We start from the raw sequence: 61,745 nt of genomic DNA, 5'->3' as shown, positions 1-61,745 counted from the left end.
TGGCGTGGTAGGCACTGATCACTAATCTAGGGACAATCTGATACTTATGGTAATAGACAAAGAGCTATTTGACCATTATTATTTGATTTTTTTTTTTTTTGTTCAGCTTAGAATTATTGAGATGATTTATTGTTGGTGTACTTGTTGAGACATAATTTTGTACAAAGTTGCTTTTTGCTTAAACTACTTCCTTTTTTCTCATCTTCTCTATTCTACTTTGTCTGCTCTCAAAAATGATTATGACTGATGCAGTCTCATAATTCTCAATGGTCAATTTCATAGGCCTCAGACACGCTTCCATCAGTTGAACAATAAAAACCTGTAGCACTCTGGTGATGTCAAATTGATTAGTCTGTGTTTGACAAAAATGTTTAAGTTAAAGTGCAGATGTTTATATTTAATCTGCAATGCTGACTCATCAAATGATCTCATGCTGGTATCCTATCATCTTGTTTTCATCAAGGTTTCTAAACTCACGTGCATCTTTTTTTCTTGACCATTACTTGACTGGTTTGATGTCAAGATTTGACATACCTATCAAGTTTGCACAATTGAAAGTCAGTTTCTTTATCATATTTTGTTATGTGTTTAGCTAAACATTTTCTAAGTCTTGCTCAAAAATTTTGCATCTCTCGTTAGAAAAATATCTTATATTTAGGAATAAGTTAGTTTCCTATTCTCTCTCCTAGTTTCCTATTTTATCTATTATAATTTTATATATAATACCGTGTATTCCTATTTCGAAGTGATAAAGAGAAATCAATTTTTCCACATGGTATCTAAGGCCTAGCCTTCATTGCTTTTTTGCTCCTGCCTTTCTTCATTATGATCAATTCTCAAACAACCTTTTCCCGTAATCCTAGCTAATCTATTGTGTCTGATAATTGCAGTTTAGTCCAAAAAAATTGGCGATCTGTAGAATATTCGGGCCTCGAATAGACTCAATGGGAAGAACTACATGAAATGGTCTCAGGGTGTCTGTCCTTACCTCAAGGGCAAAGGGAAATTTAGCCATAACCTTGGGACGATACTTTCCATGACTGATCATATGAAACTAAGATTTGAATATATGAAATGCTATTTTAATAATAAGATAAGAGGCGAAGAATAATTAAGAGGCATAGGCATAAAATTCCTATAGGAGTTTCTATTCAAAAGAAAGATGTTTAATAAAGATATCTTGATAATTGAGTGTTGATTTCCTGTAACTTAGGGTTGCATTTTACATCACGAGTCAACTGTATATTCCCATAATTTTACATTAGTACGAATTTAGCATTCATATTCAAGATAAACTTCTCAGTATATGCTGTAACATATATAGATGATATTGTTGAGAAAAGTGTAAAAGTATGAAACTGTGAAAGAGGTAAATAACAAGGGTGAGAATGAGCTTATGATTTAGTGGGAGGAAAGTAGGAGGGAAATTTAAATTTGTGAAAACTAAAAACATAAAATAGAGAAAAATAAAAATAAGTTAAACAAAAAATTGGGTCGATGTTGATGACACTGGAGAGAAATTTGAGTTTTCCAATTGATTTATATTGGTCAAAATTGGGGGAAGTGTTCCTTGGCCATGTCCTTGGTGGAAATGGAAGGAGGGGAAAGACACAGCGGAGAACTCTTTCCATAGGTTAATTTCCTTTATCAATTACTTATATCAAAGGGATGGCAAATCGAATGTATTGGGGAGAAAATTTAGAAGCTAACTGTTTTAAGCCTTGTAACATAATAGAATACATGATAAGTAAATCAACTAGAGAATAGTTAAGATGAATGAACACAAACTATCTATAAGAGTGTTAAAAATTTTGGATTTCTTATTCCACAAGGAGATCTGTGGTTTTCTTCTTTTAAATTTTCATGGGGGAAAAATCCATAGTTTTCTGGGATTGTTTTGCAGAAAAATTAATAAAATTGTGGTGTCACTCACCCTAAATTATTGATCATACCGTTAGGTTGTTGAGAAAACACATAAAAGTAACACAATAGAGATGAGAAGGAAAAAGATGAATGTGTGTGGTTACTTGAGAAGATAATTAAAAATGCTACTGTTGAGGAGCAATTAGATGTAGTTCTAAGAAATGATAAAATGAGAGACATTATATTAAGTTAGCATGCTCATGTTTAAAGATTGAAACCAATAAATTTAATAAGTTTTATAGTTACACAATTTGAAGCAATTGTGGTTGAAGGAGAGAGCGGTAGAGCCAGGTAGGCCACGGAAAATTCTGATTAGTACAACTCAAAATTTATATTATTAGTGAATAGTATGCATGAAACTCAATGAAGGGATAAGACCCAATGTAGCTAATCTTAAACAGTCACAAGTCTTATGACTAACATGTCTTGATAATGAGATTATGAGGCAATGTGGGATTGGGCAAAGATGCAGTGTAAATGTTTTCTGAGTTGGGATGATGGGATAATGGGTGGTTTCATTGTTTCTTTGGCATTGATGAACTCAATTGAGAGATTGAGCTGGGGCTAGAGTATTTTGTGTGCCATCTACTGCAATTTATTTCGACTTGGTCAAAATTGATCTTGCCTAAACTCCTCCCTTGATTGAACAGATGGTCTCCTATGCTGAATTTGTTTCGCATCACTTAAAATTTATTAACCTTCAGTCCAGAACTCATTATTGTGGAGCCTTTCTATTATGAAAAAATTTACCTTAATTTTAATTTAATTTCCACACCTTTTTGGCTTTTTAATATTCTAAATATTTATGCCTTACAGCCAGAGATTCGGGGAGATAGCTTTTTGTGCAATCACATCAGATGAGCAAGTTAAAGGATATGGCACAAGACTCATGAACCACTTAAAACAGCATGCTCGAGATGTTGACGGGCTAACTCATTTTCTAACATATGCTGATAATAATGCAGTTGGCTATTTTGTGAAGCAGGTGGCATCCATCGAGCCTTCTACATTTCATGTATTGAGCCATTTTGATTACATATATGGTTTACTCCCAAATAGTTATTCCTATGACTGTCAGAGAAAAGTTCTGTTTGTATAATTTTACTTTTTCATAGACATTTTAATTGTTTATCCTGACTGAATTTGGCCATCTTTGAAAAGTTATGCTTCCGGTAAATTGCAAGTTCATTTGTGCTTTTGTTTGCTATGCCGTGTTCTCAGATTTTTTTTTTTTTGACTTTTTGGTTGATGGTCATGCCACTAATTAACATGACTATTAGCATTAGGTCTTCAATTATTACTGGTTGTATTTTGGCGTTCATATCTACTGCTAGAAAAATCATTATTCAGCGTGAAAATAATTTGACTGTTGATAATTGTGTTTTTTTAGGGTTTTACAAAGGAGATTACCTTGGAGAAAGAAAGATGGCATGGGTATGGATTTTTGTCATTATTATTCCATAAATTTTACTTTCACCTAATTTTTGGATGTCTTGAACTTGCTCTGCTCCAAATTTCTGCATTATCTCTACTTTAGTTAGTCTTCTTATGCACATTGTCCTTGAAATTGTTCTCCCATTTCACTTTTTTGTGCTGTTGAACATTTTCTGAGACATTGCTGTGAAGTCGCAAATACCATTTATATTTCATTATTTGTCACATTATCTACTTGGTTAAGGTACATAAAGGATTATGATGGAGGCATTTTGATGGAATGCAAAATTGATCTGAAGCTTCCATACACTGATCTAGCTACCATGATTAGGCGACAAAGACAGGTTTGTTGGACTATGTTTCTTTGATTTTGGTGCTTTTTGTGCAAGGCTAATAGAAGATGATGTTGTTCTTAATCTACTAAGGGGCTCAGGATAAACTCTCTATTTTTGTTTGGTTGAAAGTGTCTTATAAGAAATTTAGATCAATATGGTATGTGCTCTGTGATTTTGATGTCTGTTTAACTTGTTTACTTACCCTTGAATGCTTTCTTGATTGGTATAAGTTGCCTTGTGTGTATTGGTATGGTTCTGGAATTGGTGTCTCTATCCTGATCTTTTGTGATGTTAAAATTATAGGTTTAGAGTCAAGAAGATAATGATTTTAATCTATCAAACAATATTGTTATGAAGTCTTCTCATTTCAAAACTCGTTTGAGTAATAATATCCTTGACCTTTATTCTTTACAAAAGTGTTTTTTAAGTTCATTTTATGTTTAATATAGAATTCTAGGATAAACAAATAATTTGAGATGGTATTGACGTATTCAAAAGCAACAAATATATTTAAATGAGTTAAAAAAGTGACCAATAAGTTTTAAAAAATTGATGAATTTAATCAATTGAAGTCGAACATTTGAAGGTGCAAGGGATGTAAGGGATAGAGGAACAGAAAACTTTAGTTGATATTCTTTCTGCAATAAATAGCAATATAAATGATTTGACTACTAGTAATGGATATCCTTGCATAAAAATCCATGAAGGTACAAACATGGCTTGAAGTTGATGGTTACATTTTTTAAAAAGTATTTTATAAATACTTTTTGATTGTTTGGTAATTCATGTGTTTGAATTCTATTTTTCTTCCTCTTCTTTTACTATTTTTATTTTTTTTACTCATATAAATGTTTTTATATTGTTTTTCATTGGTTTAAGTTTTCACATTAGCTTATACTACTATCTGTTTTCTCTTTATTTTTGTTTTTAATTTTTTTTCACATTAGGATTATTTTTGATATCTTTTTATAAAATATTCTTCATTATTGTTTTCTATTCTAATTTTATTTATGTACATGCTGCACCACAAAATTAACTAATAAAATGACTTGATGGTTAAGTAATCTACTCCCAAAGTATCAACATTTTCTTTAGTTTGGGTTTAGTTTGGGCTAATAGTGAGTTTTGTATTATGAGAGGGGAGAACATAAAGGAAAAAAGAGTTAGTGGAGAGGAAGAGAAGCTAGAGTGTACCTCTCTTGTTTAGATATATCATCAAATGAAAGAATTCTAAGATAAAAATTCTTATCTTTATTTTCAAAGAGGCAATTGTGAGTGTCGTCACTGATCTCTTTCTCCCCTTTATCAACAACCTTAAGTTTTTTTCCCAATCCCAATTGACCTTTTTCCTCTCTTACCACAATGCTTATTGTACTTCCTCATCACTACCTAGCCTAGTTTGTATATTGTGGCTACAACCCTTTATTGCTTATTCTTATTTTGTAGCCTCTAATTGTGCTTCTTCAGTAACCTATCCTCTAATAGTTCCCTTCATTGCCGTAATAGCTAACCCCTCCTTATGTGTCAAGTTTGTCCAAACCATTTGCAACCTACTCCCCTTTCTGTTCCTTTGTAGACTTTTTGTCTTTTATAACCTAACACCGCTCCCATTTCCCCCACCACCAATAGTGCCACAACCATTTATCCATCACTAATGACCACAACCTCTTTATCCTTAGGCTTCCATCATGTCCCATGGACCTTCGATCAATCACCAACTAGCATTGCTGTATGTAATTAGTAACTATAATTACTTTGACCCATAATGCTGATTAACAAGTCAAAAAATTGTATTTGGATCTCATTCTCCTTTTACAATCAGTAATCTCCTCTTGAATTAGATGCATAGGTGGTTGTTCTAGCTTTTCTGTAATGTATCCTTGTTATTATAGTAATCTAATCATGTGCTTGATCCATTTGATAGACGATATTAGGTAGCAAATGGTCTACCCACTACATAGAGCATATGTGCTATGTGGGGCATTTTTAATGACCACTTAAAACATTAAAGATATTTATATTGTAAAAATGATCGACATATTCATTCAGATTATAATTCTATATAAAAAAAAGTGCCAGTCATATGATGTACACCACAAGATTAGGAAATTTATCAATGCACGGGATCAATATCTAAAATTTTTGCCAGGTACAAAATAAATGCTATAAATAGCGTGGTCAACATATACCATTCCAGAAATTGAATACTACTTGGCATGGTATTCTTTCTTGTTGCCTATACTAATCATGCCAATAAGTGTTGTTAGATGTGACACTCAGGACACTTTGCACATTTTGGCACATGCCAAAATGAACTTAAATAATGTTTCTATTATTCTTTTTATAGTTTGTCTCTAAAATTCTAATTTAATCATTTATCTAATTATTAGAATTTTATTTTTAAGAGGAAAAAGTATCAAGGCTATAGGAGCAAGATTTCTAGTCTCAATACAAGCTATTTTTATCGTTTCAACATGGGACCAACATCAAGACCCCATCGACGTAGGTGTGCCAACCGTGCTGCTTGAGATCTGCGTCGTTAATCACAATCTTGTGTGCCCATGATTGGCACTGAATGAGACAATAGGAATCACTCGATTCCTTCTTCTGATCACATAGGAGCTGGCTGAAAGCTTATAAAAGAGGGTAGTTTACCAAAAGAGGTGGAGGCCAATAAGAAAGGCATAGAGTGGTGATGAGGGGCAGCGAGGCGTAGCAATGAGAGGCATCTTAATGTTTAAAAAACACTTACATTGTTGCATGTGATAATTTGTTAAGATTATAGGAGCAAAATTTATGCTATTGGTACAAGCTATTTTTATCATTTCAACATGGAACACGTAGGTGTGCCCATTGTGTTGCATGAGATTTGCATGGTTAACCATAGTTTTCTTGTGTTCCCATGATTGCCACTGAATGAGACAAAAGGATTGACATAGGAGCTAGCTGAAAGCTTATAAAAGAGGGGATTTTACCAAAAGAGGCGGTGGTAGTGAGCATTAACAAGAGGCCAATAAGAAAGGCATAGAGTGGTGATTAGTGCTAGCGAGAGGCGGCAAGTGGCAATGAGAGGCATCTTGATGTTTAAAAAACACTTATGGGGTTGCATTTGATAATCTACTTATGGGCGTGCAAGATATTGATAATGATTGGATAAAATATTGGAGCGATAATTAATTAGGCTTGATGGGTCATCAAGGATGTGTAGAGCTACATTGAGAGTCTACCTCTTGAAGATGGATCAAGATTAGAAAGCACTAGATTGACCTAAAGACCATTGTCGTAATGTAATATTTTGGGCTTATTTTGGGTAGCCTCTTGTAAGAATAAAGTATAATTCTAAGTAGGGTTTAATGTGTAGAGAACTTATTTAGCCTAAGGTGACTTAGGAAGGTTTAACATTATATTAGATGCCTAACCTTCGGTAGGTTGATTAAGATGGAAGATTTCAGGGGGAAGATCTTCAAGCTGGAGGTAGGCCGATCATGACCTTTTGTTTAGCTGATAGGCAGATCCTTGAAGCTAAACCTTTATAGGGTTGGCTAACTTGAACTTTTTGGTTAGGTAACTAAGAAAACCTTGTGTTTAAAGGTTGGTCTTTTTTGAGTCAACCAAAGATGGTTGAATTAGACAGTATGCTAATTTGATTAACTGAAAACTTTGGTTTGTTGACTAGAGGTAGCCAAGGTGAATTTTGTAGCATGATTGAGATTTGAATGTTGACGCTTAATGGTTAAATTCCCCTTAAAATTATCATTGTTGGTCCCAAGCCCAAGTTGAAAAAGGTTGAGGGTTGTGTTAGGTTGTCTGCCAACATCAAACATAGACTAATGTTTTATAAATAAATTCATCAAAGTATTGTGCTAATGCTAGGGTGTTCAATGGAAGGAACACATTACATGGTTGCTGTAATGTCAAGATAAAGTCCGCTATATCTCTATGAGAATTTGAATGTAATGTTAATATACAAAAGTTCTCACACTATGGATTGGATAAGAACAAACACTATAAAAATATTGATTGCCTTAGATTTGAAACATGAATACAGGAAAACTCACTGATAAAATAATGGAGGTAGTAGCTATGATGATTATAAGGCGAATTAGTATTTTGTGTGTATAAGAGATAAAATGGTTAGGCGAGAAGACAAAGATGATAGAGAACTCGGGTTTAAGTTATGATCATAGGAAAAGTAAAATAAGAAATGGGTGAGTATTATTGTAGATAGTTCATTAAAAGATGAAGTTGTAGTAGTTAGACAAGGGAATAGAATTATAGTCGTTAAGATAATAGTAGCGAAAGAAACTATGAGCGTAATTAACATATATGTACCGCAAGTAAGTTTAGATAAAACTATCAAATAAAGGTTTTAAGACGACCTAGATGAAGTATTGCAAAATATTCTGCCAAATGAAATGATTTTAATAGGAGATGATATAAATGGACATATTGGAGTAAAAAATGAGGAATATGAGAGGGTGCAGGGAGGTTATGAGTTTGGAATGAGAAATGAAGAAGGGAAAACTATATTTAAAAAGAGAACACTCGTTCACGTTCAAAGTGAGAATAATAAATCGCAAATTAACTTTCTTATGGTTAGGAAGAGGGATAGAAAGATTTGTAAAAAATGCAAGGTTATCCCTAGAGAAAGCTTAACTATCCAATATAAGTTAATAGTGTTGGATATACGACTCAAGTATAGTATCAATAGAAAGAAAATATATACGACTCCTAGAATTAAGTGGTGGAAGTTAAAAGAAGGGAAGCAAAATATATTTAAGAAGAAGGTAGTAGTACAAACATTAGGTGAAATATACGGTGACGCTAATATGACATAGGATAAAATAATATTAAAGTTGAAAATAATAGTTAAGAGTGTACTCGATGAGTCAAAGGACATGTACCACAAAGTAAGGAATTTTGGTGAAGGAATGAGAAAGTACAAGAGAAAGAAAAATGAACAACTTATAAGCTTATAAGGAATTATATATTTGTAAGAATGAGAAAAACTTAAAAAATATAAAATAGCCAATAAAGAGACTAAGAAAAAGTGGATGAAGTAAAAAATGAACTTTTAAACTATTATATAAAAAATTGGATACAAAAGAAGAAGAAAGAGATATTTATAGAATAGCTAAAGTGAGAGCAAGAAAGACAAAATATTTTATCCAAATACAATGTATTAAAGATGAATGCAATAGGGGACTAGTAAACGATGGAGAAATAATTGAGCGGTGGAAGAGGTATTTTTATTATCTTTTTAATGAAATTTTAGGTGATCAACTTAACTTAGGTAATTTAAGTAGGTTAAATGAGTATAGAAATTTAAATTTTTATTGTAGAATTCAAATTTCAGAAGTAGAACAAGCTTTAAATGAGATGCATAATTGAAAAGCTGTTGGACTAGATGATATTCCGATAGAAGTATGGAAGTGCCTAGAAAACAAGGTACTTGTAAAATTATTTAACATGATATTAAAAAAGAAAAGAAAATCTGATTAATGGAGGGTAAGTACTCTAATGTCCTTATATAAGAACAAAGGAGACAAAATTTTGCAAACTATAGGGATATTAAACTAATGAGTCATGTCATAAAATTTTAAGAAAGAGTAATAGAAAAAATATTAAGGAAGGAGATCATGGTACGGTGATCGAAAATTAATTTGGATTCATTTCTAGAAGGTCGACAATAGATCTTCTTAGACAACTAATCGAAAAATATCAAGAGCAAAAATAAGATCTACACATGGTATTCATTGACTTAGAAAAAACTTATGATAGAGTTCTAAGAGGAGAATTTACAAAAGAGATGTGTTAGTGTAACATATATTGAATTAATTAAGGATGCAGAGTAGCTAAAGCATTTTCAATAAAGATAGGGTTACATCAAGGATTAGTTCTAAATCTCTATCTTTTTACGCTAATTATGGACAAACTCACTACACATTCAAAACGCACTACTGTGGTACATGTTGTTTGCAGATATATTATTTTAGTAGATAAAACACGTGAATGAGTCAATGCTAAACTAGAATTTTAGTGGGAAACACTAGAAGAGAAATGTTTTAGGCTTACTATAATAAAGACAGAATATATAGAATTTAAGTTTAGCAATATTAGACGTAATGAGTTAATTAAGATAAGAGATGACGAATTGCCTAGATTGAGAGCTTGAAATATATAAGATCATTTTTGCAAAACAATGAAGGATTAAGAGAGATGTCTTACCTATAATACAAGCAAGATGGTTGAAACGGAGGAGAGCATCAGGTGAGTACCTCTAAAATTTAAAGAAAAGTTTTACAAAATCATATTTAGATTATGTTATATGAAGCTGAATGTTGGGCACTTGGGCACATGAGCAAAAAATAAGAGTTGTAGAAATGAGGATGTTAAGGTGGATGTGTGAATATATGAGAATAGATAGAATAAGAGATGAAAGCATTATAAAGATAGCCAAAGTTGCATCTATTGAGAAAAAACTCCGAAAGACACGTTGAGATAGTACGGGCATGCATTTAGATAACTAATAAATGCTTCAGTTAGGCGATGTAAAACTATGACAAGTACGTACATTAAATGAGGAAAAGGAAGATAAAAAAAACTTGGTTAGCAATAATAAAACAAGATAAAGTTTATTTAAGTATAAATGATGATATAGTAGGGGATAGAGCCTAATGGCGTAAAAGATCCATATAACCGACTCCACCTAGTGAGATAAGATTTGATTGTTATTGTAATAGTAGATACGATAATTAGAAAAAGAATAAATATTTTGTGTTTATAAAAGATAGTGGGCAGGAGAGAAGACAACAATACTAGAGAATTCAAGTTTAAAAAATTATAGTATGGAAGAAGCAAAATAAGTAATGAAATATGTATTGTTGTAGATAGTTTGTTAAAAGATGAACTAATAGGAGTAATTAGGAAGATGATAAAATTATAATTCTCATGATAGTTGTGGCGAAAAAAACTATATATATATATAGGATTAAATGAAAATATCAAATATATGTTTTAGGAATATCTAGATAAGGTTGTACAAATAATTATGCTAAATAAAATGATTTTAATCAGAGTAGATTGAAATGAGCATATAGAGGGTTATGATTTTGGAACAAGAAATGAAGGAAAAATTATATTTGATTTTGAGATATCATATGAATTTATAATAGCTAATATATTTTTCAAGAAAAGAGAAGATCAATTGGTTATGTTAAAAAATGAGAATAATAAGTTGCAAATCAACTTTATTACGGTTAGGAAAAAATATAGAAAGATTTATAAAAATTGCAAGGGTATCCCTTGAAAAAATTTAACTACCTAACATAGGTTAGTAGTGTTAGATATGCATCTCAAGTATTGATAGAAGGAAAACATGCATGATTTCTAAAATTAAATAGTGGAAGTTAAAGGATGGGAAACAAAGTATATTTAAGGAGATGATAGGAGCATAAGTATTAGAAGAAATATATGATGACTTGATTATGACATGAGATAAAATGATATTAAATTTGAAAATGGTGGCCAAGAGCATATTGGGTGAGTCAAAAGGACGTGTACAACCAAATTTTGATGGTGGAACGAGAAAGTACATGAGAAAGTGAAATAAAAACAAACAACCTTTAAGTTATTATATACTTGTAAGAATGAAAAAGATTAAAAAAGTATGTAACTAGTTAGAAAATAGTCGAAGAAGGTGGCGAGTGAAACTAAGAATGAAACTTTCGAACGATTATATCTATAGTTGGATATAAAAGAAGAGGAAAGAGATACTTAAAAAATAATTAAAATAAGAGAGAGGAAGACAAAAGATCTTATCTAAATAAGATACATTAAAGATGCATGCAATGTAGTACTAATAAATGATGATGAAATAAATGAGCAATTGAAAAGATATTTTCATCAATTTTTCAATGAAGATTTAGTAACCAACTTAACTTGGGTAATTTAAGTATGCAGAGGAGTATAAAAATTTAAATTTTTATCGTAAAATTCAAACTTCAGAAGTAAAATATATTTTAAATAGGATGCAAAATGGAAAACTGGTTGGATGAGATGATATTCCGATAGAGGTATGAAAGTGCTTAGGGAAGTAAAGTATCGAATAATGTATGAAATTATTCAAACTGATATTAAAAATGAAAAAAAATATTTAATCAATAAAGGTTAAGTACTTTAGCCCTTGTATAAAAATAAAGAAGACATACAAAATTGTGCGAATTAAAGAGCATTAAGTTAATGAGTCGTACCATGAAATTTTGAGAAAGAGTGATAAAAAAGACTTAGGAAGAAGAATACCACAATGACCAAAAATCAATTTGAATTTATACTTGGTGGGTCAAAAGTTATACATCTTCACAGACAATTAACTAAAAAGTATCAAGAAAAGAAGTATGATTTACACAAGGTATTCGTCAACCTATAAAAAACTTATGACAGTCTTGAGGGAAATTATATGGAAGATATTAGAAAAGAGAGGTGTTAGTGTAGCCATATTGAAACAATTAAAGACATGTATGAGCATATAATGACAAGAACGAAGACTTTAGGCTAATTAATTGAAATATTTCCTATAAAGATATGGTTATATAAAGAATTAACTCTAAGTTTCTATCGTTTTACACTAATCATGGATGAATTCACTAGATACATCCAAGATACGTTACCATGGTGCATATTGTTTGTAAATGATATTATTTTGATAGATGATAAACGTGAAGTAGTAAATTCTAAGTTCGAAACTTGATGGTAAATACTAAAAGTAAAAGGTTTTAGGCTTAGCAAAGTAAAAACAAAATATATAGAATTTAAGTTAGTAATGTTAGATGTAGTGCGTTAATTTTTAAGATAGGAGATGCTGAGTTATTTATAACAGAGAGCGATCATTTCCAAAACAATGGAGGAGTTAAGAGAGATATGTTAGATAGAATATAAGCAAGATGATTAAAATGGAGTAGAGCATTAAGTGTTTTTTATGATCGTAAGGTACCTCTCAAATTTAAAGGGAAGTTCTATAGAATGACGATTAGATTTGCAATGTTATATGAAATTAAATGTCGGGCTATGACTCAAGCACACATGTAGAGGATGAGAATCACACAGATGAGAATGTTAAGGTGGATGCACAGACATATGAAAATGGATAAGATAAAAAATTAGAAGTGAAAGTCGAGGTTGTATCTATTGAAGGTATACTTAGACAATCAATAAATGCTTTAGTTATGTATGTGAAACTATATTAAATATGCACATTAACGAGGAAGAAGACCAAAGAAGTAGATGGAACCCAATGGCGTAAGAAGATCCATATAGCCAACCCCATATAGTAAGATAAGACTTGGTTGATGTTGTTGATTGAAGTCATGCAGAAATGACCATTAGGCCTATTTTAAAAGCCAATTTAGTTGTTTTTTTTTCTTGTGAAATCACTCATATGAAAATATCTCTAATTATCTTATTCTTGCACCCAAATGCTAATGGATCACCAAGGGGATTTAAGGTTAATTAAGTTTTCATCTGCCACAATAAATTGTTTGAGCTTCTGATTTGCAAGAATTTAATCTTTTTTTTATTTCTTTTCCCTCTTCTCTAACTGGACCATTCGATCCTATTATGACTTATGTTGTTGGACTTATATCCGTGGCTGCTTAGATGACCTCAAAGCCTAGAATCACAAGTTATTTTGACTTTGTCATCCTCAAGCACACATTGGCTACATAGGTGAGTGCAAGCTATTAGGCGCAAGTCACTTGAACTGCTATAGGCAGTCATACAGGTTGGAGCAGATGTGAAGTGCCACTATGAGCAGCGGTTTTAAGAGAGTGGAAGGAGTAAATCCACAATTCCATGTTTACACTCTTGATTGGTATAAGACATAGGTGGCCATGTGATGGGTTGTATGACAATCATGGTATTGTTGTTGGTTATGAATGTTATGAGGCCACATATATCAGCACTTACATTATTGGTCTAACTCAATATACACTTGGTTGATGGTTATATTGCAGTAGAGGTGCAATATATGCATCAATGTATGCTATGCATTGTGGTTGATATTGTCATTTACTGTGTTGGTGGTTATGTTGGAACATTGTGCTTTTGATGCATTGCTGGATAGATTTTATTGCATTCATCCTTAATTATTATGATGCTTTGTTGATGATATGCCATTATTGTTGGGTTGTATTTGTTAATATTTATATTATTCTCGTTGTATTCTTGTGCTTGCTCCTCCTATGTCTATTGTTTATGGTATTGTTTGTCTAGTTGTCTTCATTAGATAGTTGTGGAGTGTTGTGTTTACTTGGTAATGTCTGCTATGTTTTCTTGATGTTTAGATATGTTTTCCTATGACACTAGGAATTAATGTTTGTTTATAATAAGATCATGCATGCCACCACAATCCATTAGTTAACCTGTGGCAGGGAAGGCACAAAGGTTCAAATAGCAGCCTACATTTTGAATCCTATGTTTGTTTTTTAGGCATATCTTTCTCAGACTCTTGAAGTTAGTATTTGCTTATACTAACGATTAATATCACACACATCACAATGATATGTCCTGTTTGGTGAAGTGGCTCATGATGTGATGTGCTACAAGGGTTCAAAGAGAGGCTTACATTTTGAGCATATATGGTGATAGAAAATGGTAATACATATTACATTATTTAGTCATTCAACTTGTTTTAGTAGAATTCTGAGTTGTCATTTTACAAAATCTGATTTCGTTGGTTTTCCCCAAACATATATATATATATATATATATATATATATATATATATATATATATGCATGCATAAATTTAAAAGGGACCTCGATACAATAGGGAGGTTGCTTTGTTGACCTACATGATAAAAGATTGATGGCATGATATGTTGTTTGAGCATTTTTCTAATTGTCAATCATATATGATAGAATAGCTTATTATTGGATCACTGATTTTGAATTTGCAGGCAATAGACGAGAAGATTCGGGAGCTTTCAAATTGTCACATTGTTTATCAAGGAATTGATTTTCAGAAGGTATGATGCGTTCTGTACATGTGCTTGTTGATCTTGTAGTTTGCAAAGCTGCACGCTCATATTACTTTAGGCATTCATCTATCTTCTCATGGCATTCACTTTTCACAAAGGTTTCTATGATCATTTTTATTGTATTAGAATAATTGTTCATTGTGTAGGCTATATGCTTCATTTGAAGTTCAATATAGTCATTGTTAATGTTTGAAAAATTAGGTTTAAATTCTTAGTTCAATATAGTCACGGGTTTCCTGTGTTGTAGGATTTTTTTTGATGAGTTCTATTTGTAAATGTAATTATTCTTTAATCCATTCATTGAATATTTGTCATAGTTTGAATGCTGGTTGACAACCTAACGCAACCCTCCTCCTTTATTTGGGCTGAGAATTATCCTTTAATATGGCATATATTATTTTATTTTTCTTATAATTATGCATAATATCAGAGTGTTACCCTTTGGGTGTTTTGTGGTTTCTGTTTTTTCTGCAGGCAAATGCAATGTTTTTGTTTTATTAGTGGTCATTTGAATGAGAGTGTTAAAAGTAAGGTGGTAGGATTCTCAATGTAGTGGATTTAGTCAAACACATGATTGGGAAACTTGAAACTTGACTAATCCTGGTATGATCAGCCTAGTTGGACTGGAATCAATGAATCTCAATTTGATTCTAGACGTTTTCTTGGACACTCCTTTGAGAATCTATGAAATCTTCAATAATCAAGGTGATGAGATTGATTAACTTTCATGATGAATCAATGGTAGTCGGTTGAGAATGGAAGAAATTGATCAAATTAGAGCAAAATAGCTTGATTCAGTTGACATTGTTGATTCCCATTTGAGAATCTTTCCAGATAGACAAGGTGGGATGGGTGGGGTTAATTGGTTGCAACAGATAAAAAGATCTAAGTGTCACGCTCTGCATGAGTTAGGCTTGCTGTAAAGTTGGTTTCGTTTACTGCACTGAACTGCAAAAATGTCATAGCAAAGACAGACAAATGTTGATCTAACTAAACTAAATCATACCTTTGAAGAAATTTGACTGGTACTATGCATAAATGTAATGTGATTGAAGACTCAGATCACACCGTCTCACCTTAGGAAAACTATACTTTAGTGGATCTGCACCTACAATGCCAGAATTTGACTCTCCTTCCCTTGAATCTGTTGTTGGAGATTGCAAATTCAGCTAAGTTGTTGTGCTCTTCCAGCTTGAGTCATCAAGCTCGCTTGTGAACCTGGATAATTCTTTATTTAGCTCCTGAAGAATGTCGTCTTTAGCCCATGCTGCTTCACTGCCAATTTTCATAGTTCGTAGCTCCTTGTCTTTTTGTTCGACTTTCTGCTTGAGGTTATGTGTTCTCTTTCATGAAGTTGCTCTGTATGCTTCGTTAGCTTATCTTCAAAACTATTCTGCAATTTCCCTATAGCTTATTTTCAAAACTACTCTCAGATTTGTGACCTCCTGCAGTTTCCGCTCATGTATTGTCCTTATGGTTGATTGGGCAGAATTAACATGCTCTAGCTCCTCACCTTCATTGCTTTGATAGGAGGCGTCCAGCATGGCCCACCACTCCTTCCTAGAAGAATGGGAGGTGGTTGTCAACTCGTCTGAATGGCTTTGTTAAGACCCTAGGACTGATCGAACTGGTTTTGATCCCGAGGGGTGGATTAGAAATAGCCCCAATGTCAAAAGAAGAGTGACCAGTTTCGCACCTTAAAAGAGGGTGCTTAAGCCTTCAATGTGTGATTGGAAGCGAGAAGGGCCCTAGGGTTTTGTAGTTGTCCGATAAGGATATGAGAACCAAACCCTAACTCCTGGAGCAATCTGTTGCACGTGCAAGGAGAAGATCAAGAGTTGACTGAAGAGGAGGTAGGGGATTTGGAGCAAGCAGATGGGAATTAGAGTAGAATAGGTGATGTGGGCGGCGACATGGGCAATGACACAAGAAGAAAATGGCGGGGAGGTGGACGATGTGCAAGCGAAGGGAAAAAATAGGTATTAAATTTGCAACTTTCCAAAAAAAATCTAAAATTTTTTAGAAATCACAACTAGGCGCTTTTAATTTAAATAATATAACATCTAGATCTAGATTTTGATTAATATTAGTTGTCTAGTTGAATCTTTGAGAGGAAGAGTGGTTTATTTGTTTTATTTTGAATTTTTTAGATATATTTTGGTTCCACTGATCCTTACGATCTCACCAATTTAATATGGCCAATACTTTAGGTGTGGGAAAATATGATTTTGTAATCAATATATATCTTTGGCTGTTTTTTTTATTATTATAAATCACATGATATAATGGTGTAGAGTTATTGTTGAGGCGTGAATGTATTGGATAAGTTTCGAGTTAAATACAAAATTCAATTTGCAATGTGCTATCAGAGACAATCTATTTTCTTTTATTCTCCTCTCCCTTCCACTATAATTGTTGGTGTAGGTTTTGAGTGATTAGGGTTTAGTTAATCTGGCGAATGTTTCTCCAAACACATTAGGGTTTCTTCAGCTCCCACCAAATTTGAGATAAAGATCTTTTTTATGCCTTGCTTATTTGGAGGTGCAGATGAGAGAAAGGATGAATTGGATACCATGGATAATTTTTTGGACATTTTTTCATTTGCTCAAAATTGGGCTGAACGAACTTCCCTTCCTGCTCTGTGCCTCAGTAGAATCTCATGCACGGCGTCATGAGGTTGCTAGTGGCTACAAGAGAGGCAGTTCACAACTGTGAGCGACCTTGCTTATGAACAACCTTGCTTGCGGCCACAGGTGAACTGAGTTGCCACGAACTCGGATTGGTCTCTTTTATCCTTCTTCTTTCCTTTCCTTTTTTTTTTCTGCCTTGGATTCCTTATTCAATCCACACCTCGGACTAAATTGAGATTAGTGCTTTCTCATAGTTCGAGTGTTGCCACCTTCGAATCTGAGTCGAAGGAACAAATTCACCTCAATCAATCTTTCCATGGAGTTTGATAATTTGCACGACAACGAGCTGAACCCCTGATCCAAATCCAAACCCAAGAGTGTGATATCGACCAAGCTATAACCTCCAATCCTCTAGGCACGAGTGTTCTCCTCTCCATTCTGCCTTAGGTTTCTTAAGAAGGATGAGAGCTAGAGGTTGACATGTTTGTTCAAGTTCGACAGTCCAAACGAGCTTACCAGCTTACCCTTATGATGAAGTTTGACTCTCTGAAAACCGCTAGAGATTTTTACTCTACCTACACCAAGTGCATTGACATTCGTATTTGCAACAACTAGTCATTTACCTCCCAAGTCAACGATGCAAGTGCTTCTTGTGCTCGAAACAGGATCGTTCGTTGAAGAAGGACCACGCTTTTGACCTTATCCAAAGCAGCGCAACCAAACGTCCTCTCCTAGGAAGGTTGCTATGCAATGCTCCATGTCAACCATCGTGACAATGACCCCATTGCCATCCACTTGGTATTTCTCCCCAATCCATCTTGTTTTATGCAGAAGAAACTTGCAAAGAAGCCTTGAGAACTTCTGGTCTACCCAGCTCCTCAACCCCATCAGAATGGGTTAGGTCCTGGTGGTCTTGAAATAGTTTAAAAGGATGCTGGCTGATAATCCTGCATTCTTCTATGCAATTCAAGTAGACCAGAATAATTGCGTCTCTAATGTTTTCGGCACTGATGCTTGAGCAAGGATGACATATAGCTACTTGGATGATGTTATTGCCTTTGACATGACCTGCCAAAGAAACAAGGTAGCTTATTGTATTTGCTCGTATATTCATGACTGATGAGAGTGTGGCTGCTTTCATTTGGCTGTTTGAGACATGGCTTGGATTGATGAGTGGGTGCAGGCCAATTTCTTTCATCACTCCTTACAATGAATCCATTACTTCAACTGCAGCTAAGGTGTCTCCAAATGTTCGGCATAGGTTTTGCAAGAGAGACATTTTCAGTAAGTGCAACTGCAAGGATAAGGCTGAATTCAAAGTGTCTGAATGAATCTGAAACTGTTGAAGAATTTGATTCATGTTGGAGATCATTGTTTTAGTAGATATAATTTGGAGGATAATATGTGGTTACGAGAATTTTATGCAATTCAGGAGAAATGTGTTCCATTGTTCTATAGAGGCATGTTCTTTGGAGACTTTTTTGGTGCTCCAAAGGTGGAAACCATGTACGAAATTTCCCAGAGGCATTCAATGACAACCACCACTTTACGCGATCTAGTTACTCAATTTGATAAAACAATGGCAGGACAATTTGAGAAGGAACTACAGGCAGACTTTGAACAAGTCACACCAAGCCTGTTTTGAGGACTTCATCACCAATGGAAAAGCGAGCTCAGAAGTATGTACAAAAACAATTTTTGAATTATTCCAGGAGGAACTCAGAGTCATCTGGATTTTTGATGGAGAAGGCCACAGATGGTATTAATAAGTACATGTTGCAAAAGTTGAGGATGCAAGTATGTATGGTGACACAGTGTTCCAGCAACTGTATTAACCAAGGTTTGAAGTGCCGTTCCGTGCCGCCCGGCACGGACGGTTTTTACCGTTCCGCCGGGCGGCCGAAATCGGCACGGGAGGCGTCCCCGTCTCGGCGGCGTCGGAGGAGACACAGGACGCCTCCTTTGGCGCTGGAGGAGACGCGGGACGCCTCCGGCGGCGTCCCGCGGCACATTCGGCAGCGAAGGCGTCGTGCAGAAGGCGTCGCGCGCGACGCCTTCTGCGGCGCCGAAATCGTCCGGCAGGGTCGCCGGACGCTTCCGGCGACCCTTCCGGCGCCGCCGGACGCCCCCCGCGAGATCGCGATGATCGATCGCGGGCGGGCGTGATCTCGGGTACGCGTTTTTTTTTTTTTTTTTTCTGTTTTTAATAATTATTTATTTTATTTTATTAATTTAAACAATTCCTAAGGAGGATGGGTAGAGGATGTGTAATATTTCGAAGAGGCTTTTATAAACCTAGTTAAATTATCCTAATAAAATATATAAAAAAATATATTTAAAATTAAAATAAATTAAATAAATTAAATAAATTAAATAAATTAAATAAATTAAATAAATTTTATTAATTAATATACTGAAAAAAATAATATTTTAAATTTCATTTAAAAATTTTAAAAAATATATAATAATTCTTATTTATATTCTAATATATTTTTATTATTTTGAATTTCATTTAAATTTTTTAAAAAATGTAAAATAATTCTAAAAAAAATTTAAAAATTCTAATAAATTATATTTATATTCTGATTTTTTTTAAAATTTTTTACTTGATATTTTTTACTATTTAAAATATATATTATTTAATTAATAATTAATTAAATAAATAAATAGTTAATTTATATAATTATTATTAATATAAAATAATATCTTGTATTATTATTATTATTATTATTATTATTATTATTATTATAGATACTTCCATTTTAATTTGAATTATTGATATATCAATTCTATTTAAATAAAATTATTTTTAATTATTTTTTCTAACAATATTAAATTATTCAATAATTGAGAACTTATAATAAATCAATATACAACTTATTTTTATATACACAATAAACATATTTATCTTATCATTATTATAGATAAATAAAAAATACCGAAACTATATTGGCACGGCACGATACGATACCGAAACCGTATTGTTCCGGCTTGAGACCGAAACCTCGGCACGGGTCGAAATTTTAAACCATGGCATTAACTGTAGCTGTTCTATGTTTGAGTTTTCAGGGATACAAGATAGGCATGTGATTAAAGTTTTGATAATTATTGACATTCTTACACGTCTAGATGAATACATCTTGAAAAGGTGGATTAAAAATGTCAAAAGCACGGATTTTTCTCATATTCCTTTGATCAGCTTCGTAGCTGGATTTTTCTTTTTTCATGGCCTTCACTGATTTTTCCTTTAGCTGAATTTCTTTTTCCTTGTTCCTCTACTTTTATTGTTGATTTTTTCTTTTACTTGTGTTATAGCTGAATTCCTTTTGTCAGATTTTATAACTGGAAATTTCCCTTTTACTTGACCTACTATCGATTTTTCCTTGCACCAAATGAAGCTAGCTGTAGTTCAGCCTCCTACTGCCATTTCTTTTTTCTGTTACCAGCGTTCGTAGCTGGATTCTTTTTACCAACCTTCATATTTGGATTCTTTTTATCAACCTTCATATCTAGATCTTTTGCTGTTGCTCGGCTTCCATTGCCATTTTTTTCACAATTACCAGGTATGAAACTTCATAGCTAGATTTCTTTTACTAGCTTTTGTAGTTGGATTTCTTTTACCTTCATTGCGATTTTTTCCAGTCCCTCACTATTTTTTTTGCTAGTTTTGATTTACAAAATGTCAACTATAGCACGGTCAGAAGAGGTTGAGAGGCGCAAATTTCATATTGGTGATCTAAACAAGCATTTAGGTACCTGTTCATTGGTCTGTGGACAAGGATTTGAAGAAAATGATTGGACATGCTAAAGAACAGGATGAACTCTACTATCTTGAAACATCGGTTATTCCTCAACTAAAAAATGGTATAAGTGTTATCATCCTCCATCAAAGAAGTTTTATGTGTCACATTAATTTCAACGAATAGAGACCTTCACCACATCTTATCTTCGGGGTAGAATTTCACATCTTAATTCACAATTTGGTACATATGATCAAATGAAACACATTGATATTGATACACTTTATCAATGAGAAACTAGAGAGCAGATTTATAGCTCTTATGCATTCACGATTTGTATTGTGGACAATTTTTAGATATATTTACTTGAGGTTTAAGTAGTTTAGGATTTCAAAGTATCGTATCCAAGATGAAAATGATAAATATCTATTCACCATCTGGAGGGGGAGTGTGGGAGATTTTGTAATCATATATATCCCTAAAATTTTTACTGAAAAAAGGATTTTTATTTTTATCAATCTATAAAAGGGGGTTAGCATCTTGTGTATTGGATAAGTTTTGAGTTAATACAATTTTCAATTTGCAACATTAGGTTTTTCAAATGATTTGGCCAATATTACCTCCCGTGGTCACACTTTCTATTTTAGGTTTGAGGATTTTATCATGAATCTTAGGCACATGTGTTTATCTATTATTTGAATGCAATATTTCTTCTCTCTAAATCCTGAAGTTACTTCCTACTTATTAGGACTTGGAGTAGTGGGAAAGCTAGCATTTTCAAGCTTTGTAGTTTCATTTGTTTGCATCTGAACCTTTTTTTTTTGTATGATCATCTAATAACTATATGATTTAACTAGCACAATTTTACAATAGCCATGTAGGGAGTTAGCATGTTTCTCAAATTAAGGATATAATTTTGTTCTTAAAGTTGCAAGAATTATTTACGTGCAATGTGCCATATGAATCCTATGCATGTTTCCCTAGAAGCATACTTGGGATTTTCTTCTGTTGGACTACGTATGTTTTCCATGTTTTCAACATGTTTCCTTAGTCAATGACTGACCAGTATATTTTGTCCTGTCCAGAAAGAAGCAGGTATTCCTAAAAATCCAATTAAAGTTGAGGACATTCCTGGTCTCAGTAAGTGTTGCTTATAAATACCATATTTTGAATTTATTTAATTTTGAAATAAGAAAAAGAGAGTTCTTTTCCTTCTTAATATAAAGAGGATCTTGTGAATGCCAGAAAGAAGTCTTATATTTGTAGTTTGGATATTATGAGTATCACTAGCCCTACCTTATTCTGTTCATCCTTTTAGTTTTGACACGTACCTTTCTTGTTCGCTTACTGCTATCAACATGCATCGGATGAGTGACTATACATTTTGGTACTGTTTAGAGGATGCTGGTTGGACTCCAGACCAATGGGGCCACTCAAAATTTAGGACAACAAATGCTTCAGAGCGCCAGCAGCTTAATAATTTCATGCGAAATCTTCTAAAGGTTAATTTATGTTTTGGGGTTTTATTAGATTTTTTTTTTGTCTTCTGATGAGTTTTTACCTGCCTGTTAAGTCAGAAAAATTTTAAACATTATGCTGTATATCTAGAGTGAATCTAAATTCATGGACCATGCTGGGAAATCAGCGAGGATAACAGGTCTGTTATGCTGTAGCACATACTAGATGTGCCCATTCTTCTTTTAGGATCTGATATATTTACAGTTGAAACTATCAGTGCAGTCATGGTTTATAGCATTGCATCTTTAGCAAGTTAATGGTTTGATAAATATCAAGAAGGTTGCACTACATGTACGAATGACATTATCCCTTAAAAGGAAAATCCTTCACCTATACTGAATGAGATTTCTTATTGTTGAATTTATGCAAAACATTATTGTTGGAATTTGTTCAGTTGTATTAGTCTATCAAAAGAATTATTAATTACATTGGACTCTACTCGCTGAACTTTTTGTGTCTCTACCTTTTTCTGTTGATGGAAAGAATTAATGGAAATTAAACATCCCAATTATTTTATTCTATTTCATATTGTATATTTTTAATTCCATGTTTAACTTCCAACAGCTCATGTTTGAACATCCTGATGCATGGCCATTCAAGGAACCAGTAGATGCTCGTGAAGTGCCTGATTATTATGATATTATAAAAGATCCTATGGGTAAGTGCAATAAAGATTTTTCTTTCTAGTGCCTTGTGTATTGTGTTTTTTTATATCAAACCGTAGTTTTTTTAGTATGGTGTGTTTGATTCATGGGAATTTCCATTCTATTCCCCAAGAATTTTCATAGAATAAGTATTCCTATATTTAGTAGCAAATATAACTTTGGAATACTTGTTCCATGAAATAGATATTCCAAATGAATAGTTATTCCTTGTTATATTTCAGGAATACTGTTCCTTTCTATTCAAGCTTCAAATAATTCATGCATTTGGGAACGGACAGACTGGTGAGGTCAATCAATCTGTTTGAGTTGTGCAGGTAGATCCATGTGGATGGGCTAGGCTGGTCAGGCCATCTGGATGGGCTGGGTGGTCTGGATGGCTGGTCGGTCTGGGTTGGCTGATCCATCTAGTCAGGTCTGCTAATGATTTGATCTATCTGGTCAAGTTGGCCAAGCTTGCCAGTTGGTTGGGGAAGACTGGTTGCGCTTAGCAAGCTAGTCAAGTGGACAGGCTAGGAGGTCTGATTACGCTGGTTGGTCGGTATGATCAGTTGGGCTGAGGGGCTGATCAGGTGTATGGGCCAGGAGGTTTGATTAGGTCAGCAACTTGTGCAAGATGAGTTGGACATATTATTTTTATAGGAAATTATTTTTCATTGTGAAAAGTGAAAACTATTGCTTTTATTATTTCGTATAATATTTCACCAATCAAACATAAGAATAAGCTTCCATGTTAATTCTACTCCATGAACCAAACTATATAAAATAAGTATTCCTCATCTCATCTATTCCTTATTGATTCTATGCCCAAAGATTAAGGGGGTGTTTGGTTGATGAGTTTAGGAATGAGGGAATGGAATGATAATAAAAGATAGTGTTTGGATTATGGGTTTGGGAATAACAATTTGGGAATGATTTCTAGATTTATGGGAATCAATAAAACCCATATAACTAGGTGGGTTTCATTTCCATTCCCATTTTCATTCTACCTTACTATCAAATCCATACTCATAATCATTCCTATCATTTAACCAAACACCACCTAACGCTTTATTTCTTGTGTCTTCCATTCTGTAAATCAATGGCTCTATTATAGATTGTAGTTCCTTCATGATTTAATTGCTTTCGTACTAGTTTTCTGCTTTGTGACATACTGTATCTGCATGGAACATATTGTGCCATCATAGTTCCTTCCAGGTACTTTTATATTTATCTTTCGATGGAAAAGATTTTGAGTTACTGAGATTTGACCTTGTTTTATAATATATATAATGGATGTTGTGACAAGCTTCAGGCACTGTTAATTAGGGATGTAAACGAGTCAAACTGAGCCGAATGGTATTAGGCTCGAGCTTGGCTCGTTTAAGTTATATTCGGACTCGAGCTCGGCTCGAGCTCGAATCAAACTTTTATTACAAGGCTCGAGCTCGGCTCATTTTGGAATTATCAAGCTCGCAAACAGTTCGAGCTCGGCTCGTTATTAGCTCGATTACCATAGTTAACGAACCTGATTCGTTAAGCGAGTTTGGGCTCATTTTCGAGCTCATTTTAGAGTTCGTTTTTTTGACTCGTTTTAAAACTCATTTTTTGGCTCGATTTAAGGCTCATTTTAAGGCTTGTTTTTTGGCTCGTGAGCCTACAAACGAATACGTTCGCGAGCTCACGAGTCGAATATCCTTAAGCTCGAGCTCGGCTCGATAAAACTGTCGAGCTCGAAATCGAGCTTGACTCGATAAGATAAATGAATGAACTCGAACGAACTTTTTATTGAACCGAACTCCGAATAATTCGCGAACCGTTTGGTTCATTTACATCCTAATTGTATTGGCTCATGAAATAAGCTTACTGCTGCTATGTTACCAGATTAACTATGTTCTTTTCTCGCCGTTTATTATTTTTTTTTCTGCTTCAAATTTCTCTTGTATGGAAGTCAATTGAACATGGAAACCTGGATTAATGGTACGAGTTTCTGCTGTGCAGATCTAAGGACCATGTCTAAGAGGCTAGAGTCAGGACAGTACTACGTGACCTTCGAGATGTTTGTGGCTGATGTGAAGAGAATGTGTGGAAACGCACGCACCTACAACTCCCCAGAAACAATATATTTCAAGTGTGCAAATAGGTGGGTTCGCAGGAACAGCGTTCTCTCGTAGCCCACAGCAAGTAACCTGTTTCTTAATTTTCATAGGATCATTTTTTTTTTTTAATTTTTGATTTCAGGCTGGAAAACTTTTTCACAAGCAAGGCCCAAGCTTACATTCTTCAAATTTCAAGCAAGAGTTCATAGGAATTACGCATGTAATTGTGGCTTGCCCCATTGCTGATGTGCCTTCTGGGTTCTAGAGGATGCTTATTATTCTACATCAACTATTTTCCGAGTTCATTTAGGGCAGTGGTAGATTTGCTAGACTATTGAAAATTCTGGTTTTTCATTTTTTTATTGTGCCAGTTTTGTTGTAAATTATATAAGAAACTTGCTATCTATGGGACACTGAAAAATGGTCAAGGATGTTCATTGCAAACCTCGAGTAGAATTGTACATTTCTCGTTCGTAGTGATTATAAACAAGGAAATAATGTTCATTATTGGTTCAAACAAGTTGAGCTGACAATGCTGAAAATGTCGTTATAAAATAAAAATGTTGCGATCCTATTTGACATAAAATACGATTAAAGAGACGATTCGTAAGTAATGTGACATAATTTAAATATATAAATGACTCGAATTGCTCCAGTTATCAAGTTGCATAAATCCTAATAACGTCTTATGTTACATATTTTTCGACGGTTTAATTCACTTTATCACACATTATTTTTAAAATTTGTAATGAATATTGTATTTGTTTATATAGTTCTATGTTGAATGAATGAGAAAATTTGGTGGGTCTGAATATGTCTTGGCTATTTGTATTAATGATTAGTAGTTATAGATGATTTATTTTTTTTATGTTGATTTAGAGATAAGTTGGCGGGGTACGAGCCGAGCAAATTATATTTTGTCATATTTAACAAGATGTTTTATTTTATTATAGTAAAAAGTGATAACTCTTAATTAGGAGGACTTCTAGGATTGCTCAATTTAATTTGAAAGGGAAGTAAATTAGGAAGATTTTATTCAGCATGGTGACCTGTATGAGGTCAGGTGACCTGAATATATTTTTGAAACTTAGTGCCCATCATCGAAGATACTTTGACAAAGAAATGCAATCCAATATAAAATATTTATCAGATTGATTTAGCCAAATTCACATTTATATGAACCTTGGATAACTTTGATATTGTTCTCTCGGATGGGTCTAGTGGTAGCGCATGAAATATTGTCACAATGAGATCTGAGGTTTGAATCTCGGCAAAGACGAGGTAAATACCTTCCTTATGTGTTAGTCATTATTCCAAAGGCTAGTAGCCGTCCGTGATTTACCTCCTTCGTATTGGTCTTGGGATGAGTTGACGGGGGTATTAAGGATGAACGTATTCACCTTTTGCCACAATTGGATAACCTTGATATTGTCAAAATAAAAGATAAAAAATAAGACTAGATATATATTCCTGACAGCAAAAGTAGTTCAAATGCAACCTTAGTTTTGAATTTTGAAACATTTCAACTGATTAAGTCATTTTGATTAAAATGATTTAATAGTTTAAATGTTCTAAATTATAAAATAAGATTGGATTAATGCTTACGGAGTCCAGAGTCATGGCAATTTTTTTAGTTTTTTTTTTTTTTTGGAAAACTATGATTTTTTTTAGAAATACATATCCATTCATCATTCTTTATAAATGTGCTTGCGTGTAATATAATAATATATAAATTATTTGAGTATTTGAAAATTTAAATTATTTGGATTTTTTAGTGTCACCCTTATGAACCAAGAATTAATTATTCTATGTAATAATGACGCTAGAAAATCCAACAAACTTCCTTATGAAAAATATTATTTTAATTTAATATTATACTTGTCTTAATAAAAAAAATTAAGAAAAATATATTTTTTAACATCGTCGGCCTAAAATATTTATAGAAGTTTATTTGATTATAGTGTTGTCAATTCTAAGATATTAGATTAAAGAGAACTATATTTTTTTATATAAAACAATCAGAGAAAATTAATGATGAGAAAAATTCATAATAATACGCTGTAGTTGAGTCTTGAACTCTAGATCATTGATTGTTTCGCTTGTGGAATTACTAATAAACTTTAGAATTATTTTTAGTGTGAATAGAAAAAAGGACATTAACTTAAATACATTTTAGGTTTCACCAAAATTAGTTAGTAAAGAGGAGAGATTTTTAATAAAATAGTAAAATCTTAATCAAGGTATTTTATTACACACATAGAAAAAAAATCATATTTATATGAATAAATATAATTTCACATGGGTGTATATATATATAATACTTATTTTAATTGTATTTAGGATTCATTTATCTGCCATGTCATTCCAGATTATATAATATTCCTCTCGACGTCGCTGCACCATTTTGAATATGGAATACATTTCATTTGGAGCAAAACTAATCAGGAATCAGATGATTTTGTATACAAGAAAGAACAGGTGATTTCGGTCTCGACGTACTCATATCCAGGGGCAGAGGGACTCTATGTGTTGGCCCCATGTCATCTAAGAGGACGAGAAAAACCTCCTAAAAAATATGTTCAACTCGTCACCAGTGAACAGGTCACATCGCCGACCAAAATAGTTTCACTGATGCCTTGAACTGCTCTTCCATCCCTCCTGAGTCCTCGTTCTGCTAAATGTCACTGCTTTGCAAATGAGCCGTCAAGTTTTTAAATTATTATTGGGTTAGATCATGTTTTCCGTACAAGAGACTCGGTAGAAGCATCATCCTCCACAGTAAGACGAGGACAATGAATCATTAGAGGTGGTTGTCGGTCACTATTTTCATTCCGTATCTCATAGCTCCTTTCTCTTCTATTAGTGGGACATCTGATCTTCAGATAAAGGGAAGATGGTATAGTCCTTGATCTTTCATAGTGTCTTTTGAAGTTTTTAATATATTTTATGATTTTTTTCTGTGTCAATCATACTTCTTCAGTTTCCTTTATCGCTTCTGAAGACTGCTCAAGGTCATCCCTTGGTAAGCAATCCAAGCGTTTGCCTTTACTTTTTTAATTGTGACTTTTCAATCTATTACAAATTTGTAGTATCAATAGACTAATATATCACATTATCACTTGCCACTTGATTACTTAATTTCAATGTGAGTCATGTGATGTGACCCTTATCACAATGTAAAATTTTATTGCTAAATTAATGAATTAATTCAGCATTATATTTATAAAATTTAACGAGTTATGCTATGAAAACGTATCTTTTTTTTTTTTTTGTTAACTATCTAATCTGTGTTATAATTTTATAAAGTACATGAGTAATTTTATAATTTTATTGGTGATTCAAACTTGAGTAATCATTTTTTCTAGATGAAAAAATTACAAACAATTAATTTGTTCTTCAAAAGAAAGAATGATGAAATTTGAATATCTCAATCAAATCCAACTATATATATTAATCATTTGAATTTTGAAGGTCACCCTGTAAAATCTTTAAGAGTTAAAATCAATGACAAATTTAATATTTAAATATTTGAACGTGATCTAGGATTATGATCGAGAAGAGCTTATATTAAAGCTAATCCATATCAATGTATGCTTTCAAGTTATCCAAAGTTTGGAGAAAAACATTCTCGTAGTTTTTAGGCATCGTGGTTTAAGTTATTCTCATCTTGGTTGGAATATTCTCCTAGTGTCTGTATTTTTTTACCATGTTATATATTTCATACTCAAGATGGACCTTTTACTATAATGGATTTTGTTCATGGAAGAAGGTAAGAGATGGGAAAAATTGTGCATTTTTGGCATATATTGGAAAAGAGAGAAAGCATGTGAAGATCTCATGAAAGCATTGGAAAAGAGATGGGAACAATCATATATTTTGCAAAGTTTTGAGAAGTTCACTTCTCAAGAAGTTGCTGATAATATACTTCGCTTGAAATCTTCAATTGAGGCGACTAGATGACTTGCATTTCAAGGATGTTCTTTCAGAGATCATGATGAGTCCATAACATCAACCAATTGTGAAAATTTTTTAGAACTGTTGAGTTTCATAGCCTCTTATAATGACAAAGTAGCAGAAGTTTTGGACAAAGTTCCATGAAATACATCATATACATCACCATCAACACAGAAATAAATTTTGCAAGTCTTGGCAGCTAAAGTTAAGAATTCCATTCGAGAAGAAATTTGTGATGCAAAATTTTGTATCATCGTTGATGAAGCTCAAGATGAATATAAAAAGGAGCAAATGTCAATTGCCTTAAGATTTGTTGACAAAGATGGTTATGTGCAGGAGTATTTTTTTAGACTTGTTAATGTTAAAGACACTAGTGCATCAGCATTGAAAGAAGGAATCTTTTCTGTCCTATCTCATCATACACTTGACATTCAAAATATTGGAGGGCAAGATTATGATGGTGCAAGTAACATGCCTAGTGAATGGAATGGATTGCAAGCTTTAATTTTAAATGAATGTCCTTATGCTTACTATGTTTATTGTTTTGCACATCGTTTGCAATTGACACTAGTTGCTATGTCGAAAGAAGTTATCCTTGTCCATCATTTTTTTTACTAAGTTAAGCTCTATTATTAATGTTGTTGGTGCCTTGTGTAAGCGTAATGACTAATTAAAAGCCGCTCATGCATCAAATAATGCTCATTTACTTAATATTAATGAGTTTGAAACTAGGAAATGACTTAATTAAATTGGTTCTTTTCAAAGGACAGGTGATACACTTTAGAGTTCTCATTTGAAATCTATATCTAGTTTGATAAATATGTTTAGTGCAATATGTGAAGTTTTATTGAATATCATCGAGGATGGAAATACACTTGCTCAATGTGGAGATGGTTATGCAACTTATGAGATGTTAACTTCTTTTGAATTTGTTTTTATTTTGCATCTTATGAGGAAGATTTTAGAGATTTCTAATCTACTTTGTCAAGCTTTGCAACTTCAGTCTAAAGATATTTTGAATGCAATGCATCTTGTTTCATCTACCAAGTTACTTATTCAAAATTTGAGAGATGATGGATAGGATGAATTGGTTGTAAATGAGAAATTTTTCTATATAGTAGTTAGTATACCTATACTGGATTTCAATGCTCAATATATTGCAAGAACAGGAAGGGCACACCATCAAGAAGATGAAATTATAGTAGAACATCATTACAAAGTTGATCTTTTTAATGCTGTGATAGACTCTCAATTGCAAGAATTAAACAGCAAATTCAATGATAACATGGTAGAGTTGATTATTCTTAGATCAACATTAGATCCAAGAGAGATGCACATTTCATTCAGAATTGATGATATGTGCAGATTGGTACAAAAGTTTTACCCAAAAGACTTTGCAGAGCACGAGATGTAACAACTACGAATCCAATTTGAGCATTTTGATCATGTGCGATAACTTCCTGATTTTAGAACATTGACAACTATTTCTAATTATGCCAATGGCCGGTGAAAACTAGAAAGTTAGAAATTTATTTGCTTGTGTTTAGAGTCGTAACACTTATTCTTATGCTTCCAGTTTCTACAACTACCGCAGAGCGACTTTTCCTGAATGAATATAGTAAATACTACACTTCGTAATAAAATGGATGATGAATTTCTTAATGACCGTTTTCTAATGTATATTGAGAAGCAAACTACTAAACAGTTCAGTATAGATTCAATTATAGATGATTTTCATGATGTGCAAGAGAGAGGTTCTAAATTCTAATAGATTTGAGAATTGGGAGTAATGATGCATTTTGGAAACTTCGATGGTAGATATTGCATATTGATGTATTATTTGATGCAAACATGATATATTTAAATTTTATTATTATATATAATAAATAATTGATCTTTCTCAAGTACATTATTGGCCCCTCAATATCTAGTCTTGCCTCCACCCCTGCTCATATCTAGTCATAGTGAGATGAAAGAAAGGAAATCACTGAGCGGTGCCCTCCTAGGTGGGAGAATAATTCTTAGGAAAATAAACTTCGTGAAAATCAACCCTTACCGAATGAAATAACTTTATCATTTAAATACTAACCCGACTATATTGTGGGGCAGATGATTTTATATACAAGACATATATTTCTCTTAATATGTGTGTTTATTACATGTTTTTTTTTTAAAACTTAAAAAACTATGAAAAAAAACTAATCTGAGTTTCAAATAACAATAAATGCTAATTGTATCAATTTATGTTGATTAAATATACGATTTCTATAACAAAGATAATGAGAAAAAACAAATTATATTTCAACTAATATGAATAATCAATATTAAAATTGAACTTCTTTAGCACACCCAACGAAATTGGATTTAGAAATACTGTCCACATTTCTGCAACCACCGAAAAATTCAATATAAAAATTAAATACTTAGGCATATATATCTAAAAAAAAATCCACTATCTTAACGACTCCAGTACTGATCTGACGGATATGAAGGGAGGTAAATATATGTATACATGCGTTAAGTGCATGATGGGATGACTATAGGTCGTCAGTTCTTGAGAATCGACTCCTGATCATTACGTCAAAAATGTCATATACGCCTTGGGGCTTTTATATATATATATATATATATATATTTCTCGATTAATTAATTTAAACAGAAAAAAATAAAGGAAAAACAGATATATATAGAAATGTAAGAGTTGTGAGATTGCTGCTTCGATCAAGGATTCAAGTCATATATATGTTTGGGAATGAACTAAATCGAGTTCGACTACTTAAGCATGATCAAAGAATTGTGATTGGTCTGTCAAATGATCAAGTGATACTCGAATATCGTCTGATTCTGCCATAAACCAACATGTTTCCTAAATCATCTGTGAAATAGTTCTTTGATATGAAATCAGCACAAATAATGAAATGCTATGAGAAACCAAGTAGAGTAGCTGTGCTTGGAGTATAATATTGGTGCTTGGAGTAGGAGTGAAAAATTAATAGGTTCTTGCAAGGGATGGATCGATCCAACAATGGGTTACGATCTCAAAGCTAATTGACAATTTGTCTTGGAATGTATTCTTATGTTCTATTAAGAAGCCGATGAAAAGTGAAATCGTAACCTATATTTATGTAGGTTAACTATGAAGGATTCTACCAAGGGAAAGGAAGATAACATTATGTGGGTTTGTTATATAGGTTATTCTATATTCTATAAGTATCAAATATTTAGAAATACAAGTGTGTATTTGAGATGGTGCTGTCTAGTATATGTGGCTTTAGGGCAGTGTCTATCGCGAGAGAGGTCGAGAGGATCGCATTCACTAAGAGTGAGGAAAGGAGTTGCATGAAAAGGAGAGTGAAGGCTATCGATGTCAAAGAGGAGTAGCATGAATTGAGGCTCACCGTTTATGAGACTATGAGATAAGGGTACACGTACAAGAATTGAAGTTGGAAGAGTGAAACTTTAAAAAAAGGGTGAGAACATATTAGGCAACGTAACAAACTAGTAGCTAGTCGAGTAGGCAATTAAAAGGGTGAACTATCTATGAATTGGGAGCTTCATTTGATTGCATGAGAAAGGGTTATCCGATCAAAGAACTTTTTAAACTTTGCTAGGTGCTAAGGAGACAATATAAATTTAAAAAAAAATTATGACAGGACAAAAACTGTTTGATGTTTTTTTTATTCGAGTAAATAGTTTTCTTTCATTTTAAAAATAAAAGAAAATAAAAATAAAAGAAGATATGTATGGAACTATTTTTAGCCATATATATATAAAATTTATAGACAAGGACAATTTTTATTTAGTATAAATTTATTTTATAAAATAATAAAAAAAATTACATAAATCAAAGAAAAGAAAATAAGTTTAAGTTGTTTGGATTTGTGCTAATCTACTTAGTGCCTATGTGTCATTCACTCGGAAAGATCCTAATCCCCATAAATTTTCTTTTAGTATAAATTTTCTTCTTGTTAAATGTGCATTTACTTGCACAAAAGTAAGATTGATACTAGCCATCATTTTATGTCAAGTAATTAAATAACATTATTCAATGATAATATAATTTATTCTCAAGTGTGCTCTTATATTTGTAAGGGACTTTTCTTTGTAAAAAATTAATTTAATTCTTTATATCAGATATTAAATTGATAAGAACAAATACTACACTTAATCTTAACCAAAAGACCGTCATAAATTAGATAAGTGTGCGCAAGACTCATATAATAGTGCAATGCATGGGTGACGCTTGAGAATCCCAGTAGCAAGCTAATGCAAAAGGCTTCCCATTATAAAAAATTAATTTAATATCATACTTTAGCCAAAAAGCCGAGAAAAGTATGCTTTCTAACGTCGTCGACCCAAGGTATTTTTAAAAGTTTCTCCGCTTGCAGTATTATTAATCCTAAGATGTGCGACTAAAGAAAATCAGAGAAAATTACTGATGGAAAAAAATCTTAATAATATGTCACAGTTGAGTTTCGAACTCTAGATCCCTGATTAATTAATGAGAAAAATTCTGGATAATACATTGTAGTTGAGTCTCAAATTCTAGATCCCTGATTGATTAATGAGAAAAATTCCTAATAATATACCGTAGCTGAGTCTTGAACTCTAGATTCCTGATTGATGCGTTTGTGGAAATTATTATTTTCAGCGTGAAAAAAAAAAATATTAACGTAAATTAATTTTGGATTTCACAAAATTAATTGAAAATTAATTAGTAAAGGGTCACATTCTTAATAAAATAGTAGATGAATATTCAATACGTTATATATACTGATTAAACTTACATATTGTGGCTTATCTCTTGCATCAATATAAAATATGAAACTCTTATTCCTTGGAAGGTTTCAAGTAATCAAAATAATTAAGGTGTTAGTTTAGCAAAGAAAAAAGTGCTAACTTAATTAAAATAATTTGTTATTATTAAAATAATGCTTAATTTATAAGGTTGGTTAAATTTTAATTCCTTTCCCCACGATGTGTAAATTATTTTGATCCTAAATAATTAGCTAGGGTTTAAAATGGTAAGGGCAGAGGGGTGGCCGATTGAACTTACATTCTCTCTTTTGAGTAAATCTTCTCCAATTCACCCAAAAACCTTTGCCACTATTTTCACCGTCGATTGTGCCACTGTAGATCACCATAATTCAGAATTGATTACATATTCATCTAAGCTTTGTATTAATAGTTTGATATCAAAATTTTAAAGTAATATTATGATGTTGAGACAAGCTGTTGGCCCCTATTTCATGTCAGAGCTATGCCCAAACTTGTTCGCCATTATCAATAACCGTGCAATTTGGGATGGTGATTTTTAGAAAGTTTTGATCTTGATTCCTACCCTAAATTGAGAATTTGGAGGTTGTTTGAGGGCGAACAAATTTTTAGGTTGATTTGTGCGATTTTAGTTTGATTTTAATATCAAAAATTGATATTTGTTGTATCTTTGGATGTAGGTACGAACTTTATATCAATTTGAGGTATTAAACAAATTTCCAAATTCGTTTAATCATTTTTCAAAAATTTCATCTTGTTTAATTGAAGATTTTTGAATTTTCTAGTGTCATATAATTCAAAATTTGAATGTTTCGTTACATAGAATTGTAAATGCCAAGTTTGGAAATCTTAGTTCAAGTTTTGGTTAGTTTCATGGAATTAGAAAAATTAATGGCTTGAATCTTAGTTTAGTGTTATTCGAAGCTAAAATAGAAAGTATGCAACGATGAAATAATTAATTTTAGGTATTTTAATCTATTCTTGTGATTTTAAAATTATAAAGCCTAAATAGTTGAATTTGGAATTGTTAGTTTAATATATGATAAAATGAAAAAAAAGTTCGGTGTTTTTTATATGATGTTGTTATTACTCACCTTTTGTCTGTTTGGTTTAATTATGTTATTATTATTCACTTATTTGAATTAATTTGTGTTTTTCATTGTCATATGCTTTTTATACTTTAAATGAAAAAATTTATTATAATTGATAAGTTTTATCAAAGGAAGAGAGTAAATGAACTAAATTCAACTACTCTTATAACCCTATCGACAAGACCAAATAACAATGATTTTCCATATGAAATTCCTCCTAAGAGATTTAAAAATACAAAAACTAAAGAAATTGATCTCAATTCTTTTGAGCATAATCCATGATTACATCGACAAATTTAGGAATATCATCCTAACCTTCTTTATCCTAACCAACAAAAGAAGGTTCGTCAAGCTTATTTAAATCTGAAGGCATATCAACTTATTCTTTGATAATATATATTAAATAAAAATATTAAGCATCCTTAAAGATTTTAGTTTGTTTGATATGAACAATTTTCTTGGTTGGAGCATTTGCTAGCTAAAGATAAAGCATATTGCTTTTCATGTTTTATCTTCAACAAGTCATTAGGATGCTCAAATAAAACTGTATTTACTATTGATGTATTTGATAATTGGAAGAAAGGTCAAAATGAAAAATCTTATGCTTTCCTAGGCCATATAGGTAACGATAATGTATCTTCAACCCATCGTAATGCTGAAAAGGCATGTGAAGATTTGATGAACCAGTCACAATATATATCAAGGAGATTCGATAATTTTAATGTTGAACAAGTCACAACTAATTGTCTAGAGACTCATATACATGAGGTGTTGTTGCTTGCACTTTAAGGAATTCCATTTAGGGGCTATGATGAGAAATCTAATTCATCTAATCATGGCAATTTTTTTGAATATTTGGATCTGCTAACCATGTATAATGGCAAACTTTCAAAGGTAATTGCGAAAGCTACAAAAAAAAAAAAAAACCAAGTATACAAATCATGATATTTAGAAATAAATACTTCATGTGCTTTCAGTGAGACTGAAAAATGCAATTCATGAAGAAATTGGAATTGTCAAGTATTACATAATTGTTGACGAAACCCGAGATGAGTTAAAAAAAGAAAAAATGTTTATAGTATTGAGGTTTGTGGGTACTAATGGATTCATTCAAGAACTTTTCTTTAGGTTTGTTCATATATAACTTGTAACACCCACAAAATTATAAGATAAGTATATGGGTGTTATTTGCTTTAGAACATAAAAGAAGAAGAATCAAAGAAAAAGAAATAAGAGAAATAAAAAGAGGAGGAGAAGGTTTGAACCTTGAACCTCCCACCAAGGATAGAAATAAAATTATGTATGTTAACCACTAGGATAATGAATAATATGTGAAAGGGAAATGATAGAAATTGTAGTTAAAAGTAAAGATATAATTTAGTAAGGGAACAAGAGAAAAACCAATGAGCTTTCTTCCTCTTGTTTACCTCTTGGTTAAGAAAAAGAGTAGCAAAAGACAAGTTGTCTTCCTCCCTTTTCCTCTCTATTTTCGTGGAGTTTAAAGAGGATAGTGAAGAGAAGAGTTAAGGGGAAAGGAATGAGGACATCTTTTCATTAAAAAAAAATACATGTATGCATTAAGGAGGAAGGGAAGCAAAGTTCATCTTTGTAACTTCCACTCACTTAGCATAAAAAGGAAAGGAACTAAAGGATTTCATTTTTTTTCCCCTTCTCCCTCACCCTTTGCCGAGACTAGCATCCTCCTCCCTCATCTCCACAAGCCAAGTTTAGGTTTCTCCCTAAGAGAAAACTAAACTACAAGAAGGAGCCTTCAAGGTGTACCTTTCCAAGCAAGAGAAATCGAAAGGAGTGCTAGAAGAAGAAGCTCCCTACTTCCTCTTCACCAAGGGTACCATTTCTTAAGGATTAACAAGTGAACATTAGGTAAGCTTCCCCTCACCTGTGGTACAATAGTTTGTATGGTTTTTCCATGGAGATAGATCGCTTAAAAACTTAGGTTTTTGTTTAAGAAAAATTCGGTCAAAAAGAAAACAAGAAGAAGAGTTTAAGAAAGTGGTAATTAGATATGCTTTCTATTTTTTCTTGTGACATGTATTTTATGTAAGAAGTTAATCTATGGTTTCCATGCTAGAATAATTAATGAAAAATTAGTTTCATGATTTACATGTTTCGGCCAAGCATGAACAAGAAGACTAGGTAAGTTCAAGACTCAAACTAAGCATGTTTTCTTATTCTTTTTGTTATGTACCCTATGATAATGAGGTTGTTAACTTTTCTCTTACTTGTATGTTGTTTGAAACTCCATTTACATGCTCATGAATATTCGGCCAAGTAAGGAGTAAAGGCCTAGGAGAGTTTTAAACCTAAGACCAAGCATGCTAAGATTTTTCCTAAGACAAGACATGAAGCTAAAATGTTATGCCATGATTGTATGTTAGTTATGAATTTTATTTCATGCTTATGAGGGTTCGGCTATGATGAGAGTTGAAGTCTAGGAAAGTTGAAACCAAGGCTAAGAGGCTCATGACCTTCTTGATAATATAATATGAAACTAGTTGATGTTTTATGGTTGCTTGTTATATAGAATTTTGAATACATGTAACTTTCGGCCACATTAGGTTTAAAGCTAGTATGTGTAGTTTTTTTTTAACTAAGTTTACTCATGTTGTTCCTTGTTATGAAGCCATGAAAATTGTGTAGGGTTTCCATGCTCTTGTGCCACTAGAAACGTAGTTTCATGCTTGTTAAGTTTCGGCCACTACAAGTTTAAAGGGTCTAGAGAAATTTGAATCCAACTTATACATGCTTATGATGTCCTTGAGATATATGCTATGAAATGTAGTTGTGGTTCCCATGCTCTCATGTCACTAAAAATCTAGTTCCATGATTTACATGTTTCGGCCCCTACAAGTTTAAAGGCTTAGAGAAATTAGAACCCAACTTATATAAGCCTATGATGTTCTTGTGATGTATGCTATGGAATGTAGTTGTGGTTTCATACTCTTATGCCACTAAAAACCTAATTCCATGATTGTTAGGTTCGGCCACCTTGAATTAAGGGGTCTAGGAAGTTTGAAATTTTAAACAAACATGCTTATGTTGTTCCTCATGAAAATGTATAACATGTTGGCTTAAGGTTCAACACCTCTATGCTACTTGTAACCTAGGATGAGATAAGCTAGGGTTCGGCCATGATATGATTAGGAGCTTAGGGAACTTAGAACCCAAACTAAATGTGCTTAAGTAGTTCCCTATGAAATATAATATGATATGAGTATAGGGTTTACATGTTTACATGTTGCTTAGAACTTGATTCCTCTTCATGAAAGGTTTCGGCCATGAAATAATTGGAAACCTAGGAGGGCTTAAAAATTTAGGTTAACATGCTTATGATCTTTCTTATGTTAGTATGTGAAGATATCATGAAAATTTTTATGTTTGTATGTTGACTAGAGATCATGTGGTCCTTTCATGACTTTCGGCCATATGGGTTTAGTGACTAAATATACCTCACATGCTATGAAGAGATGATATTTAATGATTCCATGAATGATTATGTCTTTATAGGATATGTGTTATGTTCTTTCATGTATGCTTATGACCCATGTATGTATGTACTATGTGCTCAAACATGCTTACTTTATGACATGATAAAATGATACGTTCGTTATGCAAGCCTATGATTCATGCATGTGCTGTGTGCCCAAATATGCATGCTTTAAGATAAGTGATATGTTCATGATGTATGTTATGATTCATGCATGTGCTGTGTGCCCAAATATACATGTTTTATGATATGTTAAGAAATATGATATGCATGAAATGATAAGAACTATGATATGTAAGTTAAGTCATGCTACTTTACTTTATGTATGGCTTGTACCAAGGGTGGGCTCCATAAGTGCCCCGGGGTCGATGGACTAAGAAACGGGCCTCGTTAGGGATGAGCTCCTAAGTGCCCCTAGGTCGATGGACTAAGAAACGGGCCTAGTATGTATACCTTGTAGGGTTCAAGACTTGCTACCTTGGACCTACATAGGACGCGCGCATTTATGTATGTGGTACAAGCCGGGGCCCTAATCATGTTGAGATTATGTTTAAGTATGTATTGTATAAGTTTTCAAAAGACATGTTGCATATGTTGCATGATATATGTTTAGGGATGTACCATGATTATACTTTATGATTACGCCATGCTAGTTATGATGATGTTATGCTATGACAGGATACGTTTGATGATCATGATATGTTATGCCATGATACTTTATGTTATGTTACGATATGCCATGATATGCTCTTAACATGATACACTTGTCTTTATGTCTTATGACTTGTGATTTTAATATGCTTGACGGTTTTTGTGAGTAGGAAAGGAACTTACTGAGCCATGAGTGCTCATAGCTTACTTTCTTGTACCACAGATAAAGGCAAGGAATGGATGTACTAAGAGAGCAGCAAGAGGGCTTGAAGGATGTGTGCGGTAGTGGACTGGCTAAAAGAAATGACCTGCTTTCATTTAATAAGAAATTTGCCATGTTGATGTTTTTACTTTATGACTCCATGACTTTAAGTATGTGTTTGGTATTAAGACCCAAAATTTATGATAAGTATGCTATGTGGACCTTTTATGTCTATTGTGATTTTTAAGTAAGAAAAAGGTTTTTAAATTCTCTAAGTAAGACTTCCGCTGTGTTAAGTATGCAAGTGTCGTCAAGTAACCCCCGTCGCCTTAGCAGGAGGGGCGGGGCGTTACATAACTAATATTGTGGTTTTGACTTTAAAGGATGTTATATGTTCTGCTCTGGCTCACTACAATTTGAATGTTCAAAATATTAGAGGTTAAGACTACGATGTTGCTAGTAATATGAGGGATGAGTTTAATGAATTGCAAGCTTTGATTATAAAAGATTGTAAAAGTATTTATTATGTTCGTTGCTTTGTTCATCAGTTATAATTGACTTTAGTTGCAATATAAAAAATGACATTTATTCATCAATTTTTTGGTAGATTAACTGTTATAGTTAATATTGTTGGTTCTTCATGTAAGCATAATGATGAATTAAAAAATACTCATACAGATGATATTGTACATTTGATTGCTATTAATGAACTCGAGACAGGGTGTGTACTTAATCAAATGGGTACTTTACAATGATACACACTAGAGTTCTCATTTGAGATCGTTGGCAAGCTAATTAAGATGTTTAGTGCATCGTGTACGGTATTGCTCAAGGTTATGTAGGATGGGCTTCCTTCTCAATGAACAAATGCAACATCTATTTATGATAAAATGATTTCTTTTAATTTTATATTCATCTTGCATCTTGTGAAAGAGATTATGGGGATCACTAATATCCTTTATCGTACTTTACAAAGTAAGTATTAGGATATTATAAATGCAATGAAGCTTGTATTATCTATTAAGAATTTACTTCAATAGATGAGGGATAACAAGTGAGATGATTTGCTTATAAAAGTAAAGTCTTTTTGTGAATTTCGAAATATTGACATTTTGATTTCAGTGCTCAATAAATTAATATATGAGGTCAAGCCTGTCCTCATCAAGACAATTTCACCATTGATCATCATTATCGAGTGAGCTTTTTTATTCTTCGATAAATTCACATTTGCAAGAACTTAATGACCGCTTTAGTGTTATGTTATGAAATTGCTTATTTTTAGTAATGTCTTAAATCCTCAAAATGTAGTGTGGATATATGTAAATTAGTTGAAAAGTTGTTTGCCCAAGATTTTACAAGAGATGAAAAAAAAATTGGAGATGAAATTGAAGCATTACGAGTATAATGTAGTCAAAGGGTCTGACTATAAAAATATTCCAATCATTTCAGAGTTATGTAAATGGTTGGTGAAGACTAATAAGTTTGTTATATATAACTATATATATGATCAGTGGGCAGTGAGGGGGAGGGGTGAATCACGTGTATTTAAAAACTTATCTTTTTCTTCTTTAAAAACAAAGTGCAAGCAGCGGAATTAAACAAACAACACAAGTACACGATTGATTATTTGTTTCAAAGCCTTCGGTGACTCCTACTCTAAGACTCATGATCCATCAGACTGTACCAATGGACAATCCATTATAAACTTCTTTTGAAACCATCAGAAAAGGGAATTGAATGCAAGAATGATGTAAAAGGATAGTGTAATAACCTACACTGCCCTAGAAACAAAAATAAACAACTTAAACAAAATTGTTACCAACACAAGGTTTGTCGAAGTTGAGAGTTCAGGTGTTGGTGTCGATCTACCGACAGTGGTCAGAAGTAGCATAGTTGTAGCGCGGTAGTAGCACAACAGATTTAACACAACCAAAGTAGCAAAAGGATAAACCAAGCTTGTATAGAAGTTCTGTAATAAGCCTTGGCCGAATCTACCATATATAGAGTATTAGACGTGACTCCAATGTCATTCGAGGCGCCTCCAACCTCAAATTTATCCTTGATGAATCTGTTGGGATCGTATGGCCGACTAGAAGGGGAGTTGAATAGACGTTGTAAGATACCATAAAATTAAATAGTAAATATTATTAGATGAAAAATCTTATCGGATTTTTCGGGAATTTTTAGAAATTTTTCTGGATTTAAACGGAGTCCGTATGACTCGTTTTGAGGGGATGAATTCGGGGTACAGTGGAGGCCTGTTTGGAATACCCCTTAAATAGGAGTTGATTGAGGAATAAACTTATAGGTTAATTAAGTTAATCTAAGTTTATTTTCCCCTATATTTTCCGATCCTTTCTCCTCTCCCCCGACATTTCTCCTCTTCCTCCCTCTCTCGGTTTCCCATCGCATCTCCGCCCTAATGCCGGTGAGTCTCGATTGCGCTGGTGTTGTCCAGCCCATCGCCACCGAGCCTTACCCCACCGTCGAGCTCTCTGCTTCGGATCCAGCCGAGGTTTTTGTTCCACCTCCTCAACATCGCCGTCGACTCTAGCGGGCCGCCGACTCCCGCGACCCAACGCCGGCTATTTGATACCTATAGATGACGCCGTCGGCCGAGCCTCCCTCCTCCCTCTCCCTCTCGAGGCATGGAGTCTTTTCCCTCTTTCTTGCGGCTTTCCCTCACCTGATCTCCGGCTGCCGCGTGCTATCGTCAACGGAGGTCTTTGCCTCACTTGGGTATTAGACTGCTCCTTCAAGTAGTTTCATCTTCCTCCTCAGCGCCGAGCCACTGCCACTCTCTCAGTCGGCTTCGTCTTGGCTGTGGTCGACCTCGCCTAGTGCCGACACCATTTGGAAGCGACCGATTAAGAGGAAGCACCGAATCAATGTGATGTGGACTTGCCCTATTGCCGGTCACTGCAAGTTCCACTTCTTGAAGCTGTGAAAGTCTTGGGAGAGGAGGTGAGGTTCCGTTGAGGTGAGTTTTTGTATTGAGGATTAGGGCAGTGTTTTTTTTTTGTGCATAACAGGTGTTTGACAAAATGCCTTAGGTTCATTGTCTCCTCTGTTTGTGCCGGACTAGCTATGAATTGGTGGGGAAGCTTCATTTTCCTCCACAGCAACTTTGGATTTCTTCATCAAAGGGTGTGACTACAATTTTGGATTGGGGTAAGATTTATTCAGCTTCATATTGATACATATTTGAATTCATACTAGCTTGAATAATTAGTTGGTGAAATAGATATGCGAATAAGAATTGGAGTTGGTTAAGTCATGCTCAATTGATAGTCTTGGATTGTTTTGGATATGTTGTAGATTTGGAGTTGCAAGTTGTTGCGGTATGGTTGATAAGTTGAGTGGTTTGTTGTAGATGACTACATAATCGTTAATCGAATTCATTGGATTGATATTGTCGTGGTTTGGTTGGTTGTTGATGATGATGTTAGGCTGATGTGAATTTATGATGGAGACTTGATTTTGTGATAGATTATTATGGGTTGATATCATTATGAGATGAATTGATATTAGAGAGATGGATTTGTTATTGGATTAAAGGATGTGTTGATTTGAGGGATTAGTCAGAGATCGGATTTGATTGGAGTGGACCTATTGGGTTAGGGATTTTATTTAGCTATTTAATTCATATGAATTTAGCTAAGTAAAATATAAACATATTGATTTATGCAAGATTTGGATTCGGGATGAGCGTCGCGATGCGGGATTACTTGGCACGATCTATATTTAAGGCGGGTATTTCTTCCTCTGCCTCTATGTAGATTTTCTTTGAGCTTAGTGCATGGTTGTTATTTGACGGATTAGGTTACTTTACCCTATATCGTGTTCAGTTGCTGTTTTTCCTGCTTGTTACTTTTGCTTGAGCTCAGAGATGATCTATTTAATTCATATACAGTCTCTACTCTTGATATCTACTCTGTTGTGAGTATACGTGTAGAGTATGCCTTGTAGGGATTGTCAGGTTGTTGGTAGTACCATGCCGATTGGGTATATGATGTTGATTGTACATAGGTGGGGATGTGTTATAGGAGTCATCTTGTTGACCGTGCATTTACATGTGGTGTGTACATACGTATTTGTCATGTATTTTTGGAGGAGTTGTGTTGATTGTATGTTTGGAGTATATACATATGTTTGTTATATTGTTATTGGAGGATACATGTTGATTGTACTTATCTTTTGTGTACATGTGTCTGGTGGGATTATTGGAGATTTTTGGTTGATTATACATGTGTAGTGTGTACATATGTTTGGTGGGATACGTGGAGGTATCATGACGATTATACTCATGTTGGAGGTGTTTATGAGGTTTGGGGTTGTTGCATGGATGATGATTATATATATATATATATCATGTTCATCATTCATTGCATTTGATGACCATTGTCTCCCTTGTGGTGGAGAGAGTCGTCAATTGGTTTGGGAATAGCACCGCACACTCGGCCACTCATGGGTAGTGGTAGCTGGAGCAGTTGCTGCTAGTCCTGTCGTGCCACCCGGTCACGAGGTTTAGTGAGATCCGGCGTTGTGAGCAGTCAGGGACCCTGATGCTATTTAGCTAGATAGCTATTAGCGGACTGTCTGCCTCGACCACTATATAGTGGGCTGGAGGGTAGTACAGTCGTCACAGACCCAAGCCTCTCGGCCATACAGGGGTCGTGGTGTTCGGAGAGGTGGCGGGGGTGACCATGGAGCATGCATACACAGTTATTACTCTTGCACTTGATGCGTGGTGCATCTGCATTTGCATACATGCCTAGTAGATACTAGTTGCATGTGTTTGTGTATGTTGCATTTGTTTGCGATATGATTGTTGCATATGGTTGTCATGCTGCATACATGTCATTTATTTTACATGTATATGCAGTCGTATTTATATTGCACAGGTGTCACGGGTATATCTGTTGCAGATCCGATGAGTTTACTGATCATTGTACCATGTGTCGATTCCAGATTGGGTATGTATATGTCATTATGTTAGTTGTGGTTTGTACAGTTTATATGTCAGGTTATTATGTCAGATATGTTAGGTGCATTGATTATGATAGTATGATCATGTTTCATTATTCCCTACTGAGACTGTATACTTGTGATCTCCATGTTGTTTATCGACCATGCACTATCTTTTCTATTACCCGCTGAGTTACCTATACTCACCACCGCATGTATACATTTATGTTTTCAGGTAGCCTGTAGATGGTTGGTGTCGCTCGGAGTATCCTGTCTGCCGGGTCCTACGTCACATCCGAAGATCGTGATTGTTTTCTTTTGTATATTCTTTCCTTATTTTTGGCATTGTATTTGTGTATAGCCATGTGACTATCCTATGGTTTTGGTGTTGTATTTGTGTTTAAGCCGTGTCGGCATGTATTGTATTTATTTGTGTTGTGTGGGCTTTCCTTCGTTTTTCCGCTGTGTTTTAGTACAGCCATGTGAGCTGTTTTATATATAACTGCGTGGTTGTGATTGTTTCATTCCAGCCGAGTGGGCTGTTATTATAACTGCGTGGTTGTGTATATAAATATTCCAGCCGCATGTGGCTGATGTATATTTTGTTTGTAGTGATGCTTCATATTGTCACCGGTACAGGGGAGATGCTGTCGGATTTTTGTCTGGCAGGGACTCCTTTGGGGGCGTGACAGATGTTGCCCCCAATTCACTTTCCTACATATTTATTAGCATAGCAGAATACAAATAATACAAATATGAATACGAAAGCTAAAGACAAGAAAATAAACACAAACTCCAACACGTTCTATGTAACGTGGTTCGGAGATTGCTAGCTCCTACTCCACGGCTTGTTCGTAAGATAGACGATCCTTGTGATCCTTCGGTGGATCAAGGCCTGGAACTTCGGCTAGCGCGAACTCCTTCTTGGTAAAGTAAACTGTTAGTTAGAGACCTAGAGCCAATCATATGATGATTGTTGTATGGACTCATTGTATCATATTGCTATATATATAAAGGCCTTTGTTTGGTTATTATATTTACTTATATTGGTGCTAAATAACTAAGTATAATAGCGTCCTTGAGTAGAAGGTTTCTATCTATATCAATCGATTGGTTGAATCGATAGTGAGATGATATAGAGAACACTACTCTTAATCATTCATAGTCAAGTATTTGTTGGGTTTTTCGGGCCATAAAAATCATTTTTTGCGTTGCGGAAACCCCGAAACCCCCATGTCACGGATCCGTGCGAAGAAATAAAATTACGTAAAACTTTCACGTACGAGTTTTCTATGCCTAGATCTACTTTAGATCTATAAGATAAGAGTTTTACCCTTGATGCGAAGCCCTTCGCAATCCCGCTCGTCCAAGGTTCGTCGCCGGATCTCGAGAGTATCAAAGTAGATACTCCTCTATGTGTATCCACACAAGCAAGAGATGGAGAGACCAAACAAAAGGTGTGCTAGCACCTTTTAGGGTTTGGCCAAGGGAGGAGAGGGAGAGAAGAGAAGAGCTTGAGGAAGAAGATGACTTGAATGAAAAACAATTCAAGGTTGTAACTCCACTTAAAGTGGCCGGCCACCTTTGGAAAAGGTTTATATACTCCATGGAATTTCAAGAGTCAAAAACTCTTGATCTCTCTCATGAGGTGGCACACACATGTGCTAGCCTTGATGATGTGGCACATCACCATTAGCCACTTAATGCCAACTCACCAATGAGGTGGCAAATGGTCAAGTCAAACTTGACCCTTCATCTTCCTCTCAAGTCAAGTCAAACTTGACCACTTCTCTCCCTTGGTTGATCTAATCTAACCATTGGTTCAACTTAATTTTAATTTAATGAATCTCTATTCATTGAATTAAATTAATTAAATGAGTCTAAGTCCAAATTAGACTCACTTAACACATGAACCAAATTGGGTCCAACTCAATTAGCCTAATTTGGATTACTCTTAATCTAATTTGGTTCATCACATGAACCTAATTCTTTAGGTTCATCAAATGAACCTAATCTCCATCTAATTGCCCTTTGTGTGTGACCCTATATGTTCTTATAACGTTGGCAATGCCCCTAAACCCATTTAGAAGCATAAGTAATGAGCGGTATCTAGCAACACATCATTACTATCCAAGTTATAAGAATGTTGAGATCCAACATCACCTTGTGACTACTAATTGTGACTCCTCACAATATATGACATTGTCCTTCTATCCTTGACATCTAGATTAATCAATATGAGGCATAGACCGTGTCATCCTCTAATCAATCTAAATCTTGAACTCCAAGTAGACTCACTCAATCAAATGTGCTCAATATCTCATATTGAGTCACTTGGGCATGACCATGGACTCAGTGGTCTCACTCTATCAAGAATATTGATGTCACTCCCATCATATAGGAGGGATAGATCCCATCTATATCACTCACATCCCTCCGCATAATTTGTTACATACCCAGTAATCGCCTTTATAGTCCACCCAGTTACGGGTGATGTTTGACAAAGCCAAAGTACGTAACTCCTTATGTAGGGAACCATGGTGACTTCAGGTCCAAGGACTAGTAGTCATACTAATAGCTACATGAGAAAGTATATGACACTCATATAACGATCCATGATACTTTCTCATGGCGGGTCATTCAGTATACATTCTCTAATGCATATCCATGTGTCAACTTGATATCTCTATATCCATGACTTGTGAGATCAAGTCATCGAGTTGACCTACATGCTAGTCTCGTCGTATTAACATTGTCCCAGAATGTTAATACTCGACTAGGAATGATTACGAGTAGTGTTCCATATATCATCTCACTATCTATTCAACCAATCGATTGATATAGGTAAGAACCTTCTACTCAAGGAAGCTATTATACTTAGTTATTTGGCACCAATACAAGTAAGTATAATAACCAAAAACAAATGCCTTTATTTATATACAAGAATATGATACAACGAGTCCATACAACAATCATCAAATGATTGGCTCTAGGTCTCTAACTAACAATCTCCCACTAGCACTAGTGCCAATCAGTGTAGGCTCTAAGGCCTAATGACCTAGTGTGACCATCATGCTTTCTCTGTGCCAAAGCCTTGGTCAAGGGATCTGTGATGTTAGCCTCTGTGGGTACTCTGCAAATCTTCACATCTCCTCTCTCGATAATCTCTCGAATGAGATGGAAGCGCCGTAGTATGTGTTTGGTCCGCTGGTGTGAGTGAGGTTCCTTAGCCTGTGCTATTGCTCCATTATTGTCACAATAGAGCTCTATGGGATCAGCTATGCTAGGAACCACCTCAAGCTCGGTAATGAACTTGCGGATCCAAACTGCCTCCTTTGCTACTTCTGATGCAGCAATATACTCGGCCTCTGTCGTAGAATCAACTACTGTGTCCTGCTTCGAACTCTTCCAGCTCACAGCACCACCATTTATGCAAAACATGAACTCTGACTGCGATTGATAATCATCCTGATCGATCTGGAAGCTGGCATCACTGTAACCTTTTACAGCTAGCTCGTCATCGCCTCCATATATCAAGAAATATTTTTTAGTCCTTCTCAAGTACTTAAGAGTATTCTTGACCGCTATCCAGTGACTTTCACTTGGATCTGACTGGTATCTGCTCGTCATGCTCAAAGCATACGAGACATCAGGACGAGTACATAGCATGGCATACATATTAGATCTTATGGCTGAGGCATAAGGGATTTGATCCATGCGGTCTCTCTCCTCTCTAAAAGAGGGACCTTGAGTCTTCGAAAGACTCACGCCATGTGACATCGGCAGAAATCCCTTCTTGGAGTTCTGCATGGCAAATCGTAGGAGTATCTTGTCAATATATGTACTCTGACTTAGGCCAAGCAACCTCTTAGATATATCTCTATAGATCTGTATGCCTAGAATGTGGGATGCTTCACCTAAGTCCTTCATTGAGAAACAAGTCCCTAGCCAAGTCTTGACAGACTGCAGTAAAGGAATGTCTTTCCCAATGAGTAGTATGTCATCCACATACAATATAAGGAAGACAACTGTGTTTCCTACAACCTTCTTGTAGACACAAGGTTCATCTTCATTCTTGATGAAACCAAACTGTTTGATTGCATCATAGAATCGAAGATTCCAGCTCCGAGAAGCTTGCTTTAGTCCATAAATGGACCTATGCAGCTTGCATACTCTGCTAGTATGCTGTGGATCTACAAAACCCTCAGGTTGTGTCATGTACACATCCTCGAGCAGGTTTCCATTCAGAAATGCGGTTTTGACATCCATCTGCCATATCTCATAGTCATGGTATGCTGCAATAGCAAGCATGATCCGAATGGACTTAAACATCGCTACTGGAGAAAATGTTTCATCATAGTCAATACCATGAATCCGCTTGAAACCTTAGCTACCAAGCGACCCTTATATATAAGTCCATCCATGTCAGTCTTTCTCTTAAAGACCCACTTACACCCTATGAGTTTTACCCCTTCAGGTGGATCAACCAAAGTCCATACTTGGTTAGTGTACATGGATTCCATCTCGGATCTCATGGCCTCTAGCCATTTCTCGGAATCTGGTCTCATCACAGCTTCCTGATAGGAGGTAGGCTCATCCTCAATGAGCACAACGTCATCATGGTCAGATAAGAGAAATGAATATCTCTCAGGATGACGACGTACCCTATCAGATCTGCGAAGAGGTAGGTCTACTTGAACTGGTTGTGGTTCCTCAACTCCTTGTGGAACAACATCATCCACAACACTTTGTGGTTCCAGTTCAACTTCCATCGAGGCTTTAGTGCTATGGTCCACATCTTGAACTTCTTCAAGATCGAACGTACTCCCACTAATCTTTCTAGAAACAAAGTCCCTTTCTAAAAATACCCCAGTCTTAGCCACAACTACCTTGTGTTGACTGGGAATGTAGAAGTAATATCCCTTCATTTCCTTGGGATATCCAATGAAATAACACTTGTCAGATTTGAGTCCCAATTTGTCCGAGACTTGACGTCGAACGTAAGACTCACAACCCCAAATCCTCATAAAAGAGACCTGGACATCTCTCCCAGTCCATATCCTATATGGTGTCTTTATTACAGCCTTAGATGGAACTCGGTTGAGAATGAAGGCTGCTATGTCTAGAGCATAGCCCCAAAGATACATAGGAAGATCTGTGTGACTCATCATAGATCGTAGCATATCTAATAAGGTACGATTCCTCCTTTCGGATACACCATTCCACTGCGGTGTTCCAGGAGGAGTGAGTTGAGATAGAATCCCACACTCAGCTAGATAGTCACGAAACTCATGGCTAAGATATTCACCACCTCGATCTGATCGAAGTATCTTAATACTTTTGCCAAGCTGATTTTGTACTTCATTCTTGAATTCTTTGAACTTTTCCATGAATTCTGACTTATGTGTCATCAGGTACACATAACCATATCTACTGAAGTCATCGGTAAATATAATGAAGTACTTATAACCACCTCTAGTAGTGACATTGAAAGGGCCACATACATCACTATGTATAAGACCTAACAAGTCAGTCGGTCTCTCACTGTGTCCACTAAAGGGAGTTTTGGTTATCTTGCCTAGAAGGTATGACTCGCATGTCTCATATGATTCAAAATCAAATGAGTCCAGCAAACCATCTTTATGGAGCTGGGATAAGCGTTTGTCATTTATATGACCAAAGCAACAGTGCCAGAGATAGGTTTGGTTCATGTCATTTGACTTGAACCTCTTGGTACTAATGTTGTAGATAGGGTTCTCAAGGTCTAGAATATAGAGTCCGTTTATCAGAGGTGCACTACAATAGAACATTTCATTTAAATAAACTGAACAACATTTGTTCTTTATAATAAATGAAAAACCTTTCTTGTCCAAACAAGAAACTGAAATTATGTTCTTAGTTAAAGCTGACACATAACAACATTCATCTAATTCTAATACAAGCCTAAAAGGTAGAGATAGATGATAAGTTCCTATAGCAACAGTAGCAACCCGTGCTCCATTGCCTACGCGTAGGTCCACCTCGCCCTTCATCAATGCCCTGCTATTTCTCAGCGCCTGTACATTAGTACAAATGTGAGAAGCACATCCGATATCTAATACCCATGATGAAGAAATAGATAGATTAACTTCTATAACATAGATACCTGAAGTGGAAGTCTCTCTTCTCTTCTTAAGATCTTCCAGGTACACTTTGTAGTTCCTCTTCTAGTGCCCGGTCTGACTGCAGTGGAAGCAGGTTGCATCCTTGGCGACCCCTCCTTTGGGTTTCAGTGCCTTGCCCTTACCCTTGGCTTGGGACTTTCCTTTTCCTTTGGGCTTGCCCTTGCCATTATGTTTTTGGACCATCAGAATAGAGTTGGGCTTAACCTTCTTAAGGTTGAGCTCAGCAGTTCTCAACATACTAAGCAACTTGGGCAGTGGCTTGTTAATTTCGTACATGTTGTAGTTCATGACAAACTGACTGTAGCTCTCTGGCAAGGACTGTAAGATCAAGTTCGTGGCCAGCTCTTGGCCAAGGGGAAATCCCAACCTCTGTAGGTTTTCTATATACCCAATCATCTTGAGTACATATGGGCCTACGGGATTCCCATCGTGCATCTTGCACTGAAACAGTGCCTTAGAGATCTCGAATCTCTCGTGCCTCGCTTATCCTTGATATAGTTGACGAAGATGTTCAACCATATCATAAGCACCCATCAACACGTGTTGCTTCTGAAGCTCAGAGTTCATGGTCGCGAGCATAAGACATGACACATCTAATGCTTCTTGTAAGCATCTCGGTCAGCTCGCGTGGCAGTGGCAGGAGATGTCTCCGGAATGGGCTGCTCCAGAACGTACAGTTTACGTTCTTGTGTGAGAACGATTCTCAGGTTCCTGTACCAGTCAAGGAAATTTACTCCGTTGAGCTTGTCCTTCTCAAGGACGGAACGCAGGGAGAAAGAGTTCGTATTTGACATCATGGTTATCTACAACAGAAAAATAAATAAATATCATATTCTATTAATCATTTAATTAGGCCTTTTAATTAATTGATGCTTCTACTGAATTCTATAATTCATGTGGGACAAGATCCACATCATACTACGCCTTGAGTTAGCTTTGGCTAAATCACCCAAGACTTAGTATGATCGGTAGGTAACTAATTACCAATTACATCTCTATGCAACTCTTGTTTATAGGATCAAGATCCGCATTTATATTAAAACTCGAGTTAGCTTTGGCTAATACGTCCAAGAGTTAATATAAACGTGATTTTGACCTATCTACCAACCATTGGAAATGACTATAGTTAAACTCGATCCAATTGAGTTAACTAGTTACTCAATCTAATTGAGTTGTACTCACCCATGCGTTGATAGGCGGGATCAAAATTGTCCCTCCGTACCCTACCAAGATAATATGTGTTGCACTGCTTTGGCAGATTCAACAACAACATGTGATCGAGGTAGTGATAGGTATCACGACATGGTAGGCATTACGAGTTGACGCGATTGAGATCTAATCTAATCGACGAGATGTATCATATACATGATTTAGATCTAATCTAATCGTTAGGGCGCAAATTAATTACTATTCTAGCATGCATCACATATACACACACAAGCAATTAATTAAATATTTTGTGATTAGTCATGGCCCTACTACGATCTTCTCAAGCCAATGAGAAGATCAGATGGTCAACCTAAGGTCAACAACTTCTCAAGCTCCTTCCTTTGACCACCTTGTGTTGCACGCGCCCTCCTCGTAACTTCGTCTCGAGTGGACCTTCCACCGCTCCAATTTTGTACATTACAATTTTGAAACTCGAGTTACATTCGAGTCTAAAACCTATTTTACAACAAGAATATAAAATAGAGGAAGGCACGACGCGCAAGTCGTGAATCAAGTACAACACGCACAAACACATGATGGCACGCAGGCCGTATTATGAATTTCAACACAATTTTTCCAATCTAATTGGGTATTTTGGGCCATGACCATCACAAAATAATACATAATTCTAAATTATGTAATTTCTATAATTTTTCTATAATTTTTACAATTTTTATGAGAAAAAATTTCCGGCGGTCCTGTTTAGCGATTTTCGGGTGCAATCGCGGAACGAAGCCCCTTGCGGGGTTAGGACCAGCACCCCTACCCGTGATATAACCATCGCAAGTGTTCCTAAGCGATCCTATAGCGCCTTAGTCCGCTGTCCCAAAATGATTTGGGGCGAAACCTTGCCGTTTCGAAAATATTTTCTCGGTAGTCGAAGCCTACAAGTGTCTTAACACTTGTGCTTTGCTTCTACGAGAAAAATACCCATAAAAACTATAAAAATCATAAAAATTCAGAAACTTACAGATCTGTAGAATTTCATAAAATTCAAAATAAAACTCGTACGAGCTTCGCACGTGGCTCTGATACCACTGTTGGGTTTTTCGGGCCGCAAAAACCGCTTTTGCGTTGCGGAAACCCCGAAACCCCCATGCCACAGATCCGTGCGAAGAAATAAAATTACGTAAAACTTTCACGTACGAGTTTTCTATTCCTAGATCTACTTTAGATCTACAAGATAAGAGTTTTACCCTTGATGCGAAGCCCTTCGCAATCCCGCTCGTCCAAGGTTCGTTGCCGGATCTCGAGAATATCAAAGTAGATACTCCTCTATGTGTATCCACACAAGCAAGAGATGGAGAGACCAAACAAAAGGTGTGCTAGCACCTTTTAGGGTTCGGCCAAGGGAGGAGAGGGAGAGAAGAGAAGAGCTTGAGGAAGAAGATGACTTGAATGAAAAACAATTCAAGGTTGTAACTCCACTTAAAGTGGCCGGCCACCTTTGGAAAAGGTTTATATACTCCATGGAATTTCAAGAGTCAAAAACTCTTGATCTCCCTCATGAGGTGGCACACACATGTGCTAGCCTTGATGATGTGGCACATCACCATTAACCACTTAATGCCAACTCACCAATGAGGTGGCAAATGGTCAAGTCAAACTTGACCCTTCATCTTCCTCTCAAGTCAAGTCAAACTTGACCACTTCTCTCCCTTGGTTGATCTAATCTAACCATTGGTTCAAGTCAATTTTAATTTAATGAATCTCTATTCATTGAATTAAATTAATTAAATGAGTCTAAGTCCAAATTAGACTCACTTAACACATGAACCAAATTGAGTCCAACTCAATTAGCCTAATTTGGATTACTCTTAATCCAATTTGGTTCATCACATGAACCTAATTCTTTAGGTTCATCAAATGAACCTAATCTCCATCTAATTGCCCTTTGTGTGTGACCCTATAGGTTCTTATAACGTTGGCAATGCCCCTAAACCCATTTAGAAGCATAAGTAATGAGCGGTATCTAGCAACACATCATTACTATCCAAGTTATAAGAATGTTGAGATCCAACATCACCTTGTGACTACTAATTGTGACTCCTCACAATATATGACATTATCCTTCTATCCTAGACATCTAGATTGATCAATATAAGGCATAGACCGTGTCATCCTCTAATCAATCTAAATCTTGAACTCCAAGTAGACTCACTCAATCAAATGAGCTCAATATCTCATATTGTCTCACTTGGGCATGACCATGCACTTAGTGGTCTCACTCTATCAAGAATATTGATGTCACTCCCGTTATATAGGAGGGATAGATCCCATCTACATCACTCACATCCCTCCGCATAATTTGTTACATACCCAGTAATCGCCTTTATAGTCCACCCAGTTACGGGTGACGTTTGACGAAGCCAAAGTACGTAACTCCTTATGTAGGGAACCATGGTGACTTCAGGTCCAAGGACTAGTAGTCATACTAATAGCCACATGAGAAAGTATATGACACTCATATAACGATCCATGATACTTTCTCATGGCGGGTCATTCAGTATACATTCTCCAATGCATACCCATGTGTCAAATTGATATCTCTATATCCATGACTTGTGAGATCAAGTCATCAAGTTGACCTACATGCTAGTCTCGTCGCATTAACATTGTCCATGAATGTTAATACTCGACTAGGAATGATTAAGAATAGTATTCCCTATATCATCTCACTATCGATTCAACCAATCGATTGATATAGGTAAGAAATTTCTACTTAAGGACGCTATTATACTTAGTTATTTGACATCAATACAAGTTAGTATAATAACCAAAAACAAATGTCTTTATTTATATACAAGAATATGATACAACGAGTCCATACAATAATCATCAAATGATTGGCTCTAGGGCTCTAACTAACAGTATTAACATTCAGGGACAATGTTAATGCGACGAGACTAGCATGTAGGTCAACTCGATGACTTGATCTCACAAGTCATGGATATAGAGATATCAAGTTGACACATGGGTATGCATTGGAGAATGTATACTGAATGACCCGCCATGAGAAAGTATCATGGATCGTTATATGAGTGTCATATACTTTCTCATGTGGCTATTAGTATGACTATTAGTCCTTGGAACTTAAGTCACCATGGTTCCCTACATGAGGAGTTACATACTTTGGCTTCGTCAAACGTCACCCGTAACTGGGTGGACTATAAAGGCGATTACTGGGTATGTAACAAATTATGCGGAGAGATGTGAGTGATGTAGATGGGATCTATCCCTCCTATATAACGGGAGTGACATCGTTATTCTTGATAGAGTGAGACCACTAAGTGCATGGCCATGCCCAAGTGAGATAATATGAGATATTGTGCTCATTTGATTATAGTGAGTCTAATTAGAGTTCAAGATTTAGATTGATTAGAGGATGCCACGGTCTATGCCTCACATTGATCAATCTAGGTATCAAGGATAGAAGGACACTTGTCATATATTGTGAAGAGTCACAATTAGTAGTCACAAGGTGATGTTGGATCTCAACATTCTTGTAACTTGGGTAGTAATGATGTGTTGCTAGATACCGCTCATTACTTATGCTTCTAAATGGGTTTAGGAGCATTGCCAACGTTACAAGAACCTATAGGGTCACACACAAAGGGCAATTAGATAGAGATTAGGTTCATTTGATGTACCTAGAGGATTATGTTCATGTGATGAACCAAATTAGATTAAGAGTAATCAAAATTAAACTAATTGAGTTGGACTCAATATGATTCATGTGTTCAATGAGTCTAATTTAGATTATGACTCATTGAATCAATTTAATTCAATGAATATAGATTCATTAAATTAAGTTGGCTTGAATCAAATGATTAGATTTGATCAACTATGGGAGAGAAGTGGTCAAGTTTGACTTGACTTGAGAGGGAAGATGAAATGTCAAGTTTGACTTGACCATTGCCACCTCATTTGTGAGTTGACATTAAGTGGGCCAATGATGATGTTCCACATTATGAAGGATAGTACATGTGTATGCCACCTCATGAGGGAGATCAAGAGATGTGACTCTTGGCATTCCATGAAGTTTAAAAACCCCTCTTGAAGTGGTCGGCCACTTTAGTGGTGTTGATTGCTCTTGTGTGCTATTCAAGGCTTTATCTTCTTCCTCGTTGCTTTCTTCTTCTCTCCCTCTCCTCCACCTTGGGCGAAACCTTCAAGGGTGCTAGCACACTCTAAGGTTTCTTCTCCATCTTTTGTTCGTGTGGATACACATAGAGGGGTGTTCACTTGACACCCTTGAGATCCGGCGAACCTTGGACGAGCGGGATAAGCGACGGGCTTCACATCAAAGGTATATACCCTTCTTCTTGTAGATCTTGTGTAGATCTAGGTTTAGAGAAACTTGTACATGTAAAATTTTTATATTCGCGCAGATCTGGTGGCGTGAGATTTCGGGGTTTCAGCAATGCAAAAGAGGTTTTTGCGGCTCGAAAATCCCAATAGTGGTATCAGAGCCACGTGCGAAGCGTGTACGAGTTTCATTTTTATTTTTATGAAAAACATTCAGATATGTAAGTTTCTGTATATTTACAATTTTTATAGATTTTATGGGCATTTTTCTCGTATAGGCGAAGCAACAAGTGTTTGGACACTTGTAGGCTTCGACTACCGATAAAACCTTTCCGAAACGGCAAGGTTTCGCCCAAATCATTTTGGGACAGCGACTTAAAGCGCTGTAAGATTGTCTTAGGGCACTCGTGATATTCATTTCACGAGAAGGGGCGCTGCCCCTAACCCCGCAAGGGGTATTGTACCGCGATCGCGCTCGAAAATCGCTAAACGGGACGGGACCACCAGAAAAGTTTGACACATAAAATTATAAAAATAGTAGTAAAAATTACAGAAATTTATGGAAAATACATAATTTAGTATCATGTATAATTTTGTGATGGTCATGGCCCAAAACCCCAATTATATTGGAAAATTTGTATTGTAATTCATAATATGGTATGCGTGCCATTATGTGTGTTTGTGCGTGTTGTATATGATCGCGACCTGCGCGTCGTGCCTTCCTTTATTTTATATTCCTGTTGTAAATAGTTTAGACTTGAATGTAACTCGAGTTTCAAATTTATAATGTACAAAAATTGAAGCGGTGGAAGGTCCACTCGAGGAGGAGTTACGAGGAGGGTGCGAGCAACATATGACGGTCAAAGGGAGGAGCTTGGAGAAGCTGTTGACCCTAGGTTGACCGTTTGATCTTCTCATTGATTTGAGAAGATCGTAGTAGGGCCATGACCTAACAAAATTTAATTAATTGCTTGTGTATGTATGTGATGCATGCTAGTGTAGAGTAATTAATTAGTGCTTTAACGATTAGATTAGATCTAAATCACGTATATGATGAACCACGATTAGATTAGATCTAAATTGAGTATATGATACACATCAATGATTAGATTAGATCAAAATCGCGTCAACTCGAAATGCCTACCATGCCGTGATACCCATCACTACCTCGATCACATGTTGTTGTTGAATCTGCCAAAGCAGAGCAACGCATATTATCTTGGTAGGGTGCGGAGGGACAATCTTGGTCCCGCCTATCAACGCATGGGTGAGTACAAACTCACTCAGATTGAGTAAAACTAGTTAAACTCAATTAGATCGGGTTTAACTATAGGCATTTTTCAATGGTTGGTAGTGTTAGATGCTACTCGGAAAACCTAGAGGTTCCACTGTACAAAAATTTTGTACAAAGGTCTGAACCTTTTCCTAGCTACCATGTGTTCTTTTAAATTAAATTTTGGATCGCCTGCGGAACTTAACACGTTTGATCCAAAACTTAATCTATTCGTTCTTTTAGGTTTTGACTTGGGTCTCCTGCGGAACTTAACACGTTCGACCCAAATCACCTTAAGTTATTAATTCCATTAAATATTAATTTCCATAATTGGTTCCCAGTACTGACGTGGCGAGGCACATGACCTTCTTGGATATGGGAGCAACCACCACCGACTAGACAAAACCTTTTATGGAAAGCTAATATTTAATTTCCTAAAATAACTTTAGGTTAACCAAAAAGAACAATCAAATCACAAGAAAAAAAAACAAAAGAACACAACATCGAAAAACATATTCGAAATACTAGAATCGCATGCCTCTTGTATTTGGTATTATTTCCAAAAATAACTAGTATGATGCGGAAAGAAAAATTACTAGTTATACCTTTTAGAAAGACCTCTTGATCTTCTACCGTATTCCTCTTCTAACCTCGGACGTTGTGTGGGCAACGATCTTCCGAGATGAGAACCACCTAGCACCTTCTTCTTCCTTACAAGTTTCGGCCATCAAAACTTCTCCTAGGATGAAGAGGTTCGGCCACCACCACCATGCTCCAAGGGATGCTAGAAAAGAGGCTTCTTTTCTCTCCTTCTTAGTTCCGGCCACCAAAGCTATCTCCACCATGAGAAAATTTCGGCCACACAAAGGAGAGGAGAGGAAAGAAAGGGCCGGCCACACCCAAGGAAGAAAAGAGGGAGAAAAATAATAGAGTTGTTCACACATGAAGACACCTCTACCCCCTCTTTTATAATCTTTGGTCTTGGCAAATAAGGAAATTTAAATAAAAACTTCCTTATTTTTTTTGCCATGTAAAGGAAAATTTATTTAATTAAAAATATTTTTTCTCTTCTCAATTTACAATGGCCGGCCATTATACAAATCTCCAAGCAAATAAAATTTTAAACACAAATTAAAACTTCCTTATTTGCTTCTGGAAATTTATAAAATTTTTCCAATAATTTTATCCCTTCATGATTTTATAAATTAAAATCTTTCTTTTAAATATGTGGATAAAAAGAAAGTTATCTCTAAAAATTAAAATCTCTTTCAATCTACAAATAAGGAAAGATATCAAATCTTTTCTTAATCTTTTGTAGAAACTTATAAAAGAGATTATTTAATTTTTAAACTCTCTTTTAAATAATGAACATGTTTAAAAAATAAAGTTTTCTTAAAATTTAAAATCCACCTTTTAATCAATAAATAAGGAAAGATTTTAAATTTTTAAACTCTCTTTTAAACATGTGGATGATTTACAAATAAGAAAAGTTTTTAATAAAAATTAAAATCATCCTTTTAATCTACAAATAAGGAAAGAGATTAATCTCTTCTCTTAATCTTTTGTAGAAAGCTATAAAAGGAAATTTTAATTTTTAAACTCTCTTTTAAATCATGATATCCACATAATAAAAAAACCCTTTTAATATTCTAGTGGTCGGCCACCTAAGCTTGGGACCCAAGCTTTGGCCGGCCACCTTCATGGCTCATCCACTTGGTGTTGGCCGGCCCTAGCTTGGGTTCCAAGCTAGCTTGGCCGACCCCATTGGTTGGGTAAGAAGGTGGGTATGCGGTGGGTATAAATCTCTATATACTAGAGGCTACGATAGGGACCGAGAGGAGGAATTGGTTTTGGTCTCCCGATAAAATTAAGCATCCCGTGCTCGCCCCAAACACACAACTTAATTTTATCAATAATAATTCATTCCACTAGAGAACTATTATTGAACTACCGCACCAATCCCAAATTACATTTTGGGCTCCTTCTTATCATGAGTGTGTTAGTCTCCCTGTGTTTAAGATAACAAATGTCCACTAATTAAGTAAGTTACTGACAACTCACTTAATTAATATCTAGCTCCAAGAGTAGTACCACTCAACTTCATCGTCATGTCAGACTAAGTCCACCTGCAGGGTTTAACACGACAATCCTTATGAGCTCCTCTTGAGGACATTCTCAACCTAGATTACTAGGACACAGTTTTCTTCTATAATCAACAACACACACTATAAGTGATATCATTTCCCAACTTATCGGGCTTATTGATTCATCGAACTAAATCTCACCAATTGATAAATTAAAGAAATAAATATCAAATATATGTACTTGTTATTATATTAGGATTAAGAGCACACACTTCCATAATAACTGAGGTCTTTGTTCCTTTATAAAGTCAGTATAAAAGAAACGACCTCTAATGGTCCTACTCAATACACTCTTAGTGTACTAGTGTAATTATATAGTTAAGATAAACTAACACCTAATTACACTACGACCTTCCAATGGTTTGTTCCTTTCCATCATGATCGTGAGCTACTGTTTATAATTTATAAGGTACTGATAACATGATCTTCTGTGTATGACACCACACACCATGTTATCTACAATATAAATTAATTGAACAACTACATTTATTACAAATGTAGACATTTGACCAATGTAATTCTTATTTCTAGATAAATGTTTTATACCAAAAGCTAGGCTTTTAGTATGCATTCTAACAATCTCCCACTTATACTAAAAGACTAAGCTGTCATATTTGCTGCCATACATCTGATTCCCATGCCTTTCAAAAAGCTCTTGCCTTAAGGACCTTAGGTTATCATCTGATGCAATCTAGGCAGCAACAACTTCTCCTCGTTTATATGATTTCTCGTATTGGGTGGTATATGCGCTCTATTGTGTTTACTTGCCTTATAGACTTATGGTTTCTTCGAGTTTGCTACTGCACCAATATTATTACAATAAATTGTAATAATCTTTGGACAAACTAGAAATCATATCTAAGTCTATCTTGAGGTTATTGAGTCATTCAGCTTTTATGGCTACCTCAGAGGCTTGCCATATACTAAGCTTCTATGGTGGAGTCCAGAAAAATACCTATGCTTATCACTCTTCCATAGTTATGACTTTACCTCCTAAAGTAAACACAAAACCCCGAGGTTAACTTATTATTATTCCTATCCGATTGGAAGTCAAAATCCATGCAACCCACAAGAACCAAATTAACTGCCTTGTGAGCTAGCATATAATCTCTAGTGCCTCTAAGGTACTTCAATATATGCTTTACTGCAGTCCATTGTCCTTGTCCAGGGTTACTTTGATATTTGCTAACTATGCCCTTGGAAAAACAGATTTCTGATCTCGTGCATAGCATACATTAGGCTTCCGACAGCCGAAGCATAAAGAACTGCCTTTATTTCCTTTATCTCCTTTGATGTCTACAGAGACATATCTTTAGATAAAGTTACTCCATCCTGAAAAGGTAAGAAAACTTTCTTGGAGTTTTGCATGCTTAAAACGAGCAAGGATTTTTCCAATGTATGAAGCTTGGGATAAGTAAAATATTCTTTTCTTGCGATCCCTTATTACTTTGATCTCAAGAATATATACATTCTCCCAAGTCCTTTATATCGAATTATTTGGACAACCATACCCCTACTTCTGACAACATTTTGATATTGTTTCCAACTACAAAAAATGCTATCTACGTATAGTACAAGAAATACCACCACGTTTCCATCACACCTTTTGTATACACAAGACTTATCCGTTTACTCAATAAATCCATAGGTCTGGATTACTTTGATAAACCGGATATTCCAAGACCTTGAAGCTTTGCCTCAGTCCATAGACTGACTGAGCTTGCACACAAGATGCTCTTAGCCCTTTGCAATGAACCCTTCTGGTTGCTTTATATGGATGCTTTCATCAAGACTTCCATTAAGGAATGTTGTCTTGACATCCACTTGCCAAATAGATAAAAGAATCCGGATAGACTTAAGCATGACTACCAGTGAAAAAGTTTTCTTTTTCATCAAGCCTTGCTTTGAAAGTTACTACCTTCCTTTCTATCCCTCTTTTCCTATTATAGACCTTTTAACACCCAAAGGCTTTTACACCATTTGGTGGTTCTACAAGCTTCCAGATTTTATTAGAATACATATATTCTAATTCTGTTATTCATTATTCTTTGCCAAGATGTTGCATCTTTATCTTGGAGTGTTTCGTCATATGTCCGGAGATCAGGTTCATGTCCTCCAGGGATCGAGTCCAAAAACTCTCCC

The 61,745-nt window shown here is 35.0% G+C and overlaps 1 protein-coding gene and 2 pseudogenes across 4 annotated transcripts; 1 reads left to right on the top strand and 2 right to left on the bottom strand.

Annotated features, from left to right (window-relative positions):
* The first annotated feature begins 2,712 nt into the window (after nt 1–2,712).
* LOC122009895 (histone acetyltransferase GCN5-like) lies at nt 2,713–25,799 on the top strand. Of its 4 annotated transcripts, none has more exons than XR_006119696.1 (9): nt 2,713–2,938; nt 3,314–3,357; nt 3,602–3,701; nt 14,647–14,715; nt 22,183–22,237; nt 22,496–22,599; nt 22,706–22,754; nt 23,180–23,273; nt 25,258–25,313. XR_006119696.1 is itself a non-coding variant. In XM_042566210.1 (9 exons), the coding sequence occupies exons 1-9, from the start codon at nt 2,729–2,731 to the stop codon at nt 25,562–25,564; spliced, it is 855 nt and encodes a 284-aa protein (XP_042422144.1). In that variant the 5' UTR covers nt 2,714–2,728; the 3' UTR covers nt 25,565–25,799. The 4 variants fall into 4 exon arrangements, 3 of the variants coding, with proteins under 3 accessions (XP_042422144.1, XP_042422143.1, XP_042422145.1); XM_042566210.1 differs by lacking the exon at nt 22,706–22,754 and adding an exon at nt 25,498–25,799 and having other exon boundaries at nt 2,714–2,908; nt 25,258–25,399; XM_042566209.1 differs by lacking the exon at nt 22,706–22,754 and adding an exon at nt 25,498–25,799 and having other exon boundaries at nt 2,714–2,938; nt 25,258–25,399.
* A 7,600-nt stretch (nt 25,800–33,399) lies between these two features.
* On the bottom strand, nt 33,400–33,505 carry LOC122013080 (annotated as a pseudogene).
* Nucleotide 33,506: 1 nt separating this feature from the next.
* LOC122013070 lies at nt 33,507–33,645 on the bottom strand (annotated as a pseudogene).
* Between the last annotated feature and the right edge of the window lie 28,100 nt (nt 33,646–61,745).

The sequence above is a fragment of the Zingiber officinale genome, chromosome 8A (genome assembly GCF_018446385.1).
Source record: "Zingiber officinale cultivar Zhangliang chromosome 8A, Zo_v1.1, whole genome shotgun sequence".
NCBI lineage: Eukaryota > Viridiplantae > Streptophyta > Magnoliopsida > Zingiberales > Zingiberaceae > Zingiber > Zingiber officinale.
The sequence above is the reverse complement of the archived record's forward strand: the minus strand, read 5'-3'. Positions and strand labels throughout refer to the sequence as shown.

Coding starts and splice junctions, on each gene's coding strand:
- LOC122009895 (XM_042566209.1), top strand. CDS start 2,729: ATGCCTTACAGCCAGAGATTCGGGGAGATAGCTTTTTGTGCAATCACA. Junction 22,238..22,495: donor TGAGGACATTCCTGGTCTCA/GTAAGTGTTGCT, acceptor GGTACTGTTTAG/AGGATGCTGGTTGGACTCCA. Junction 23,274..25,257: donor TATTATAAAAGATCCTATGG/GTAAGTGCAATA, acceptor TCTGCTGTGCAG/ATCTAAGGACCATGTCTAAG.